General features: G+C 48.0%; 3 protein-coding genes across 3 annotated transcripts in view; 2 read left to right on the top strand and 1 right to left on the bottom strand.

Annotated features, from left to right (window-relative positions):
* Nucleotides 1-1,329: 1,329 nt before the first annotated feature.
* On the bottom strand, nt 1,330-38,831 carry Ube2l3 (ubiquitin conjugating enzyme E2 L3). Its single transcript, XM_051150607.1, has 4 exons — nt 38,697-38,831; nt 19,099-19,194; nt 6,300-6,486; nt 1,330-1,928 (listed from the first exon to the last, which is right to left on the bottom strand). Exons 1-4 carry the CDS (start codon nt 38,721-38,723, stop codon nt 1,774-1,776), a joined length of 465 nt encoding a protein of 154 aa, XP_051006564.1. The 5' UTR covers nt 38,724-38,831; the 3' UTR covers nt 1,330-1,773.
* Nucleotides 38,832-51,903: 13,072 nt separating this feature from the next.
* On the top strand, nt 51,904-56,910 carry LOC127193310 (RIMS-binding protein 3-like). The gene has a single exon (XM_051150606.1). It carries the CDS (start codon nt 51,904-51,906, stop codon nt 56,749-56,751), a length of 4,848 nt encoding a protein of 1,615 aa, XP_051006563.1. The 3' UTR covers nt 56,752-56,910.
* A 10,414-nt stretch (nt 56,911-67,324) lies between these two features.
* The window catches only part of Hic2 (HIC ZBTB transcriptional repressor 2), a 28,530-nt gene continuing 24,862 nt past the window's right edge, over nt 67,325-70,992 (top strand). Inside the window, exon 1 of the mRNA XM_051150608.1 lies at nt 67,325-67,401. The gene's annotated coding sequence lies outside the window, so the exon portion shown is untranslated. The remainder of the gene's footprint in view (nt 67,402-70,992) is intronic.

Consider the following 70,992-nt stretch of genomic DNA (forward strand, 5'->3'; position numbering starts at 1 on the left):
CCTGAGAAGGGCTGCTGGCATGAAAATACCCTCCCGTAGTGAGCAGAGAGCAGTGAGGGGTGTAACAGGCAGGCAGAGCTAAGCAACGAGACAGTTGGACTATCTCTAGATTCAGAAAAGCAACAAGAACAAATGGTGATTGGTTTGGACAATTCTGACAGAATTTGGCATTTGATTACAAATCTGAATGTGAGTAAAATAAAATCCATTGTCACTTTTCTGCCAGTGAAGAGACAGACGTAGCAACACAGGCCCAGTGCTCTGGCCGTCCTGGGCACATGGAAGCCTCCAGGCACCTGCCCCATGCATACCTACAACTAAAGCGTAGTTCATCTATGCACCACAGGAGCCAAACACTGGGAAACTAAATAGTGTTACCCTGCCTGAGAGGACATCTCACTTCTTTATAGCCCAGAGCTGTCTTCCAAGGATGTGAGTCCTGGGGGCCCTGAAGTCATAGAACTAAGGTTAAAGTAGAAAGCAAGGTTTCTTGAGGCAATCTTCTCCACAGGATCTAGACCCCTAGTAGCAGAAGTGAGTTGGTGAACATAGGCAGTCAGGCCATCAGCTTCCTCGGGGTGTCACTACTGCTTCAAGGACAGTCCCACTTGCCTTGAAAAGACGTTAACATTCAAATGTTGACAAAGTTCATTTGTTGATAAATTCTAAGGTCAAATTTTATTTCTACAAAAAAAGGCAATCAAAACAATATAAAACACATTGAAAGGGTATTGTTGAATGAGCTTCAAGTGGAGCTTGACTCTGGAAAGGCTGAGTCCAGAGGGAGGGGAAAGCCATCCTGTTCCTGGGCTGCACCAGCAGCTGCTCTGAGGAGGAGCAGCTGGTTACAAAGCAGAGGTCACCAAGGCGGATCCCGCCAAGGGTAAACCATGCCAAGGGAGGCAGTGGTGGCCTGCTGTGCTGAGGAGTGGGAGCTCCTTGGCATATTCTAGCAGAGCTTAGTGGTAGAGAAGCTTGAAATTTCAAAAGGATATTCTGGCTTTTGCTTTGCCTGTGATGTCCTGCAGGCCTTCTTACCATAGCTGCAGGGAGGGCTGCTGACTGGAAATTCATCACACAAGTGCATGATGGTCTCTGCTGGCAGGCCCCCCCTCCAAGGTCACCACAAACCTGGTATTGCAGAGTTGCCTACAAAGACCCTGCACAGTCTGACATAGACACGGACTGTGGGGTTTGCCCATTGATTCTATTACTGTGGAAACACTTCACTAACATTTTATGTAAAAGCAGCTTCCTTTTGCATGGACTTGTTTTGTTTTGTTTTGAGAGGGGCTGTTGCTGGTATGAGGGGACGAGCTATTGCCACAGGCAGTGTGCACAGGAGAGGAGCTGCCAGTGTTGCTGCCTTTGTGGGGGAACTGGGGCCTTGGTCTGTAGAAGTGGGAATTGAAAGGGGTGAAGAGGGAAAAGGGGGGAGAACCACAACCTTTTTTTTTTTTTTTTAAACCTTCTGGGCTAACTGCAACTTTGAGTAAATTTGGGCAAGAAAAGAAATGCCATTCTTTTGAAGTAGACTAAAGCAGTGATTTTTTAAAACAAAGCAAGCAGAACTAGAACATCTGAATTTTTTAATCCTTCTTTACAGGTTACCTAGACCACTTTTGATTAAGAAAACTGTAGAGTTAGTAACTGCCACAAGCGGACGCCAGGTGGTGGCACACGTCAATTTTCCACAGAGTCCTGCTTTGCGGGTATCTGAATGCACTGCTCGGGGTCTCTGCTCAAACTTGCTGGACTCACTCATGGCAGATTTTAGTCCACAGGTCGCTTTTCCCCATATTTCTTTGTAAACTCTTCAGCATTCTTACAGAATTTTTTACGGTCCTTAGAGTATTCTTCAGCTAGGTCAGCCCGGAGCGGGTGCTCGGGCTGGGGGTCGTTCACCAGTGCTATGAGGGACTGGATCACTGCCAAGAGAAAGACAAGGCATTGGGAGTTAAGCAGACTCAGAAATAGCACAGGCAAGATGTTATGAACCTCAAGAGAGGAACTGCAACCTCTGTGCCGACTCAAACCCTGCTTGCTCCCTTTTTCTTTTCTTTCCTCCTTTCTTTTTTAGTTTCTCAAGACAGGTTTCTCTATTACACAGAACTCTGGCTGTCCTGGACTCACATCGTAGACCAGGCTGAAGGTCGGACTCACAGAGATCCCCCTGCCTCTGCCTCCCAAGTTCTGGGACTAAAGGTGTGCACCACCACACTCAGCACTATTTATTCTTTGGCTTAATAAATTCACTCATCCAAAACTGCAAATAAGGCTGGAGTCACACACCTGGCCCCGTCAGCCGCTCTCTGTGCTCAGGGCAGCACGTCTGCTCTCCACACTCATGCTTGTCTGTGCGCAGCTCCCTCTCCAGGCAGCTGCTGCAGGCGGGCCCTCTGGTCTCGTATGATGTACTTAGTTAGGGCACTTGTGATCATGAAGGGGAGGGGGCATATTATGAAGCTGCACCTGCCTGCTAGCAATGAGCCCACCTCAGAGGCACTATACAAAGACAAGCTTTACCACAAGCTTGGACTGAGAGATTACAAAGGAAACAAATTCTCAAATTCATAGCCTGTAACTAGACGTGTTAAATTACAGCTGAAATTACATCACTTAAAAACAAAGACAACAAAGTCCTTAGTTTGAGGCAGCCTGGCAGAATCCATGAACTATAAACAGAATCACATCACCATGTTGTCTTTTTGAGAGTAACTAATGCAGGTAGCATAATCTACCATTTATCTATACTCATTGCAGGCAGTACCACCCTTGGGCTGACAGATGGTGATGAGGTATATAAGATGCAAACTAAGCAAGCCATGGGGAGGAAAGTAGTAAGTAGCATTATCCATGGTCTCCACTTCTGTTTACTTTTTGAGATAGTTTCTCTGTGTAGCCCTGGCTATCCCTGAACCCAAGAGATCCGCCTGCCTCTGCTTCTGGAGTGCTGGGATTAAAGGCGTGCGCCACCACACGCCTTCTGCTTCAGTTCAAACCTCCAGGTTCCTGCTCTGACTTGCCTTCATGATGAATTATAAACTGTAAATAGTAAGTTGTCCTCTCACCTCCAATGCACTCATGCACAACACACACACACACACACACACACGTAATTCTTAAAAATGTGTGAATCCATGCTTTCATTTTAGGGGGATGACCTGCTGGATCATGGGGGGGGGGGGACACCAAGATAAGAGTGAGCAGATAACAAGCAGGATGTAATGTGAATACATTATAATAAATACAAAGTTTTTAAAAAGATGATTTGGGGCTGGAGAGATGGCGCAGCACTGACTGTTCTTCCAGAGGTCCTGATTTCAACTCCCAGCAACCACATGGTGGCTCACAACCACCTATAATGTTACCTGATGCCCTCTTCTGGCCTGCAGGGGTACATGCAGGCAGAGTACTGTATACATAATAAAATAAATCTTTTTAAAAAAATGAATTATCTAGTATTTTTTTTTCTTCTTGTTGTTTGTTTTTTTAATCTTGTGTGAGTGTTTGCCTGCATATATGTCTGAGCCCTGGGTGTATACAGTGTTCAGACATACCACAAGAGGGCACTAGATCACCTGCAATTGGAGTTAAAGATGGTGGCTGGAAATTAAACCATGGTCCTCTGGATGAACAATGCTCTTCACTGTTGAACACTCAGCCTCCAATCTTACCATTTTTATTTTCTACTATCTGCCTAATGAAACATGACTTTGAAGCCAGGAGTGGTGGCGCATACCTTTAATCCCAGCACTTGGGAGGCAGAGGCAGGCGGATCTCTGTGAGTTTGAGGCCAGGCTGGTCTACAGAGTGAGTCCAGAACAGCCAGGGCTACACAGAGAGACCCTGTCTTGGGGGGTGGGGTGGGGGGGAGAGAGCGCATGAGAGAGAGAACACACCTGAGTAGCCTCAAGAATGACCACCACACTCGGGCGTGGTGGCACAAACCTTTAATCCCAGCACTCGGGAGGCAGAGGCAGGCGGATAGCTGTGAGTTCGAGGCCAGCCTGGTCTACAATTCCAGTCCAAGACAGCCAAGGCTACACAGAGAAACCTTGTTTTGAAAAAGAACGACCACAGGAGTGTGAGATGGTGTGTCTACAGAATGAGCAATAAACTTATTTTTAGCTACTGTTTCACTTTCTTTTTAATTAATTAGTGAATTCTTATGTGTATTACGAGTTGTACCTGTACTTTTGTGTACAATGTGGGAGCCTGGCTGGTACCCTTGGAAGCCAGAAGAGGACAACAGATTGCCTGGAACAGGAGTCTCAGTTGTAAACCACCATGAGGGTTCTGGGCACTGAGTATGTCCTCTACAACAGTTTCAATGGGGTTACAACATAGCCACATGGCTATTACTGACCAAAAGGACAGACTCAGAGCCGTTAGACAGTAATTCTGACACTATACATGACATGAAATTCTTTTTCTTTTTCTTCTTCTCCTCCTCGTTTGTTTGTTTGTTTTTCGAGACAGGGTTTCTCTGTGTAGCCTTGGCTGTCCTGGACTTGCTTTGTAGACCAGGTGGTCGGCCTCAAACTCACAGCGATCCACTTGCCTCTGCCTCCTGAGTGCTGGGATTAAAGGCGTGCGCCACCATGCCTGGCCTAACCTTTTTTGGTTTTTTTAAGACAGCGTTTCTCTGTATAGCTCTGGATGTCCTGAATTCACTTTGTAGACCAGGCTGGCCTCGAGGGGAGCGGACCCAACCTAAAATAGAAGTACTGGGCTATGTATACAGATATTCAAGCAGATAAAATAGTACTAGGAGGTGGTAAAGCTTCTGCACCCAGTTCCAGTAGGCTTCCTGGCTCTAGCCTCCACCTCATCAGTTCTCAGGTAAAAGAGGACATGTTAAACTGTAGCCACTGCCAGAAGGCCTGATGTAGAAGCACTTTTCCTGATCCACCCATTACCCAGGGGGTTCTGCTCAAACTATTGCACTAACCAAGGACAATACAAGTAGTAAACATCAAACCCCTACTCTGATTTACCCAATGGACAGGACATTCTCCACAGTTATGTGGAGAACGAGGACTGACTCTGACATGAACTCCCATATTTGACCACTTCCCCTTGGTGAGGAGGCCTGGTGGCACTCAGAGAAAGAATTAAGCAGGCTACAAAATGAGACTTGATAGCCTATGACCATATAGTGGAGGAGGAGGTCCCCCTCGGTCACAGACCTAGGGCAGGGGAATAGGGTGAAAGCAGGAGGGAGGGAGGAACGGGAGGATACAAATGATGGGATAACAATTGAGTTGTAACTAAATAAATTAATAAAAATTTTTTAGTTAAAAAAATAAAAAATAAAGCCGGGCGTGGTGGCGCACGCCTTTAATCCCAGCACTCGGGAGGCAGAGGCAGGCGGATCGCTGTGAGTTCAAAGCCAGCCTGGTCTACAAAGTGAGTCCAGGATGGCCAAGGCTACACAGAGAAACCCTGTCTTGAAAAACCAAAAAAAATAAAAAATAAAAAATAAAAAAATAAAAAGAAGCACTTTCCCCCAGGCAAGGTAACTCAACTCAGCAAGGTCTCTGGAAGTTATAAGAACAATTATAACACAGACCAAATACTTTTCTAAAAAACATGAGAAGGGGACCAAGTATGGTGGCGTATGCCTTTAATCCCAGTGCTCCAGAGGCAGAGGCAGACGGATCTTTGTGAGTTCGAGGCCAGCCTGCTCTACAAAGTGAGTCTAGGCAGCCAGGGCTATTACATGGAAAAACCCTGTCTCGAAAAACAAACTGAACAAAGGAAGGAAGGCAAGGAGGGAGGGAGGGAGGAGAAAGCAAGAAAGAAAAGTATGCGTGGACATAGTAAAGCCACATCTAACTCTAAGAAGTTATAGACACTGCAGCCAACCACATATCTACTTTCACAAGAATGCTACCCAGGTCTGACTGTATCTTGTCCTGAACCCCCAAACCACCTAACGGGAACTGCAGTACTTGACTTATGCCCTTCTGCTAAGTGTTGAAGTCCTCACTAATCTCTCTTCTAGGTGATTCCAGGGCTAACTGTTGTATGCACACTACCCCCACTGTCCCTACCAGGCAGTGTCACCCCAGGGGCCACTGTACCCGCACAGTTAACGCTTCACTGAGTGAAGCAGCCCCACAAGACTGGTGGGGACTCGGCAGCACTTCCCCATGCACTAGAGCTGCTTCCATAGCAGTTTTCTCACCTCTGTTTGATGGGGTATTCAAGAGAACCTTGAGGCCCCATCACCAAGCATCCCCAGAAAAGAGCCTTACCAAAGGCAGGAGGGAGAAGAAAGGCACATGCCTCACCTTGGTCAGTCTTGGTGGCTGGCTTCCAGTTTTCAGCACTAATGACTGGCAGACAGACCTGCCCCTTCTCATCGATGTTAGGGTGGTAGATCTTTGTTTTAAATGTGATCTTGGGTGGTTTGAATGGATACTCTGCTGGAAAGTTGATTTCGATTCTGAAGGCCCCCTTATCATATGGAGGGTTATCCTAAAAGGAAAGGGGGGCGGGGAGAGAGACCAAAATTAACATACCACAGCTCACACAACTAAGGCCGAGCCAGGGCTGCTTGCTCTCATGATAGTTATAGACTCACCCTCTACAACTACCAGCCCCAATAAAATTTCTTTGTTTCTTTTTTGTTTTTCAAAACAGGGTTTCTGTGAAGCCTTGGCTGTCCTGGACTCAATCTGTAGACCAGGCTGGCCTCGAACTCACAGAGATCCTCCTGCCTCTGCCTCCCTAAGTGTTGGGATTAAAGGTATGAGGCACCATTCCCACCAGTCTGTCCCATTTTTAAAAGGGCTGCCCCACTATGCTGCCCAGGCCCAGGGTGTCCCTAAACTACTGGGCATAAGTATTCATCTGGCTCTGCCCTCCCAAGTACCTGGAACATCACATTCTTTGCCTGTACACCTTCATTTGTGAGTTAAGATTTTGTTGTTGGCTGGGCATCGTGGCAGAGGCAGGGAGATCTCTGTGAGTTCGAGGCCAGCCTGGTGTAAAGTGTGAGTTCAGGACAGCCAAGTCTACACAGAGAAACTATGTCTTAAAATAAACAAACAAACAAACAAATAAATAGGTTTTCTCTTCTTTTAATTGTCTGTGTGCTCATCAGCCTGTGCCACTGTATGCATACAGAGATCAAGGGAGAGACTGTTCAAGTCTCCCCTTCTACCTTGTGAGGGTTCCAGGATCCCCGATAGTGAACTCTGTGGCCTTCCCTCCACCTGACTGCTTTCGTTCTTTGGGCTCTCTGCTTTGTAAGATGCCCAGGAACACCATGGCAGCCCCTATCACCCTACCTCCTCACAGAGGGATTGAACTCAGGTCACCCGGCTTGACAGTAAGTGTTAACTCACTAAACTCTCTTACAGAGCCATCAGTCAACATTCTCAGCCTTCTGGAACTGTTATTTGCAGACTGGAGGAGAAACTATAAAAGGATCCATAATAGTCACACATGGTGCCAAAGCTTCATGTCTTTGCCTCACTTTTCAGGGATTTGTGCAGGTGTGACTATTCCTGTACGGAGGAGAGACACCCTCATATACTTACCTTCCCTTCCTCCAGGCCAAACTCTGCTGCAAGGTTCTCATCCTCACCATCCTAACCCTACCTCCCTGTGCTCCAGTGTTTTCTGTTATTCTCAATGGTCCCATTTCCTTACTACAAAATTCCAAAGAGTTCTTTACCAGATAAGCTTTATTTTTGGAAGCATTTTGTCTTTTTTATGAAGCTATGAACAGCTTCATAATAGATAAATAACCCGATACAGAACATACAGAGTGATGCTAGGTCAAAGAAGCCTAGAGAGCTTGGTCTCCCCTGGGTGAAACCAGTACTCTGTTCAGTGGTGGAACCTGAAGGATGATATGAGCTTGTCATTGCTTGGATGACATGAGCCAAGACTATGCCCCAGGGTCCCCAAGAACAAACTCTTTGCAGCCTCCACTCTTTGCCCCTCCAGAACTGAAAAGTACTTCCACACTGTACTGCTCCTCTTATATTTGGGCTCCCTGGTTTGTATGATGCCCAGAAGCACCATGGCAGCCCCATACTCCATCTTACCTAGAAACTCTGCAGGAAAACAGATGTACCCACTGGCAATTGAGACCGACATGCAGCCAGCCTCCTTCCCTACTCTAACCCCAACCAGGGAAGGGAGACACAGAACGATGTCCTCAGGAAGACAGGTGAAGACTGAGCAAAGCCTTCTAGAAGAGGGTTAGAGACGAGGATGTCAGTAGGCAGCTCGCCAAAAAGCTGCTAAGACTGTGAGGTGCAGCCTAAACCAAAGCACTGAACAAACAGAAACTACCAGGCAGACTGGCCAGAGCAGAGACGCTCAGGAATGGGAAAGCTGAGTGTGCCTGTGTGTGTAAGGCAGGGCTGCATGGCTGGGACTCAGTCTCATTCATTCATCTTCTCCCCCCCCCCCCTCTCCCCCTGCCCCCTCTCTCAGCAATGGGTTTTCTCCTTCCATCACAATGTGCCAGGAGCCTTTACCTGCTAAGCCATTTCACTGATCCTTCAATTCTTTTTTCAAGAAACACAGTTTTCTAGATCAAAACAAAAGCTTGTCTTGTCTGTACTCTAAACTGCTCCATGCAAAATTCTTTGCCCCTTGGGCTGGAGAGATGTCCCAGAGGTTAAGAGTACTGTCTACTTTTCCAGAGGTCCTGAGTTCAATTCCCAGCAACCACATGGTGGCTCACAACCATCAATAATGATACCCGGTGCCCTCTTCTGGCCTGCAGGTGTACATGCAGGCAGAATACATAATAATACATGAATGCTAAAAAACCTCTTTGCCTCAGTGCTTTTCGCTTTTAGGGAGAGAATGAAGAGAGGTAGAGGCTGGAGTGAGGGTGCAGCTAAGTAAAAGCAATTGTTTATGTTGCTTTAGCCATGTTCCTGTGGGCTGCTGGCTGGCTGGAGCTGCTAAATGTCTTCCCTCAGTACCCAGGACCATCAACCCTTGCTTCATGCAGTTCATATACTCTGTGCAAGAAGCTGGAAGGTTGAGAGGGGCCGCATGCTCCTGTTAGCACATCTCAGAACAGGTCTACTACCTCCTGTTCAGAGGCAAGTCTCAATCATGTAAAATGGGAATAGCAAGAGTCTACATCAAAAGCACCCACAATGAGAAACTATAGTGTGAAGTTGCTGTGCTTAAGGAAAAGTGACTCTTGCTACAAGAGCAAACATCCTGACCAAGGGCTCATGGCCAAACTCACCTAACCATGAGCCTCTTTCTGTGGTTTGAATAGAAATGCCACTCCCCCTGCTTGGTACCAGTAGGAGGCGTGGCCTTGTTGAAGTAGGTGTGGCCTTTTAGGAAGGGTGCCACTGAGGGGTGGACTTTTGGAGTGTCTCTCTCCACACAACTTCCTGCTGCCCACCAATCCAGATGTAGAAGCCTCACTCCTCCTCCAGCACCATGTCTAACTGTAGCCACCATGCTCCCGTCATGATGACGATGGATTAACCCTCTGAACTGTAGGACAGCCCCAGTGAAATGCCTTCCTTTATAAGAGCTGCCCTGAGCCGGGCGTGGTGGCGCATGCCTTTAATCCCAGCACTTGGGAGGCAGAGGCAGGCGGATTGCTGTGAGTTCGAGGCCAGCCTGGTCTACAAAGTGAGTCCAGGATGGCCAAGGCTACACAGAGAAACCCTGTCTCGAAAAACCAAAAAAGAAAAAAAAAAGGAGCTGCCCTGGTCATGGTGTCTCTTCACAGCAATAGAAACCCTAATTGAGACACTTGTATAGGCAAAGAAATGGCTCTGGTGTGTGCAAATCAGAGACTAGGGGGACAGAAAGTGAAGCTCATATCGGTCTAGTACCAAGATCATAGGAGATGCCACCATGTCCAGCTGGATCAAGTTATTTTTGGTGAAAGTACATAAAATTAAAACTGTTTGTCTTTTGGGTAAAATTGAAAGATTAGTTACTATTCTCATCCTTGCAACAAGAAACACAACTTGTGCCAGGTGTGGTGGTGCTCCCCTTTAATCCCAGCACTCAGGAGGCAGAGGCAGGCGGATTGCTGAGTTCAAGGCCAGTCTGGTCTACAAAGTGAGTTCAGGACAGCCAGGGATACACAGAGAATTAGTACCTCAAAAAAACAAAAACAACAACAACAACAAAATAACAAGAGAGAGACAGACAGACAGAGACAACTTGAGGGAGGATTTGCTTTCAGAGACATCGGTCTATTACAGCAGAACAGACACAGAGAGAACAACGCCCATCTCAGCAGAGAGGAAGCAGTGTGGGGAGAACACGGGCACCAGCTTCCTCTTTCCATCCATCCAGCTCACGATGGTGTCAACTCAACTCCATCTCTCTGGAAATGTGCTCCCGCCCCTCACGCTATCTTCCTCCCTCCCGTTCAGGCGAGTCTAAATCCAGGCAAACTCACAGCAAAGGTAGCCACCACAAGCTTAAAGGGCCAAAAGTAAAAATGTGACACTCTAGAGCTAAACTTGTCCTGTAAGAAGGCAGCTGAAAAACGGTGACACTAAGGGCAAAACAGTCTTTTCTAACATTTTTAGGAATTTACCTCTCAGATATTTCACATGCATGTGCACGAATAATTTGTTTACTTATTTTTAACTAAGTATATGTGTCAATGTACAACAGGTGTGTATGAGTGCCCACAGAGGCTAGAAGAAAGTGTTAGACTTCCTGGAGCTTATTACAGGTGATTGTGAACTTCCTGACATGGGTACTGGACAACTAAACTTAGTCCTCCAGAAGAGCAGCAAATACCTTTTTATCTACTGAGCCATCCTCCTGCCCATTAAACTTCATTTTTATTATTTTTACTTCGCAAAGAAACTTTTAATCTGCCCTCAGAGCTACCAACAATACTCCGATCTATCTTGTGTGGTAGTAGGTTATAAGATCCTCCATGGGCCAGGAATGGTGGTGCCTCTTTTCTCCCAGCACCATGGAAGCTGAGGCTGGCCTGGACTACATAGAGAGTTCCAGGCCATCCAGAGTCACACAGTGAGTCCCTATCTAAAGAGAAGGGCAAAGGAGCCTCCTGCCCCAAAACCTACAAGACATACTGCCAGAAAGGACACCAGACGCCTGAGCAGACGAGCCTTTCTCGTCTGTCCCCAAGTTGTCCATGCTAGACATGAAATAGCCATGTGACATCACACCAGGGACACAAGTTTCTAGACATATAGAGGTCCCTGGAAAGAGTATAGAGTGTGTGCAAGGAAGGCATGGACTCTGCTCCTTGACAGCCACCTTTAGTAGTAAAAACAACTCCCCTGAGGTTCCAGCTGACCTTGTTCAAACCACTATTAGGAAGCCAAAGAAAAGAAATGTATAGCCCAAATAGCTTGTCTCCCCACGACAATTGAGCACATAACTCCAAGAAGAAAGGGCCAAACACCTGCACGCGGCCCCCTTCAGCTGGAAGCCGCCTTCTTTCCCAAGCCCCAATATGAACTCCAAGCATTCCCCTTCCTCCTCTCAGGCCGCCCTTGCCAGCCGCAAACTACCTGTCCTTGCTGCTTGGGAAAATAGACAACAGCCTCATCTGTTGCTGTGCTAGCCTCTGCCTCCTGTCTCTGCTCTGCTCTCAGAGCTTAACACTCAGCTCCATCCCTGCCTTGCTCAAGTCATCTCCTCATTCACACAACAGTGTCCTCGTGCTGTTCATAAAATGGTAAGTGTGTCTTCTCGAGTTGCTCAGGTAAATTCATCAAAATACAGAGACAGTTGTGGAACCCATATTTGTACTTAGGCCAGAAAACAAAACATTGTTTCAAAACAAAGGAAAAGAAATCAAGCTGGGTGTGGTGGCACACGCCTTTAATCCCAGCGCTTAGGAGGCAGAGATAGGCGGATCGCTATGAGTTCGAGGCCAACCTGGTCTACAAAGTGATTCTAGGACAGCCAAAGCTACACAGAAAAACCCTGTCTTGGAAAACCAAAAAAAGAAAAGAAATCAAACCAACAAAAACAAAACAAGAGGCTGATGGAAGAGCTCAGTTGGTCAAGTGCTTGCATAGGGTACGAAATGCCCTGAGTTCCACCCCCAGTAATAGAAAACTAGGCACAATGGTGCACTCTGGGAGAGAGAGCACTTCAATCCTCAGAAATACAAATAAATAAATAAATAAATAAGTTCTAGAAAAATCTTATCTAGAGGTTGCTCAGTGGTTAAGAGCAGTGGCTGCTCTTCCAGAGGACCCCAGGTTTAATTCTCAAAACCCACATGGCAGCTCACAACGGTCTATCCTCTACTTCCAGAGGATCTGACACTCCTACACAGATGTACATGCAGGAAAAACATTGATGCAAATATAAATAAATCTTTTTGGGTTTGTTTTTTGTTTTTCAAGACAGGGTTTTTCTGTGTAGCCCTGGCTGCCCTGGACGCACTTTGTAGACCAGGCTGGCCTCGAACTCACAGAGATTCACCTGCCTCTGCTTCCCAAGTCCTGGGATTACAGGTGTGTGCCACCACGGCCACTCAAAGAAATAAATCTTAAAATGTTGTCACTGGGGGGGATAGGGAGTGGCATTGGCATTTCAGAAGTCCCAGTCAGGCCAGTCCAGTACCTCTCTTTCGGCTGCCTGTGGGTCCAGATGTAGAACTCTCAACGTCTCCAGCACCAGGTCAGCCTGCAGGCGGCCATGCTCCCTGCCTCGACAACAATGGACGAATCTCTGACTGTAAGCCAGCCCAATTAAATAGTTTCCTTTATAAGAGCCGCAGCAGCTAGCCAAGCTTAGTGGCAGACGCCTTTAACTCCAGCACTCAGAAAGCAAAGGCAGGCAGATCTCTGAGTGCAAGGCCAGTCTGGTCTACATAGAAGTTCCAGGACAGCCAGGAGTTAATTGTGAGGAAAATGGGGGGTGGGGGGGGGGGTGTTCTATGGCCAGGGTGTCACTTTATGCGACAAAACACTGACTCAGACAGTGCTTTGATTGCTGTGGAGAGACCCCATGACCAATGCAACACTTACAAAGGAAAATATTTAATTGGGGCTGGCTTATACTTTCAGAGGTTTAGTCCATCATCATCCTAGCATGGGCACAGAAGAGTGAGACATGGTGCTGGAGAAGGAGCCGGGAGTTCTCCATCTTGATCGAAGGCAGCAGGAGACTGTCCCACAAGGCATGGCTTGTGCATGTATGAGACATCAAAGCCCACTCCCTCCAACAAGGCCACACACCTCTTAACAGGGCACTCTGTATGGGCCTATGGGAGCCAATTACATTCAAACTACCACAGAGAGTATACAAGCCGATAATTCTAATATTCTATATTTTCAAGAAGCTGAGAGAAAGGGACAGAGCTCATGAGATCAGATCTTTAAAAAAAAAAAAAAAAGCCATAAAAAAACCTATGTAACGCCAGGTGGTGCACACCTTTAATACCTGCACTCCAGAGGCAGAGGCAGGTAGTTCTAGGCCAGCCAGGTCTACAAAGAGAGCCCAGGACAGCCTGGACTACAAAAGAAACCCTGTCTCAGAAAAAAAAAAAAAACAACAACAAAAAACCTAAACTATTTAACAACAAAACCCCTTATGTTTAAATATTTATTTATAAACAGCATATACAATAAAAAAAATTTCTGTCTCACTTCACTAAAATTCCGGTGATTTCCTGTCCCATCTGCTCTAGACCGTGTCTCACAGACAAATGTTGTCATCATCTACATCTGGAAGTCTGACAAGCAAGGCAGTAGCTGATGAGGAGCCTAGAACTCCTGAACTGCATACGTCCTCTCAGTGTGACCTATAGTACTTGCATGTATCCTTGTTTGTGTCTTCTGTGGAATTTGGAATCAAAGCTGACTGAGCAAATGCACCAATGTTCAGACTGCCTCCTATATCATGGGAGCCTGTATTTATTTGTCTAAGGTCTCATGTGTGATGAGCATTAAAATAAAATGGCAGGTTACCCTGTGAGTTTGGAAAAGGGTAAACATCTCAAATTCTTCATCTGTTGGCACCAATCTCCAAACCACAAAACCACTTTACTGCAGTTAAATCCAAAAGGAAGCTTTTCATCATAAGGCACCAAATTATCCATGGTCTGCTTACGCCTTCTGGGGAGGCGGGATGAGGCAAGGCCTTGCTACAGCCAGCCGGCTTCTAACTCAGAGCCTGTCTTCCACCTCACCCAGCTCCTGTTCTCTCTACATGGCCGCTTCAAGAGCCCCAGGCTCCACTCTACCTCTGCTCTCTCCTTCTCTTGATCCATCAGTGATCCTAGAAAGGATGCCAAGACAAGTCTCTAGCTCCCTGACATAGAATTGTTCTAATATCATGTATCCCAACTGGGGTATCCCAAGAAACAAACAAACAAACGTAGAATCTGCCATGGATATCCAAAAGCCTTAATAACATCAGCCATGTTTTTAGGTGTTGTTACAAATGGGAAAATTGCTTTGCTTTTTTTGTTTGTTCAGACAGGGTCTCTCTGTGTAGCCTTGGCTATCCTGGACGCCCTTGAACTCAGAGATCCACCTGCCTCTGCCTCCTGAGTGCTGGGATCATGGGGGGGGGGGGTGGTGTCTGCGTGACTGTCTGTCTGTCTGTCTTTAAATGGGCTAGTGCTCACAGGACCAGTGACCTTCAGTATACTCATAACAAAGCACTGCCTTCTCCATGATCCCAGAGAACACAAAGGGCAGACTGAGCAATGGCTAGGGCATTTGACAAGGCATGATAGATACTGCCTAGACAAGCTGAAAAGGCTAAGACTTAGCCTCCAGAAAAACATAGATTCTCATGTAAGACATGGGATATAAACAATAGGAGAGACCCAACACCCCTGACCTCCACACATAGAAAATTACATGTACACAGAACCCATAGAATAAATAAAATGTAATAAAAAGAAAAAAACAACAACAAAAAACACCACTTCACACATAAATAGACAGACAGAGACGCTCCTCAAATAAAAACATTGTCAACAAAAACTGACAAAATTGCCAAGTGCTGGTGGCACAGGCCTTTAATCCCAGTACTCAAGAGATAGAAGCAGGCAGATGTTCGTGAGCTCAAAGTCAACCTGGTCTATACATTGAGTCCGGAACAGCCAGGGCTACACAGAGAAACCTCAACTCAAAAAAAAAAAACAAAACAAAAAAAGAAAATACTACCAAAAATGATTAAATGCAAGTTATATCAAAATTCCAACAATGCTTTGTTTAGCAACATGAAAACATTCCCATGTGGAATTTCCAGGGACCTTCACCCAAATTTAGTGGTAACTAAACCCTAAAAATGACTAGAGTTTAAGATTAACAGTTCCTGATTTCAAAACTTCCTATAAGCTGGTTGTGGTAGCTCACACCTGAAATTTTAGCATTTGGAAGGCTAAGGCAAGAGGACAGTCGGGGCCACACAGTGTATTCTAGGCCATCCTGGGGTACACAGGAAAAAAAAAGAAAAGAGAACAGAAATCAAACAAACATCACTACTAAGTGACAATAACCAAAAGAATGTAGCACCAGTATAAAAGGGCAGGTATTAACAGAATAAAGTAAGGTGCTCACTGTGTGAAGACCTGGGTTCAAGAGAACCCACCTGAAAGCCAGACGCCATAAAACAGGGTCTACAATTCTAGCCCCACACACAGAGATAGAAAGTGAAGATCAAATAATTACCAAAGGTTCTGTTGTATTTAGCCAAAAAGCCAAAACAAAACAAAAAAGAAACAAATATCCTTTATGAAACAAGGAAGGAGGTGAGGATGACATCCAAAAGCTGTCCTCTCAACTCCACTCACACGTGAGTGCACCCACAAAAATAACTTTAAACAAAAAAAAAAAAAAAAAAAAAAAGGAAAGCCCAGCCAGGCATCGTGGTACACACCTTTAATCCCAGCACTCAGGAGGCAGAGGCAGGTGGAGCTCTGTGAGTTCAAGGCCAGCCTGGTCTACAGAGTGAGTCTAGGACAGCCAAGCCTACACAGAGAAACCCTGTATCAAACCAACAAACAAACAAAACAAAACAAAAAGAAAAGCCTAGGTCGGATGTGGTGGTGCACACCTGCCATCTCAGCTCTCAGGGAGGCAAGGGGCAGGCAGATCACTGTGATTGTGAGGCCAGTCAGATCTACAAATTTTGTCCTACAAAGCCAAGGCTACACAGAGAAACCTTGTCTCAGAAAACAAAACAAACACACATTCACACAACAAATGGAAAGATTGACGGTGGTGGTGCACGCCTTTAATCCCAACACTGTGAGTTTGGGGCCAGCCTAGGCAACACAAAGTTCCAGGACAGTGAGGAATATGTAGAGAGCCCTTCCTCAAAATCAATTAATTAAAACACAGTGAATGGTGAGGCTGGAGGGACGGCTCAGAAGCTTAAGCGCACTTGTTGTTCTTACAGGGCATCTGGATCTGGTCTCCGGGCCACAGGGCAGCTAATGCCCTCTTCTGGCCTCTGAGGACACTAGGCATACATCCAGGCATATAGACATACATGCAGGCAAAACGCCCACACATGGAATCTAAAAATATTAAAACTTAAGGGAAAAGGCAGCAATAAACTTAGTGACAGAGTACTTACATAAACAACGTTCTAGGTTCGGTCCCCAGCACCACACAGACAAACAAATAAACCTGGACTGCCATGGTAACAATATAGGAAGTGTCACTCAGCCACCTCACCCCTTGAGTGGTATAGCCACACTTAAGGACTAAAAAAAAATCAATGTTTTCCTATGAAGTGGAAGGGTAGGAAAAAACATAGCTGAAATGTCATGATTACTCCCTCACCCCACTCCTGGACAGGGTTTCTCTGTGTAGTCCTGGCTGTTCCAAACTCTGTAGACCAGGCTGGCCTCAAAATCACAGAGATCCCAAGTGCTGAGATTAAAGGTGTTTCCCACCAGCCGGCTTGAGATGTCACGATTTTTATTGGCTAGCTCTGCTTTCACTCTAACTGGGTAGATGTCAGGTGAACTTAAATAGATGCTTCCCTTGATGGACCAGTCCCTGTGATGCAAAAGAACTGAGGCCCAGGAGAGGAAGCGCATTGGCTGATCACCTGGAGGAAAGAAGAAATACCCTGGGCAGTGATCACAGAAAGGAAATGAGGCATTGAGAAGACCTGAGCCGTGCCTATCACAGCTGTCTCTGGGTGCAGCTGCCTCAAATGAAGGCAAATCTTTGGCACCTAGATATTTCCAGATGCTCAAAGCACACTGGAATGTGACTGGCCATTCTGACTCTGCCATAATGAGCCCTTGAACCACTATGACATAGGTTCAGCCAGCGTGAACCAAGAGCGCTTGACACGAGCTACAGGCAAAGTTTGCTGACAGTGACTTTGCATGATGACGCTACCCTAGCCTTTCCACTTAAAACCAATTCATTCATTCCTCTCGTTTTCAAAACAACTGCGGTTTGCCATTCAAACTTTGGTGATACACAATCTTAACTAGAAAAGGGGCAGATAGATGGATCAGATGGTTCTAGCTGTCCTACTTAGCCCTGACAAGTCACAGAGGCAAGAGCTATAGACACGGGCCAGCCCCTAGTAGGTAAGGGTTTCCCAGCCACGCTTCTTTTGTGCTGAGCCCAAACACCTCCCTGCCACCAAAAAAAATCTCAGAGGATTTATTTCCACATGACTAGAAGCCCCCAGATTTAAAATTTCTAAGCAAGTGTTTGCTGTCTAATCATATAACCATAGTCAAGAAGAAAGCACATGCAGCAGTATACTCTATAATCTTCTTTGGTAAAGAAGGTAGTCTCAGGGCTGGAGAGATGGCGCAGAGGTTAAGAGCACTGGCTGTTCTTCTAAAAAGGTCCTGGGTTCAATACCCAGCAACCACATGGTGGCTCCTAACCATCTATAATGAGATCTGGTGCCCTCTTCTGGCAGCTAGGCACACATGCAGGCAGAACACTGCATACATAATAAATAAATAAATAAATAAGGTCTCTCCACAAGAAACAATTTTAAGTAGCAACGGAAGGAGTGTCAGATACTCAGATAGAACCTGAGGCTCAGATGGGCAAAGTGGAAAAGGAAGAAAGACAGTGCATGTGGAAGAGGGCATATCAGTGTTGTTCAGAGCTGCAGGCTAAGGTGAGTGGATGTCCCAGGGAGCCTGTATGATGGACAAATAGTGCAGCTCTAGGAGAGAAGGCAGGAGGAGGAAGCTGCAGAAATCTTTCACATATAGCAGCGCCCTGATGCTAGTAGGGTCCCAGGGATAAACTAAGGAGGAAAAAAGCCATAAGCTTTAGTGAGGAGAAACTAGTAGCAAGTCAGCAAATGGAGGAACTAATTACAGGCTCAAGGACTGACCCCTGGCAAAGGCTGAAAGCTTTAGGAGGCAAGGAAGCATCAGATACATGGCAACTGAGAGCCCCAAGAGCTTGGCGTGAAGCACTTCAAGACAGTGGGAGAACAGGAACTGCACACTGATGTAAAGTACCGTCAAGTCTCCGAAAGGATAAGGGGATCAGAAGATGGAGGGAAAAAGACACAAAATCAGAAGGGTGGTAAGACCAAAGCAATGCCTTCTTAGGAGGAAGCTGGGCCTGCTGGATAGTGTCCTTGAAGGGTGTAGGGCTGTCTGGGGCCGACACTGGAGAAAAGCTTCTGAAAGCTCAGTGGAGGGGACAAAACACAGGCAACTAGTGACTTGAGACAAACCAAGGCACATACTGGAAAGAACCAAGAATACAGGGTAGGTGTCTGAAGGGTTAGTCACTGAAGCAAAACCAGGAGAATGCCAACGCAGGGCTATGTGAGAAGCCAGCTAGCTCCCGGACAAAGCAGACAGATACGCTTTGGTCTCAACTGATATACAGGGCAAGTCATTTAGAAGCCAGGGGAGACACCCAAGAACAGCACAGACGTATTCGCCTTTCCTTTGTAAATAACTACAGATCTGGAAGGTTGGGGCATCTGCAATTTTAAAACACCAATGCAAAGCCAGGATTTTATTCAAGAGCCCAAGGCCATATCCTATCCTACTTGTCACCCACTTCCGCCCAGACTAGGAACTTACTGAGAAACAGAGATGAGAGCAGCAGTAGCAGCACACCACCTGAAAGAATAATCTATTAAGAAGTGGAAGTGTTCAATACTCACAGGAACAATAAGCCCTTGCCAAGTCAATAAATTAGCTTCATCAACCTGGATGTTACGGAAGTTTTTCATTCCACATTTGCGGATCTCTTCAAGCTCCTGTTGATTAACAAAGCATAAAGGGTGTCAAATCAAGGAAAGCACCACACATTAAGATCCCGCCTGACTCCCTCAAATTAAACCAGGTGACATCACCACCAATGACAACATTTGAGTGAGGATCAGAATACACCTCATCAGGTTAAGGAAGCATGAAGCCAGGGTAGTCCCATCTGCAATGTCATTGCCTCTATAGGCCCTTGTCCCAGGCCAAGCCACACCCCACTCTCAAGCAACCCACTAAACAGAAGGATGGGTTCTAACACCTCCTCTCCTGAGTTGGTCATGCTGAGTCACTTGTGGCAGCTCACACCTATAATCTCAGTACTTGGGAGAATAACACAGATGGATTGCTGTGGATTCAAGGCCAGCTAGAGCTACACAGTGCAACTCTGTATTTAAAAAAAAAAAAAAAGGAGAGAAAGAAAGCACTCAGAAGGCAAAGGCAGGGGGAATCTCTGAGTTTGAGGCAAGCCTGGTCTACAAAATGAGTTCCAGGAGAGTCAGGACTACACAGAGAGAACCTGTCTCAAAAAGAAAAAAAGAAACAGAAGACTCGAAAATAAATATAAAGTAGTTGTCCCCAGCAACCACACCTGGGCAAACGTGCAACAAGGATCTGAGGTGCCTACAGACCTGACTTCTAATCCCAGCAGTTGGGAGGCGGAGGCAGGCGGATCACTGTTAAGTTCAAGGCCAGCCTGGTCTACAGGACAGCCAAGGCTACACAGGGAAACCCCATCTCAAAAACCAAGCCAAACAAAAACAAAAAACACCAAACAAACAAACAAACAAAAGACCTGACTTCTTCCAACCAAGCACTAGCTAAGTATGGGAAGCGGGGGCTATAAAAATGAGTAAGCCTGAGTCTAGAAGACAAACAAAGGCAAATGGGTACCACAATAACACTTGAAGTGCAGTTTCAGGACTCCATCCCAGGATGGGCAAAGGCAAAGAGCACAACCAACCAGTCTGAGATGGGGAGGGAAACAAGAAACTGAGCCTTAGCTTCTTCAGCTGTCAACAGGGTGCCAAGGCCCTGAGCTAAAGACAATGAGTGGGAAACGTGATGATAATAAGACTCTGAAACTATGGAGGGTCTCACAATCAAACAATGTACCAATGTCATTTCACTCAGAAAGCATGACCACCACAATTAATACTGTTTCAGAGTCCAGGTTCAGATGTCTTTAACATTATCTGTCACTTGGTTCCCACCACTTCCCCGACACCAATGAACACACACAAGCAGACATCTTGACCCATGCCACCCAGAATGTACTGTGACTCACACCCACACAAACATGGTCACCTCTTCCAGTTATTGGCCTGCCACTCCTGCCCCCCACTACGTCAATCAGGCTTCACAACCAATGAATGAGATGATGGTCTGCTATATACCCAAGCTGCCTTCTTACCTACAACCAGAACATTAGCCCTCTTTCAAAGAGATACCAAGCTCCTGCCTGGCGTGGTGGCACACACCTTTAATCCCAGTACTCAGGAGGCAGAGGCAGGCGGATCACTGTGAGTTAGAGGCCAGCCTGGTCTACAAAGTGAGTCTAGGACAGCCACAGCAACACAGAGAAACCCTGTCTCAAAAATACAAAAAAAAAAAAAAAAGAGCACGTGGCGACGCAAACGGCATGAGCCTACAGAGCACACACTTCCCCAAAAGGCTCATTTCAGTTCTGCTCAGTACCAAAAGCAACCTGGGGTCAGCTGCTCACGCTGATGGCGCAATGCTGACGGGCAAGAGATGAGCGCAGAGAAAGCAGAACCAGCCAAGGCTGCACAGTGAGACCCTGTCTTGGAAAACTTAAAAAAAAAGGGGGGGGGGCCAGGTGTGGTGGTACACATCTTTAGTCCCAGCACTAGGTGGGTAGGGGCAGGCAGATCTCTGTGAGCTCAAGGACAGCCTGGTCTACAAAGAGAGTTCCTGGACAGCCAAGGCTACTACAGAGAGAAACTCTATCTCGAAAAACCAAGACAAAACAAAACAAAACACCAGGTCATTTGACATGAGAAGATGCACCCTAAGTCTAGGGCCACACATCAGATGACAGGCCACAAAAGAGAACTTGGAAGAAGGAAGGGTTTGCTTCTTGTCTACTTGCCCTCGCTATCACTGGCAAGTTCATTTATCCTGACCCGTTCCTTGGCTGTTATTTGAACTGCTTCTTCAGGATTCCAACAGGGATTAAAAACCAGCAGCTCAAGACAGGCGTGATGGCGCACGCCTTTAATCCCAGCACTTGGGACACAAAGGCAGGTGGATCGCTGTGAGTTCGAGGCCAGCCTGGTCTACAAAGTGAGTCTAGGACAGCCAAGGCTACACAGAGAAACCCTGTCTCGAAAAAAACCAACCAACCAAGCAAACAACAACAACAACAAAAAAAACCCCAGCAGCTCTCTAGACCTCCCTGGGATCAGCACTGACTGGAACTGCTAAGACACCCAGTCTCTTAGACTGAAGAACCACAGGACCTTTGGCCATTCCCACAGCAGACAGCTGTTAGCCATCTACGCTGCCCAACCTGTCAGGCTCTCTAATCCCTCCCTTACTAATACATAGATACAATAGTGGTCATCCCATCAGGCCAGCTCCTCGGAGGACTGTGAGTAGCACACACATTTTCACTGAGCCAGGCACACGAAGCAATGGAGTAAGCCCATCTACTGCAAGTCTGAGCCCAGAGGAAAAAATTTTCGGTGTGGGGGGTGCTGTTCAAGATATGGTTTCTCTGTGTAGCCCTGGCTGTCCAGGAACTTGCTCTGTAGATTAGCCTTAAGTTCACAGAGATCCACCTGCTTCTGCCTGGTATTAAAGCCCCCTCCCTTTTTTCTCTCTCTCTGGAGTCTTTGTACTCTGACCTCTCTCTGTCTTATACATACCCTAATATATGAACATTAAAATATATCGCCTTTAATCCCAGCACTCGGGAGGCAGAGGCAGGCGGATCACTGTGAGTTCGAGGCCAGCCTGGTCTACAAAGCAAGTCCAGGACAGCCAAGGTTACACAGAGAAACCCTGTCTGGAAAAAAAAAACAAAAACAAACAAAAAGAAGCAGAGACAGGTCTGGGCATGGAGGGGCGCACCTTTAATCCCAGCACTCAGGAGGCAAAGGCAGGTGGATCACCATGAGTTCAAGGCCAGCCTGGTCTACAAAGGGAGTCTAGGACAGTCAAAAAGAAGGAGGAGGAGCAGGAAGAGCAGCAGGAGGAGGAGGAGAAGCAGCAGCAGCAGCAGCAGCAGCGACAGACAGGTCTCTGCAAGTTTAAGGCCAGCCGGTCTACATAGTGAGTTCCAGGACAGTCAGGGCTAAAGAGAGACCCTATCTCAAAACACTAAAATACCAGGCCAGCAAGATGGCTCACCAAGCATCTTTCTACAAGGCCAGAGAAGGATACTGAATTCCCTGGAACTGGAGTTACAGATGGTTGTGAGCCACCATGTGAGTGCTTGGAAATGAATTCAAGTCCCCCAGAAGAGCAGCCTGTACCTTTAACTGCTGCTCTCAACTTGCTTCACAAGCCTGGCAACCTGCATTTGAATACTGAAACCTAAGTAAAGAGGAAAGAAATGACTCCACAAAGTTGTCTTCTGACCTCTATAACAAGTCTTTTGGTTTGTTTGGTTATTTGGTTGTTTTTTTGAGACAGGGTTTCTTTGTGTAGCCTTGACTATCCTGGATTCACTTTGTAGACCAGGCTGGCCTCGAACTCACAGTGATCCACCTGCCTCAGCCTCCCAAGTGCTGGGATTAAAGGTGTGCCCACCACCACTCGGCTTTTTTTTTTTAAACCTCTATAACATGTCACGGCACACACATCCGAACATATACATCATACACATATGCATTAAAAATATTTTTTAAATGCCGGGCATAAAGACAGAAGGAAGAATTAACTCCCCAAAATTATGTCCCCACCTCCCACCATACACACAATAATTAGAAAAAAGAAGTTGGGCATAGTAGGTGCTTCTATTTCTTGTACAAGATTCTAGTAAGGTTTATTAGCTTGCTTTGAGTAATATTTGCACATGCCAATACTTACAAAGAAGAGCCTGTCATTATCAGGGAAAGAGAGGCAGGAGTAAGCAAGTGGGTTCAAGACCAACCTGGGTAACACAGGTTTTTGAGGCACGGTTTCTCTGTGTAGCCTTGGCTGTCCTGGACTCACTTTGTAGTCCAGGCTGGCCTCAAACTCACAGAGATCTGCCTGCCTCTGCCTCCCAAGCGCTGGGAATACAGGTGTGTGCCCCCACACCAGGCTGTAGAGATAGCTCAGTTGTTGAGAGCACACACTGCTTCCATAGAGGATCTGAATTCAGCATCCACACTCAACAGCTCACATCTGCTTGTATCTCCAGCTCCAGAGGATATCACGATCTTTTCTGGTCTCCATGGGCACTTGCACTCATATGCACATATTTCACACACATATGTATACACGTTTAAAAATAAGCCAAGCTGGGTGTGGTGCCACATGCCTGTATTTCCAGCACTTGGGAGACAGCGGAAGCAGGCCGATCGCTGTGAGTTTGAGGCCAGCCTGGTCTACAAAGCCAGTCAAGTCAGCCAGGATAACAAAGAGAAATCCTGTCTCTAAAAACCAAACAAAAATAAAAAGCTGGGCGGTGGTGGTTCACACTTTTAATCCCAGCACTTGGGAGGCAGAGGCAGGTGAATTGATGTGAGTTCGAGGTCAGCCTGGTCTACAAAGAGAATCCAGGAAAGCCAGGACTGTTACACAGAGAAATTCTGTCTCAAAAAACCTACAAAGAAAGAAAGAAAGAAGGAAAAAAAAGAAAAAAGAAAAACCTAAAAAGAAAAAACCAAAAGAAAAATAATAAAGCAAAATAAATTGGGAGATGAAAAAATATACATACGCCGGGCGTGGTGGCGCATGCCTTTAATCCCAGCACTCGGGAGGCAGAGGCAGGCGGATTGCTGTGAGTTCGAAGCCAGCCTGGTCTACAAAGTGAGTCCAGGATGGCCAAGGCTACACGGAGAAACCCTGTCTCGAAAAACAAAAAAAAAAAAAAAAAAAAAAAAAAAAAAAGAAAAAATATACAAACAGAAGGCTGGAAAGTCGGCTGCATAGGTAAAGGAGCCTGCCGCCTAACCTGACAAGCTGAGTTCAATCTCCAGGACCTACATGATCAAAGAAGAAAACCAACTCTTTGGGTTTTTTTAAATAACATTTTTTATTTTATGTACTTTGGTGTTTTGTCTGCATACCTTGTCTGTGTGAGGGTGTCAGATCCTATGGAACAAACAGTTATGAGCTGCAGTGTGGGTGCTGGGAATGACTGGGGTCCTCTGGAAAACAGCCAGTGCTCTAAACCACTGAACTCCAGCCCAGAAAACCAACTTGTACTGTGACTGCCAATTGCCCTGTGGCAGAAACATGTCCCCTCCCTCCCCTAATAGCAAGTACTTAAATTCAAGTGTTTAAAGTAAAAAGCTAAACACACACACACACACATACACACACACACACACAAAAGATGGTGCCAGAGGCAGGTAGATCTCTGAGTTTGAGGCCAGCCTAGTTACAGAGCAAGTTCAAGGCCAGCCAAAGCTACACAGAGAAACCCTGTCTCAAAAAAACAAGTAACAACAACAAAACTACAGCATGGCAATGCTTCCAGCCTTCCATTGCTGTCAGTGTTTTGTTTCAAGCTCCTCTTAGCTGGCTAAAACAAACCCTACCAAAAGCCAGGTGTGGTGGCTCACGCCTGTTATCCCAGCACTCGGGAGGCAGAGGCAGGCCCGGACCTCTGTGAGTTCGAGGCCAGCCTGGTCTACAAAGTGAGTCCAGGATAGCCAAGGCTACACAGAGAAACCCTGTCTCAAAAAACCTAAACAACAGCAACAACAACAACAAACAAACAAACAAAACCCTACCAGATGGAGTTGGGCATGTAGGAGAGTTTACACATCACACACACTCCTGACAGAACATTAACAACACAGAACAGCCCCTCCCTGATTTTGTGTGACGCAAATGATTTTGCCAGGAGTGGTGCCACACGCCTGAAAAATCTCTGTGAGGTATAGGCCAACCAAGGCTACATATTGAAACTCTTTCTTGAAATATAAAATAAAAGCAGGCAGGAAGATAGTTCAACAATTAAAAGCACATACTGCTTTTCACAGATGACCCAAGTTTCAATTCCCTGAAACTCCAGCTCCAGGAAATCCAGTGCCCTCCTCTGACCGCAGAGGGTACTGTATTCACATGCACATACCAACACACAAACATACAATGTAAAATGAAAGTAAAACAAAATTTGGGTGTGGTGGTGCACACCTTTAATCTCAACAGAGACAAGCAGACCTCTCTAAGTTTGAGGCTAGGCTGTTCAAATAGTGATTTCCAGGATAGACAGGACTACAAAGTGAGACTTTGTCTCAAAAGAAATATTAGTAAAATTAAATTACATTTTTTAAGTTTAGCATCAATGAAAACTTCCCAACAAGTTTATACAATGAAAGTGCTTGACAATGCAATTACAAGTCTTGGTATCATTGCATATACTGCAAATTTAAATATAATCCTTCAGAATGGTTTTTTTTTTAAGTTAGTATTGTTTTTTTCTTTTAAGATTTATTTATTTATTATGTATACAATGCACATCAGATCACATTATAGATGGTTGTGAGCCACCATGTGGTTGCTGGGAATTGAACTCATGACCTCTGGAAGAGCAGTCAGTGCTCTTAACCGCTGAGCCATCTCTCCAGCCCCAGAATGTTTTAATATAAATCTTATTTCAATTAATTCTCGGCAAATAGGAGGGTACAACTCATGTCCACATGGCATCTTCCATGGATTAAGCTGTATGCTTTCACTTAATTTTTTGTTTTGTTGTTTTTCAAGACAGGGTCTCTCTGTGTAGCCCTGGCTGTCCTGGACTCACTTTGTAGACCAGGTTAGACTCGAGCTCACAGAGATCCTCCTGCCTCTGCCTCCCGAGTGCTGGGATTACAGGCATGTGCCACCCAGCCCGGCTTACTTAATTATTAAAAGTAACATACCAACTACATATTAACAACTGCAACTATCATCACAATTCTATGAGGCCATACCCACAAAGTCTGAAAGAAACAACACAAATTAATTAAAAGCAGAAATTAACATCTAAATTTAAGTCTCTGAGACTCTATCACAGCCTCAGGTCAATCTAAGAAAGCGTAACTGAAGACAGCTACAACACAGGCTTACAGGGAAATGCTGCCTACACTTCCCCTGGGCAAGCCCCATCAGGGCCCCAGCTCCACAGGCAGGCAGCTTCTCATAGGCCTAGCTCCCGGAATGTGTTTGCCTTTATCTGAACATGGGTGTGCCTGACATTGCTGACCTACATTACAGACTCCAGAGTCCAGCACCCCAACTAAACTGGGAGCTCAAGGACCAGGACACCAGCCTCAAGTCGGTCAGACCTAGAGACACGGAACAAGAAAACCAGGAACTGTCTTTGTCAAACACATGGTGAAGGCTGGAGCGCAGAGCTGGGGTAGAGACCCAGCACAGGGAGGGGCAGGTTCCTCTGTATGTAACTTCGGTTGACTTTCATGACAAGAAGTGCTGATGTAAAGCAGTCGGTTACCACCTTATAAACATCTCAGAGTCTTCTGAGTTCTACTTTCTTTCCCCACTAGTGACAGAGTTGGGCAGTGTCCCCTTGTAGAAATATACAGACCCTGCCAATAAGCACTGGCTTTGACACTGGTGTCTGCTCTTGTGTGCCTGCTGGGTGAGTAGCTATCAAAACTGTTGATGAACTATGCTACAATAAAAACAAAATTTGACAAAAGAATAGAGAGAAAATAATATCAACCTAGAACTGTCAAAATGAGCACAAGAACTAGGGTGTAGCTCAGAATCTTGTCTGGAATGCATAGGGTAACCCCCAAAACTGCTTTAAAAACAAAATGAATCCAAACCACCACCGTGCCCTCTAAAGCCCAAGAGCAGCCATCCAAATAACAGGAGCTGAGGGCTTAGAGCAGGGCAGCCAGCTCACTCCCACTTCAGCTTCCTGGTTGAATGAACTGCATCAGCTTCTGTTGTGTAAGGCCTCCAGAGCTCTGGAGTCCTAAGAGACGGTGGGGGACGAGGCAGTCCACCTAGTGGTTGAGAGCGCATGCTCTCGCAGAGGACCAGGGTTCAGCTTCGAGCACCTACACGATGGCTCCAGCTCCAGGAGATCCGACACCTTCTTCTGACCTCCTCAGTCACCAGACATGCATGCACATGATGCACACACATACATGCAGGCAAAGCACATAAATTTAAAAAATAAATTTTGGCCAGGCGTGGTGGTGCATGACGCCTTTAATTCCAGCACTCGGGAGGCAGAGGTAGGCGGATCTCTGTTGAGTTGGAGATTTAAAAAATTTAAAAAGATTTTGTGCTATATTTTATATTCCATGTGTTATATGATAGTTTATGTTTGCTTGAATATATGTATGTTCAGCACATGTTGGATTCACTGAGTTGCAATGACTGATGGTTGTGAACCACCATGTGGGCACTGGGTCCTCTGTAAGAGCAATAATTTTGTTGGGTTGGGGTTTTTGTTTGTTTGTTTTTTGTTTGAGACAGAGTTTTTCTGTTACACAGAACCCTGGCTGTCCTGGACTCACTTTGTAGACCAGGCTGGCCTTGAACTCACAGAGATCCTCCTGTCTCTGCCTCCCAAATGCTGAGATTAAATAAAGAAAGGTGGCTGCCACCAGGCCTGGGGCAATAAGTGGTCTTAACCTCTGAGCCAATTCTCCAGCCCCTTTTAATTGTTTTCAAAAACAGACTGTTTAGGGGAGAATCTCTGTTTGTTGTGGCTTTTTTGGTGGGGGAACGCCTGGGACTCTGTGTAATCTGGATTGACCTGGAACTCTCTATGTAGAACAGCATGCCCAACAGCAAACTTCAGGTAAGTTACAGAGTGTCAAAGCAGCACAACTGGTCCTTTCTCTCACCTCTCTCTACACACACACCTCAGTGTATGCACCACCAACACTAATGCACTCACTCAACACACACACAAAAAGAAAAAAGGGCACACTATAGACAGGACGAAAGCTAATACATGCCAGGCGGTGGTGGCCTTTAATTCCAGCACCTGGGAGGCAGAGGCAGGTGGGTCTGTCCCATTAGAGGCCAGCCTGGTCTACAGAGCGAATCTAGGACAGCCAGAGCGGTTACACAGAAACCCTGTCTCTAAAAACAAAACAAAACAAAACCCTGAGACACACTCTAGGGATTCCTTCTCAGATTTGGGAAACAAACAGGTGGGTGTGGTAGTACATATCTTTTTTTCCCAGCACCTGAGCAAAGGCAAGCAAATCTCTGTGATTTGAGACCAGCCTGGTCTACACAGTAAGACCATAGAGAACCACAGTGCCCCATGTGCTTTCCCTGTTATTTCCGATTATCTAAATCTTAGTCTATGACAAATATTCTACCTTATTTAACTTAATTCATTTAAGCTACACACAGATGGAGTAACTTAAGGCAGCGACATTACCATGCTCAGGACTACTTGGCTAAGATAGTTAAGCACAATTAAAAAAAAAGACAGTTAAGCGCAAGACTCAAAATTGAGAACTAAAGCTCTCGATCACCAAGAATGAGCCTAGTCACCAACAATATGAGGGAAGGTCTTGGTCTCTCCTCCCACCCAGTCCTTCCAGGCCTGCAACTGACACCTAAGACCCACGAGGCAGTTCTGCTCCCTGTCCTACAGCCCATCAGCACTGGACAACACAGTACCAGACGTGGGCTGCCTGCTTAGGAGGCTGCTGAGTCTCTGGAACTCCTCAGGGCACTATACCCATTCTACGAGGAGGAGGAGTCAGCTTCACTGGTCTGTATTCTAAGCAGTCGAAGGCCAGCCACAAGGATTTCTCTTCAACTACTGACATTCCATTCAATTCTTTGTTGTTGTTGTTGGTGGTGGTGGTGGTGGTTTTTCGAGACAGGGTTTCTCTGTGTGGCCTTGTCTGTCCTGGACTTGCTTTGTAGACCAGGCTGGCCTCCAACTCACAGCAATCTCCCTGCCTCTCACATGCTGGGATTAAAGTCAGGCGCTACAAGGCCCAGCTCTATTCAATTCTTAAACCCCTTAAGCCATTGGGGTTGGGGTGTCTTTCCCGGCAGTGCATGCTGCTATTGAATTGGCAAGACAACATGGACAGATAGGATTCCTGAGAGCCAGATGCTTAACATTTCATAACTCATTTATCAGAGCCCAAACTAGGTACCCCTTAAGCAGAGACTCAAAGGACAGAAAGTTACTCTGACACAGAGAAGACACGGATACATCACATGGGAGCATATGGCTCACTGGGTGGCTGCCTACCCAGCATGCTTAAGGTTCCAGGTTGGATCCCTTGGACACCAATTAAGGGGAGTTAGAGGTCAGTGATTGAGTTCAGCTATACATTACAAGACCCTGGGGTAGACCTCTGATGCTGAAGGGGGTTGGGGAAATAGGTGTGGGGGATACCAATCCAAAATTCCAGAGCCGGGGTAAAGTGATGGCTTAGCAGCTCTTCCAGGGGACCAGAGTTCAATTTCCAGAACCACATGGTGGCTCAACAACTGCCTGCAACTCTAGTTCTCAGGGAATCAGACACCCTCTTCTGGCTTGTGGGCACGACACAGATGGCACAAAGCCACACAGTTAGGGAAAATACTCAAATACGTAAAATAGGTATATCTTTAAGAAAGAAAAAATCCAGAGTGCCACAAAAGAGGGCTCAGCAGATAAAAGGGCATGCTGCTCAAGCCTAACTCAGAAACCTTGGTGAAAGGAGTGAAACAACTTCCACAAGCTATTCTCTGACCCCTATACACAAACTGCAATGAAAAACATGAGCCTACCCAGGCGTGGTGGGGGATCACTGTGAGTTCGTGACCAGCCTGGTCTACAAAGAGTCCATGACAGCTAAGGCTACACAGAGAAACCCTGTCTCAAAAAAAAAAAAACCAACCAAAGGAAAACATGCATGTGCACGCGCACACACACCTGAACAGATATCTCAACAGTTAAGAAAAGACTATCTCAAAAACAACAACAAAGGCCAGGCGTGGTGGCGCGCGCCTTTAATCCCAGCACTTGGAAGGCAGAGGCAGGCGGATCCCTGTGAGTTCGAGGCCAGCCTGGTCTACAAAGTGAGTCCAGGACAGCCAAGGCTACACAGAGAAACCCTGTCTTGAAAAGAAAAGACTATCTGTGTGCTCTTCCAGAGGGTCCAGGTTCAATTCCCAGCACCCACATGGCAGTTGACAACTGTCTCTAACTCCAGTCCTAGGGGAGCCAATACCTTCTTTTGCCCTACTTGAGCACCACGCATGAACATAGTACATACACATAAATGTAGGTGAAACATCCATACACATAAAACAAAGTTTAAAATTTTTAAGCCCAGTGAGAAGCTGGACAGTGGTAGTGCACACCACAGGCAGAGGGAGGCGGAGGGGTCTCTGAGCTCAAGGACAGCCAAGGCCTGGCCTACAGAGTAAGTTCTAGGACAGCCAAGGCCTGGTCTACAGCATGAGTTCCAGGACAGCCAACATCTACACAGTGAAAAACCCTGTCCAAATAAATAAATAGGTCAAATAACCCAAGGGAGGGAGCATATAGTTTAGTGGTAGAATACTTCTCTACCATGAGCCCTGGGTATTCAGACACACACACACACACACACACACACACACACACACAAACACCAGTGCCACTAAGGATAGCTGAATTAGTCTCAATTTACTGGAATACATACCCTTATGATAAAAAATGCAAATGTGGTAAGATAGGAAGGGTAACACTCTTGCTAAGCATACATGTTTAATCCCCAGTACCACCAGCAGCAAGAAAAGCAAAACTAGGGCAGTACCTGAGGAGATGGCCAAGTGAGCTTGGCCAACTCCCAACACTTGTTCTCTAATTTATACACGTGTGCAACAATAAGTCAAACACATCACACATCACACACGAAAAACAAACTTTCCTTAGTTTAAAAAATCAAAGCATCCATTCTCAGAATGGATTCAAGCCATTTACAATGGCTTATCAAGCCAGTACTTGGGAGGCAGAGGCAGGCGGATCCCCATGAGTTCGAGGCCAGCCTGGTCTACAGAGTGAGTCCAGGACAGCCAAGGCTACACAGAGAAACCCTGTCTCAAAACCAAAAGATAAAAAAATACAATGGCTTATCATATATAACATCATATAGAAAACTTCCCTCACTCCTCATCTCCTTTCAATTTTTTTCTTTTTGATTTGTTGTTGTTGTTTGTTTCAGACAGGATTTCTCTGTTTAGCCTTGGTTGTCCTAGCAACTAGGTAGACCAGGCTGGCCTCAATTTCAGAGATCTGCCTGCCTCTGCTGGAATTAAAGGCATGCACCACCACCACCACTGCCCAGCCTCCTTGTGTTTTAAACTAGTCTTACACACACTATGTTGCCCAAATTAGCCTGGAACTCCCAGCTCCCAGTGATCTTCCTGACCCAAGCTCCTTAGTAGCTAGTACTACATAAACATACCATCACACCTAGCTCTCCCCACCTCTTACCAGACCATACCATTGCTCTATAGTTAATTACCAGATTGGAAAAATATAAGCATGCATCCAAGAGCAAAATAGTTTCCTGCTTAATACAATAAATTCCAAGGAGTAAACTTATTAAATAACTCCCGCTGCCTGGCAAATGTTGATAAACCAATGTGGAGTTTAGAGTACTACTTCAAAATCACTCAAAAGATGTTACAAAGCAGCTGGGCATGGTGGCGCTGGGCTGTAATCCCAGCACTCTCGGAGGCAGAGGCAGGCAGATCTCTGTAAATTCAAACCTAGCTTGTTCTACAAAGCAAGTCTAGGACAGTCAAGGCTACAGAGAGACTCTGTCTCAAAATACCAAAAAAAGAAGGAGGAGGAGGAGGAAAGGAGGAGGAGAAGAAAGAAAGAAAGAAAGAAAGAAAGAAAGAAAGAAAGAAAGAAAGAAAGATGCTACAAATCTCAGTTCCTTGGCTCTAGGCTGGGCTTGGTGGCACACACCTTTAATCCCAGCACTCGGGAGGCAGAGGCAGGTGGATCGCTGTGAGTTCAAGGCCAGCCTGGTCTACAAAGGGAGTCTGGGAACATAGCCAAGGCTACACAAAGAGACCCTGTCTTGGGGGGCAGGGAGCTCTTCCAGGAGGCCAGGCGTGGTGGCGCACGCCTTTAATCCCAGCACTCTGGAGGCAGGGGCAGGCTGATCCCTGTGAGTTCGAGGCCAGCCTGGTCTACAAAGGGAGTCTGGGAACATAGCCAAGGCTACACAAAGAGACCCTGTCTTGGGGGGCGGGGAGCTCTTCCAGGAGGCCAGGCGTGGTGGCGCACGCCTTTAATCCCAGCACTCTGGAGGCAGGGGCAGGCTGATCCCTGTGAGTTTGAGGCCCAGAACAGCCAGGGATATACACAGAGAAACCCTGTCTCAAAAACAAAACAAAACAAAAAACCACTAGCTGGGCAGTGGCTCACATCTTTAATCCCCGCACTCAGGAGGCAGAGGCATGAGGATCTTTGTTGAGTTCAAGGCCAGCCTGGTATACATAGCAAGTCCAGGACAACCAAGGCTACACAAAGAAACCCTGCCTTGAAAAACCAAAAACCTGCCGGGTGTGGTGGCGCTCACCTTTAATCCTAGCACTTGGGAGGCAGAGGCAGGTGGATTGCTATGAATTGAAGGCTAGACTGGTCTACAAAGTGAGTCCAGGACAGCCAAGGCTACACAGAGAAACCCTGTCTCGAAAAAAACAAGAAACAAAAAACAAAAACAAAGAAAAATCAGGTTCAATTCCTAGCACCCACACAACAGTTCACAATTAATATAACTCCAGTTCCAGGAAATCCAATATCCTCTTCTTTTTCTCTCTTTCCTTTTTGTTTTATTTTTTGAGACATAGTCTATCTCTAGTCCTGGATGAACTGGAACTTGCTATGTAGACCAGGTTAGACTTGAACAACATATATCTTCCTGCCTCTGCTTACAAAGTGCTGGAACCAAGGGTAAGTGCCATCATACCCAGGCTTAACACCCTCTTCTGATCTCTAAGGGCAGCACTCAACACAAGTGATACACAGACATACATGCATCCAAAGCACTCATACAAATAAAATAAATAAATAAATAAATATTTAAGCTTTCTCAAATTTATTTTTCCTAAAATAACTTCTCAGCCATATTATACATATATAAATATCTATATCACTGATTTTATTACTGTTGTATTATATTATCTGTTAACAGTTTAACATTATTAAGAAATATCTGAAGGTTCTTTTTTTTTTTTTTTTTTTGGTTTTTCGAGACAGGGTTTCTCTGTGTAGCCTTGGCCATCCTGGACTCACTTTGTAGACCAGGCTGGCCTCGAACTCACAGCGATCCGCCTGCCTCTGCCTCCCGAGTGCTGGGATTAAAGGCGTGCGCCACCATGCCCGGCTATCTGAAGGTTCTTAAGACTCTTAAATCCCAGCACTTGGGAGGCAGAGGCAGGCAGATCTTTGAGTTGGAGGCCAGTCTGGTCTACAGAGTGAGTCCAGGACAGCTAAAGCTACACACTGAGAAAAACCTTATCTCAAAAAAAAAAAAAAGGAAATCTCAAAAAATAAAGAAAAAGAACAAAAAATGAAAGAAAAGAAAAAAGAAATATCTAAAGGGCTAAAGAGATGGCCATAGGTTAAGAGTACTAGCTGTTCTTCCAAGGATTCAATCCCCTGGACCCACATGGTGGGTCAACAACTGTCCCAAACTCCAGTCCCATGGTTCTGGGACTTTTGGGTTCTGCTGGCACCAGGAAAGCACATGGTACACAAACACCCAGGCAGAACACTAGTAACACAGCCAGGCGCACTTGGGAGGCACAGGCAGGCAGGTCTCTGTGAGTCTGAGGACAGCTTGATCTACACAGAGTTCCAGGACAGCTAGAACTACATAGTGAAACACTGTTTCATAAAAGCCAAAATAACAACAACAACAACAACAACAACAACAACAACCTGCTTCAAGTTTCAGCTCAGGAAATTCCTTTATTTCTATATAAAGTCTTGGGACACTGTTGATCAGCAAGTAGCTTTCTTGGCTTTGCTGTCTGAGACAGGAGCTCATGGAGCCCAGCCTGGCCTCAACTCAGTATGCAGCCGTGAACGCCCGGTCTCAGTCTCCATCCCCATCCCTGCCTTTACAGTGCTAGGACTACAGGTGCTAGACTATGCCATACCTAGCGTATTTTTAAATTTAATTTTGGCTTTTCGAGACAGGGTCTCTCTGTGTAGCCATGGCTGTCCTGGACTCACTTTGTAGACCAGGCTGGCCTTGAACTCAAAGAGACCCATCCTCCTGTTTCTGCTGTGATTACAGATGTGTGCCACGGCCTCTGTCTTCCCGGCTTGTTTTTTTGTTTGTTTGGTTGGTTGGTTGGTTTTTTGTTTTGTTTTTTTTCAGACAAGGTCTTTCTGTATAGCCTTGGCTGTCCTAGACTCGCTTTGTACACTACGCTGGCCTTGAACTCACAGCGATCCGCCTGCCTCTGCCTCCCGAGTGCTGGGCTCGGCTTGTTTTTTAAATCTTGTTCTGCAACTAATTAAGTTTAAATACACACACACACACACATTCTCATTCTCATTCTCTGTCTCTCTCTCTCTGTCTCTCTGTCTCTGTCTCTGTCTCTGTCTTTCTCTGTTGAACTCAGAGATCCACCTGCCTCTACATCCAAGTCCTGGTATTAGACATGTGCCACCACACCCCTCTCCAAGTTTAAACTCTCAAAACCAATGATCAGCAACATATAAACATAATTTCCTTCCTGAGATAAAAGAATCTTTTATCTTTATATATTACACACACATATCCCTTCTATGGAATCTTGAAGAAAAGATGTAGGCAATTTAACAACAAACAGTTTTCACATTTAACACCATGGAGACTCAGTGCACCATCTCATCTCACCATGGCCTACCCTTTCTCCTGAGCTATAACTCTCCCAACGTGGGCTGGACACAGAACTCAGTGGTTAAGAGCGCTGATGACGCTTCCAGAGGGCCTGGGTTCAATTCCCAACAACTACATGGCAGCTCAGAATTCTCTGTTAACTCCAGTTCCAGGTAATCCAACACACTCATACAGACATACATGAAAAAAAAAAAAAATACCAATGCACATACAATAAAAAAACAAAACACACACCAGGTGTGGTGACACCTGCCCTTAGTCACAGCACACTCGGGAGGCAGAGGCAGGTGGATCGCTGTGAGTTTGAGGCCATCCTGATCTACAAAGCAAGTCCAGGACAGCCAAGGCTACACAGAGAGACCCTGACTCGAAAAATTTTTTAAATCTCCCAATCTCGGGATGGAGAGATGGCTTAGAGGTTAAGAGCACTGACTGCTCTTCCAGAGGTCCTGAGTTCAATTCCCAGCAACCACATGGTGGCTCACAACCATCTATGATGTGATCTTATGCCCTCTTCTGCAGGTGTACATGCAGGTAGAGCACTGTATACATAATAAATAAATCTTTTTTTAATCTCCCAATCTAAAGTCAAATTGTCTTACAAAGATTTAGGTGACAACAGACTAACTTTGAGTGTTGAAAACAAAAAAGAACTTCATAAGCTTGAATTAGTAAGTACTTAGTACTTTTTCCCCCGAGCTCTAATTTTTTAAAACAATTTTAAAACTGTGATTCCCCTCCCAGATGTCTGCCAGCCTGGGGATTCCAAACTGGGTCGATGGGGCTAGACAGGGGGTACCAGGATGACGTCAGATCAGCTGGTCCACCTGGCTCATTCCTGTAATTCTAGCAGACAGGAGGCTGAGGCAGGACAATCACTTTGAATTTGAAGTCAAGTCTGGGATACTGAGTAAGACCTTGTCTCAAAAAAAACAAAAACAAGCCAGGTGGTGGTGGCACACACCTTTAATCCTAGCATTTGGGAGGCAGAGGCAGGTGGATCCTTGTGAGTTCACGACAGCCAGGACTACACAGAGAGACTCTGTCTAGAAAAACAAACAAACAAACAAACAAACAAACAAAAAACCCTATCAAAATGTAAAGAGGGGGGCTGGAGAGATGGCTCAGAGGTTAAGGGATCTGACTGCTCCTCCAGAGCTCCTGAGTTCCATTCCCAGCAACCACATGGTGGCTCACAACTATCTGTAATGTAATCTGATGCCCTCTTCTGGCCTGCAGGTGTACCTGCAGGCAGAGCACTGTATACATGGTAATAAATAAATAAAGTTTAAAAAAAAATGTAAAGAGCTGTGTTGGAGGGGAGCACAAGCCAGTCCAAGGCGCAGGTGCTGACCCAAGAACTGCTCTGCAAAGAAGGGGAATCCCTTGGAAGAGAGCAGAACTTTCCTCAGGCTGAGCAAAGGGAGACCAGAGTGGATACCACAATGAAGCAGAGTTAAATCACACAGCAATCTGTCCTTTGTGAAGCAGTCAGAGGAAAGCCAAAGAATCTCTGCATTCTCTTTTCTCACCTACAAAATGGAAATAACAATATCTAACTCAAAGGGAAGATTACCCATGACCGTGAATACGAAGCACACAATAAAAATTGGGAAGATGGCAGCCCTTGTAATAATTAGGTGCAAGAGCCTTCAGAAATTCTGAGGTGGGAGGTGGGGCTGAAGAAACTGCTTTCTAAGAAAAGTCTTTCATTCACATCAAGTAAGAAGTTAGGACTGGGAGGGGAGATGGCTCAGCTGGTAAGCCTGCCCACCTGAGCTGGAGCCACACTGGACCCCTACGGTGAGTGGAAGGACTGACCGGACAAGTACTGTAACCTCCACATGAATGTGTGGCGCAATTTACACACAATACACACCTACACACACATATACACGGGGGGGGGGGGGGGGGGCAGAGACAGACACACACATACATGGGGGGAGAGGGAGAGAGGGGGGGAAGAGAGAGAGAGAGGAAGAGAGACACAGAGAGAGACTTGAAAAATTTTTTAAAGAAGTTAGAATTAATTGCTAAGGGCAGGACCAGAGAAGATTTAGCCAGAAAAGATTAAATACTTGCTTTAGAAAAAAGAACTCTCAAGTCCACGAAGGGCCATCAGGGAGAAGTATTGGGAAGGGTACCTAAGACAGGGTGCATGAATTCATTTCAGTAAAAGGACAGGAAACAGCATGCATTCACAAACCTTCCTAAACTGAAACCCACAAGGCTACACTGATGACAACTTTTGGGGATTTGAACACGGAAGTGATTAGCATTCCCTTCCATCTAGGTAAAAGATGGGGTGTTACTGGCAGAACAGATAGGGAGTTTAATCACAATTGTTTTGTGCCCACTTCCACTCTACTTTTAGTTAAGTGTTCTCTCTAGATTTCAGTGAACAAACGGCTTTCTTTTGTTTCCAGTGACTCCATCAACTAAAGTACAATTTGGCCCAGCTATCTGTTCTCAGGAGCCAGCTCCCCGGGTCTTTTTATATTTCCGGTCCCGCGATAGCTCCACGGCACTAACCAGGTAGCACTCAAACACAGGCGGGGGTCGTCTTTAGAGGATGTCCGAAAACCTACCAGTGAAAAACCCCCAATCAACTGAGCCTCAGCAAAAGAACCAACTAGTGAGGTGACACTCGGGATACATTCGAGATACAAAGTGCGTATAAGCAAGTTATTTTTGTAAACTTCGGCCCGTTTTGATTCGAACGACAGAAGCCAAGCCCCCCACCCCCACCTCAAAAATGTCACTTTACTACATCAGGGAAAGGCGATGAGGATGACTAAGAGGTGGCTAGGAAGGAGAACTTAGCTGCGGCGACTGAGGATGACCCCACGCCTTCCTATGGAGTTGGAACTTGGCCGCCGTGGGACTCCGCGGTCACAAGGCGACATTTTTCGAGGACCCCCACGCAATTTCAAAAGACCACCAACTAACTGACCTAACTTTGGCCGCCTGCCCTCCTCCTTCCTTTCCCGTCTCGGGCCTCGCAGCCTCCCGGAGCTGTGGGCTGGCGGGATACGGGGCTCCGAGTCCGGCGACCGCGGCCCAGGACCGGGCAGCTCCGCGGCTGGCGCGGACTCCCAGCCGGGGGCTCCGGCTTTCTTCCCCGAGGGCGCCCAGCTGGGGCCTCCGGGCCCGGCCCCACACATCAACGGCGTCCTCGACCCGGACCGCGGCCGCTGCGACGGAGGGGCCCGGCTCCGCTCCGGGAGGAGGGGGCGCGAGAACTGCCCAGGCTGGTCCGAGGGGCCGGCGGCGGCGGCGGCGGCGGCTCCCGGCGCGGCCTTGCGCTCCCGCCCAGGCTGCGGCCTAGGCGGCCCCGTTAGATCTCTCCGCACGCGACACAGAGGCACTGCGGGGCCACGCAACGAGGGACGGAGAGTGGCGACGCCCCAAGGAACCGCGGCCCCGCCGTAGGGGTCCCGGCCCGGGGACGCCGCCCCCCCGCCTGGCCAGCGCCAGAGAAAGGCTTTTACCTTCATCAGCCTCCTGCTGGCAGCCATCTTGGATCTGGTGCTGCTGCTTTCCCAAAATGCTTCGCGGTAGGCCAGGCGGCTAGAATCCCCCCTCACTTCCTGGAGCGGGGGAGGGGCGAACAGGGAAGAGCGCGGAAGAGAGAAGTGTGCCTACTGTGTGCGAGTCCCGGGGCTGCAGAGTCCTTTGTAGACGCCAGTGGCCTGGACAATTAAAGACTCTTACTTTATAGAGCCTGCAATCCGACGGCAAATACATACAGGGCCTGGTACGTAGTAGGTTCACTATAAATAGCATGTGTACAAAATAGCTGAATAACCGAGAGTATTCCAGGCACTGCTAAATATTGTGAAGAAATCAAAACTGGGAAATGAGCCGGGTGGTGGTGGCGGCGCTCGACTTTAATCCCAACACTTGGGAGACAGAGGTAGGCGGGTTGCTGTGAGTTCGAGGCCAGCCTAATCTACAAAGCAAATCCAGGACAGCCAAGGCTACACACAGAGAAACCCTGTCTGAAAAATACAAAAAACAAACAAACAAACAAGCTGGGCGGTGGTAGCGCTCGCCTTTAATCCCAGCTCTTGAGAGGCAGAAGTAGGTGGATCTCTGTGAGTTCGAGGCCAGCCTGATCTACAAAGTGAGTCCAGATAGCCAAGGCTACACAGAGAAACCTTGTCTCAAACAAATAAAAGCAAAAAAGCAAAAAAAACAAAAAACAAAAAACAAAAACACCTGGGAGATGAGAAAGTTACTGAGGAACTGGAGACGTGATGCAGTCGACAAAGTGCCTGCCTGTTCAAGTAGGACCTGAGTTTGGATTCCTGAGAACCCATATAAAAAGCAAGCATGGTCTCCAGCTCTCAGGGAAGGCAGACACAGGCAGATCCCTGAAATTCTTTGTCTAACACTACTGACTACGTTGGTGAGCCTCAGATGCAAGGAGAAAACTTGTGAAATGCAAGCAAGGAAGAACATCTGTGGACCTCAGGTCTCCACATGCATGTGTGTGCATGCCCACACTAACATTCACATACAGTCTCCCACACACAGGTAGCTACAAGGATCTCCTTTTCAGGAAGCCTCACTTAAGAAATACTATGAATAAGAAAAAGACGTGGTGGCACACACCTTTAATCCCAGCACTCAGGAGGTAAAGGCAGGCAGATCTCTGAGTTCGAGGCCAGCCTGGTCTACAAAGTGAGTCCAAGTTAGCCAGCGCTACATAGAGAAGCCCTGTCTCAAAAACCAAAACTAAAAAAGAGAGAGAGAGAAGGGCTGGAGAAATGGCTCAGAGGTTAAGCTCACTGACTGCTCTTGCAGAGGTCCTGAGTTTGTCCTGAGTTCAATTCCCAGCAACCACATGGTGGCTCACAACCATCTATGATGTCATCTGATGCCCTCTTCTGCCCTGCAGGTGTACATGCACACAGAGCATTGTATACATAATAATAAACAAATCTTTTTCTAAAAAGAAAGAAAGAAAAGAAAAAGAAAAAGCAGCTGGGTGGTGGTGGCACACGCGTTTAATCCCAGCATTTAGGAGGCAGAGGCAGGTGGATCTCTGTGAGTTCCAGGCCAGCTTGGTCTACAAAGCAAGTCCAGGACAATCTCAGAGCTACACAAAGAAACCCTGGGGGTGGGAGGGTCAGTAGAGAAAGAGCAGAGCAGACAAACGTAGTAGATTGTGCCTTTAATTCCGGCAAAGGGAAACAGAGGCAGGTGAGACTATAAATGCCAGCCTAGGCTATGTAATATTAGCTGGGAGCTGGAGAGATGGCTCAGCGGTTAAGGACACTTACCACTCTTCCATAGGTCCTAAATTCAATTCCTAGCAACCACATGGTGGCTCAGAGCCTATAATGAGATCCAATGTACACTGTATACATAATAAATAAATAAATCTTTTTTAAAAAAATAGTAAAGCCGGGCGTGGTGGCACACGTCTGTAGTCCCAGCACTGGGGAGACAGAGGCAGGTGGATCGCTGTGAGTTCAAGGCCAGCCTGGTCTACAAAGCTAGTCCAGGACAGCCAAGGCTACACAGAGAAACCCTGTCTCAAAAAAACAAAAACAAAACAATGAAAAAATAGTAATAGCTGCCAGGAGTGGTGTCACAAACATGTAATCCCATAATTCCATCCGTACCGAATATGATGCCGGAAGATCCAGAGGGAAAGAACCTGCTAACGGCAACCCCATACACAGTGCTCCTGCCAGCAACCCACATGGTGCTGCGGTGTTGTCAGGGGCAGGTTGAAATGTAAATAAGGTCTTTTTTTTTCTTTTTCTTTTTTAAAAAGATTTATTTATTTATTATTATGTATACAGTGTTCTGCCTGCATGTACACCTGTAGGCCAGAAGAGAGCATCAGCTCACATTACAATGGTTGTGAACCACCATGTGGTTGCTGAGAATTGAACTCAGGAACTTTGGAAGAGCAGGCGGTACTCTTAACCACTGAGCCACCTCTCCAGCCCTGTAGATAAAGTTTTATGTAGCCCAGGGTGGCCCCAAAATTCACTACATAACTGAAGATGACCTTAAACTCCTGATCTTCCTCCTCCTCAAGTGCTGGGCGTGCCTCTGAGTCACCCGTGTACCTGTGTTCCTGCAAACTTCAATAAACTCATTAGAATGAGCCTTTGGGGTTTTTTAGTGCCCTTTCTCTCTAGAATGAATAGACTGCCCAAGAAAAATCACATGACCCCAGTGAGGAATGGTGGTCTAGGCAAGTCTCAGAGGAAGGCTGGGGCTCTAAGGAGACACTATAAGAAATACAGAGCTGCCAAGCATGGTGGCGCACGCCTTTAATCCCAGCACTCGGGAAGCAGAGGCAGGCGGATCGCTATGAGTTTGAGGCCAGGCTGGTCTACAAAGTGAATCTAGGACAGCCAAGGCTACACAGAGAAACCCTGCCTCAAAAAAACAAAACAAAAACCAAACCAAACAAACAGAAAAACAGAGCTGGCGCTGGAAAAGTGGCTCAGAGGTTCTTGGCTGTTCTTCCAAATGTCCTGAGTTCAATTCCCAGCAACCACATGGTGGCTCACAGCCATCTGGTGCCCTCTTCTGCGCATGCAGGTATAATACTGTATAAATTTGTTTTTGTTTTTCTTTTTCTTTTTTCTTTTTTTTTTTGTTTTGTTTTTTTTTTTGTTTTTCGAGACAGGGCTTCTCTGTGTGTAGCCTTGGCCATCCTGGACTCACTTTGTAGACCAGGCTGGCCTCGAACTCACAGCGATCCGCCTGCCTCTGCCTCCCGAGTGCTGGGATTAAAGGCGTGCGTGCGCCACCACGCCCGGCCTTGTTTTTGTTTTTCAAGACAGGGTTTCTCTGTGTAGCCTTGGCTGTCCTGGATTCGCTTTGTAAACCAGGCTAGCCTCGAACTCACAGCGATCCATCTGCCTTTGCCTCCCGAGTGCTGGGATTAAAGGCGTGCACCACCACCACGCCCGGCTTTGTTGTTGTTGTTGTTTTGTTTTGTTTTTTCAAGACAAGGTTCCAGGACTCTGTGATTCCTGGACTCACTTTTTGACCAGGTTGGCCTCAAACTCACAGCAACACCTACCTCTGCATCCCAAGTGCTGGGATTAAAGGCGTGCAACCACCACACTCAGCTTTAAAAATGTGTATTTAAAAAAAACATAGCTGGACAGTGGTGGTGCATGCCTTTAATCCCATCACTCAGGAGGCAGAAGTAGGGGAATCTCTGTAAGATCCAGGCCAGCCTGGTCTACAGAGTAAATTCCTGGACAGCCAAGGCTACACAGAGATACCCTAGAGAGAGAGAGAGAGAGAGAAAGGAACTGAGAGGGTGGAATGACTAAGTAGTGCACACCTTCAGTTCCAGAAGCACTGTAGAGGCAGAGGCAGGTGGATCTCTTGAATTCAAGGACAGCCAAGTCTATACAGAGAAACTCTGTCTGGAACAAAAAAAAAAAAGAAGAGAAAAAAGAGAAAGAAAGACAGAGTGAGCCAGGCATGGTAGCACACACCTATAATCCCAGCACTCAGGAGGCAGAGCCAAGAAGATCTCTCTGAGTTCAAGGCCAGCCTGGTCTACAAAGCAAGCTCAGGACCAAGGCTACACAGAGAAACCTTGTCTTGAAAAACCAAAAATAAGCCGGGCGTGGTGGTGCACTCCTTTAATCCCAGCACTCGGGAGGCAGAGGCAGGTGGATTGCTGTGAGCTCGAGGCCAGCCTGGTATACAAAGTGAGTCCAGGATGGCCAAGGCTACACAGAGAAACCCTGTCTGGAAAAACCAAAAAGAAAAAAGAAAAAAGAAAAAGAAAAACCAAAAAGAAAAAAATAAAGAAAAGGGGAAAAAAAGAGGCTAGGTGTGGTGAACTCTGTGAGTTCAAGGCCAGCCTGATCGACAAAGAGAGTTCCAGCACAGCCAAGGCTATTACACAGATAAACAATGTCTGGAAAAAACAAAAAGCAAAAAGCAAAAAACAAACAAACAAACAAAAAGAAAAGCAGTCCATCCATCTCTGCCTCTAAGTGCTAGGATTAATGGTATGGGTTATGGCGTTCATCTTTAAATTATGTAACTTGAGATTGGAGTTGGTGGAGTGTGTCTTCTGACACACACACACACACACACACACACACACACACACACACACACAGATGCTTGATTTCCTTTTTGTTTTGTTTTTTGAGAAAATGAGCCAGACGTGGTGGTGGCGCGCACCTTTAATCCCAGCACTCTGGAGGAAGAGGCAGGTGGATCGCTGTGCGTTCAAGGTCAGCCTGGTCTACAAAGTGAGTCCAGGGTAGCCAAGGCTACACAGAGAAACCCTGTCTCAAAAAAAAGGTTTTCTGAGACAGGGTTTCTCTGTGTAATCCTTGCTGTCCTAGTACTCACTCTGACTCTGCCTTGCCAGTGCTGGGATTAAAGGTGTGCACCGCCACTGCCCAGCTCCAAATTTGATTTATAGCACCTATCTATAACTCCAATCTCAGAGGTTCTGATTCCTTCTTCTGGCCTCTGAAGGTACTACCCACACCTGGAGGTGCTGTGCTCAGAAATACATGGATGGGTATTGGGGCTGGTGAGATTGCTCAGAGGTTAAGAGAAGTGACTGTTTTTCAGAGGTCCTGAGTTCAATTCCCAGAAACCGCATGGTGGGTCACAACCAACTATAATGAGATCTAATGCTCCCTTTTGTTATACAGGCAGAGCACTGGGTACATAATGAATAAATTTTTTGTTTTGTTTTTCAAGACAGGGTTTCTCTGTGTAGCCTTGGCTGCCCTGGACTCACTTTGTAGGCCAGACTGGCCTGGAATTCACAGAGATCTGCCTGTCTCTACCTCCAAGTGCTGGGATTAAAGGCATGTGTCACCATGAAGCCAGGCAAGCCAAGTCTCGAAAAACCAAAAGAAAGAAAGAAATACATGCATATAAAACACATTTAAAAACTTAAAAATTAAGGTGAGGAGGCAGTCTTGATGTGGTGAAAGGGAGACAAAAGAGGGTAGAGGCAAAAATAATCAATTTTTCAACTTTGTTTTGTTTTCATGACAGGGTTTCTCTGTGTAGCCCTGCCTGTCCTGGGCTCACTTTGTAGACCAGGCTGGCTTTGAACTCACAGAGATCCACCTGCCTCTGCGTCCCGGGTGCTGGGATTAAACTACCAGCACCCTCAACTTTGTTTTGTTTTTGAGACAGGGTTTTGGTGTAGATCCCTGACTATCCTGGAACTTACTATTTGAACCAGCCTGACCTCAAACTCACAGAAATCCACCTGTTTATTGCTGCGAAGTGCTGGGATTAAATGCTGCACCACACCTCCACACCTGGAGCTCACCCCCCCTTTCTCTCTCTCTCTCTCTCTCTCTCTCTCTCTCTCTCTCTCTCTCTCTCTCGCTCTCCCCTCCCCCCTCTCTCTGTCTGCTCTCTCTCTCATGTGCCTCTCTCTCTCTCTCTCTCTCTCTCTCTCTCTCTCTCTCTCTCTCTCTCTCTCTCTCGTGTGTGTGTGTGTGTGTGTGTGTGTGTGTGTGTGTGTCTGTCTGTCTGTCTGTCTCTGTCTCTCTCTGTGTGTGTGCATATGTGTGTGTGTGTTTTGCTTGTATGGATATCTGGGAGCCACTTGAGTGCCTGGTGCCTGTTGAAGCCAGAAGAGGGCATTGGATCCCCTAAACTATAATGACAGCCTGTGAGCCATCGTGCTGGGAGAGCAACCAGTGCTCTTAAGCACTGAGCAGTGTCTCCAGGCCTGCTACCTCTTTCTTTCTTTCTTTCTTTCTTTTTTTTTTTCGAGACAGGGTTTCTCTGTGTAGCCTTGGCCACCCTGGACTCACTTTGTAGACCAGGCTGGCCTCGAACTCACAGCAATCTGCCTGCCTCTGCCTCCCGAGTGCTGGGATTAAAGGCGTGCGCCACCACGCCTGGCCTGCTACCTCTTTCTTAAGCCAGGGTCTTTCTTCAACTGTAATGCATGACACTTACGACTAGATCTGCACTGCACACTGAAGCAGGTAGAACATTCTCGTGCCTTCAGTTCCAGGCATCAAACCTCTAGTCCTGTGCTATCTCCAGGGAACTCTGGAGCCCCACAAAGTCAAGTTTGAAATAGCTCATGTAATCTTTCACTTTCATTTTGGTTTTTGGTTTTTGTTTTTTGGTTTTTTTTGGTTTGGTTTTTCCAAACAGGGTTTCTCTGTGTAACAGAGCCCTGGCTATCCTGGACTCCCTCTGTAGACCAGGCTGACCTCCAACTCACAGAGATCCTCCTGCCTCTGCCTCCCAAATGCTGGGATAAAAGGCATGCGCCAAGACATGCAGCCCCCCCTCTTGCAGCTCTCTTTAATTTTGTTTTGGTGTGTGTGTGTGTGTGTGTGTGTGTGTTGTTTTTTGTTTTCAAGACAGGGTTTCTCTGTGTAGCCTTGGCTGTCTGGGACTCACTTTGTAGATCAGGCCTCCAACTCACAGAGACCCATGTGCCTCTGCCTCCCCAAGTGCTGGGGTTACAGGCATGCGCCATTGCGTCCTGCTCTCTCTTTAATTTTGGAAGTGAAGACCTGAGACTCAGAGAAAACAGTAACTTGGAATAATCCTGTCTCTGAGTGTGTAATTCTTTCTCATATATCTTGGGCACAGTGGGGGTGTCCTGGGTCCCACAAAGGAACAGAGTAGAGACCAAGAAAGACACTCCATCTTCTGGAACACATCTGACATGCTGCAGGGGGTTCTGGCATGGCTGACAATACCAGTTGGTGACTGTGGGGACTCTAGTGATCCACATTATTGTTGTTATTATTATTATTATTATTATTATTATTATTATTATTATTATATTTTTAGTTTTAGTTTTTCAAGACAGGCTTTCTCTGTGTAGCCTTGGTTGTCCTGGATTCACCAGTTGGTGACTGTGGGGACTCTAGTGATCCACATTATTATTATTATTATTATTATTATTATTATTATTATTATTATTATTATTATTATATTTTTAGTTTTAGTTTTTCAAGACAGGCTTTCTCTGTGTAGCCTTGGTTGTCCTGGATTCACCAGTTGGTGACTGTGGGGACTCTAGTGATTGTTGTTGTTGTTGTTATTATTATTTTGTGTGTGTGTGTGTGTGTGTGTGTGTGTGTGTGTGTGGTTTTTTTGGTTTTTCCAGACAGGGTTTCTCTGTGTAGCCTTGGCTGTCCTGGACTCACTTGGTAGACCAGGCTGGCCTTGAACTCACAGTGATCCGCCTGCCTCTGCCTCTCAGGTGCTGGGACTAAAAGTGTGAGCTGCCGTGCCCTGCCTCCTGATCCACTTTACATCTTCCCCCTGGTGACAGGTCCCTTTCCAGACCTCGAAATTTAGGCGCCCCCTTCAGGCTGCAGTAAGTCCCACAGCTGTGAAACCACCCCTACCACCGGGGAGGTAAGAGCCTCACAGCTCAGCTCTAGGTTCCAGGTGCCCTGGAAAGCCACCTACAGCCATGGTCCTCTCTGTAAAGTAGTGCTTTATAAGGGCTCCGTGAAGACAAGCCTTCCTGTAACCCGGGACAAATCCAAGGCTAAGGCCAGCACTAGTTTCTCACCTGCAACCCTTGTACTGCATGTCTTCAGCTCTGAAAATGAGTCTTGAACCATAATTCTCCTGTTCTTGTTTCTCAAGGGTATTTTCTATAGGCTCAGGGGAATCTGGTCTTAAAAATAAGTATAGCAGTCAGAGGGCCAAGTGCTGAGTAAACACAGCAGTTAGAAATCGCAGGTGGAAAAGAAAGAAAGAAAGAAAGAACTCACTAAACTCGGTTAAATGTACACTGCTAGTTTTCTGTACATAAATATAATTACAAAATTTTTAAGAAAGAAAAAGAAATCATCCCAGGTGCTTTCTAGGCTCAGCAGACACCACAAAGAAGCTTCTGAAGGAATTTATGAATACAGAAGGTCAGTTATCAGTGTGTTTCTTATGAGCTACTTAATAATGCCAGGGCCTGGAAGAACAAGAAGGAACCAGATGGGAGGAGAGTTCCTGAGAGACAAACGTATCCCCACCCCCAAACAGGGTTTCTCCCTTTTTGTCTTTTTTTTTTTTTTTTTAACATTTTTTTTCTTTTTTTTACATTTTTTCTTTTTCTTTTCTTTTCTTTCTTTCTTTTTTTTTTTTTTAGGATTTTCAAGACAGGGTTTCTCTGCATAGCCTTGGCTGCCCAGGACTCACTTTGTAGACAGTGATCCACCTGCTTCTGCCTACCAACTCCCTAGCTGTCCTAGACTTGCTTTGGAGATCAGGCTGACCTGAAACTCACAGAGATTCACCTACCTCCGCCTCCCGAGTGCTGGGATTAAAGGAATGTGCCACCATGCCCAGCTTTGTTTTTCTCTTTCTTTTCTAATTTTTGTATTATAATTTTATTTTTTTTTATTTTTGTAAAGATTTATGTATTATTATGTATACAGTGCTTTGCCTGCATGTACACTTGCATGTCAGAAGAGGGCATCAGATCACATTATAGATGGTTGTGAGCCACCATGTAGTTGCTGGGAATTGAACTCAGGTCCTCAGGATGAGCAGCCAGTGCTCTTAACCAGCCCCTATTTATTTTTAAAAATAATTTATTGCCGGGCGTGGTGGCGCACGCCTTTAATCCCAGCACTTGGGAGGCAGAGGCAGGTGGATCGCTATGCGTTCCAGTCCAGCCTAGTCTACAAAGTGAGTCGAGGATGGCCAAGGCTACACAGAGAAACCCTGTCTCGAAAAACCAATATATATATATATTTAGGGGACTGGAGAGATGGCTCAGTGTTTAAGAGCACACTGGCTGCTCTTGCAAAACACCTGGGTTCAATTCACAGCAACCATGTAGCAGCTCACAACTGTCTATAACTCCAAGATCTGACACCTCGCAAAGACATACATGCAGGCAAAACACCAATGCACATAAAAAAAATAAATTATTAAGGGGCTGGAGAGATGGCTCAGAGGTTTAGAGCACCTGCCGCTCTTCCAAAGGTCCTGAGTTCAATTCCTAGCAACCACATGGTGGCTCACAACCATCTAAGAGATCTGATGCCCTCTTCTGGAGTGCAGGTGTACATGCAGACAGAACACTCTACATAATAAATAAACCTTAAAAAATAATTTTTAAAAATATTTAATTTTATGTGCATTGATGTGAGGTTGTCAGATCACCTGGAACTGGAGTTACAGACAGTTGTGAGCTGCCATGTGGATGCTGGGAATTGGACCCAGGTCCTTTGGAAGAGCAGACAGTGCTCTTAACCACTCCAGTCCCAGGTATTGTTTTTCTTTGAGGGAAGGAGAGTCTTCTGTCTCTCCTTTGAGGAATGGGCCTTACCCAAACCTGGATGAAGACTGCCCTTCACTCATTGCCCAACTTAAGGCCTCTTCCCAACACCCCAATGACCAGTGCATATCCTACCGCTCCAGGCCTTGATAACAAGTGGGACCATGTTGGACAGTACTTTCTTATGTTCTTCGTGACTGCATGGCCCTAGGTCTTTATCCCAGTTTGAATGGGAAAGGCATTCCTTTTGGGTGTTTTGTTTTGTTTTGAGACAGGGTTTCTCTGTGTAGTCTTGACTGTCCTAGACTCACTTTGTAGACCAGGCTGGCCTTGAACTCACAGAGATCCATCTGCTTCTGCCTCCCAAGTGCTGGAATTAAAGGCATACTCCACCACTCCTGGCCAGGCATTCCATGTTTACCTCCCCTGAATCCACCCTGGGCAGAGACCCAAGGGCAAATGAGGAGCAGCTGTAGAGCGACCAAGGCCACCACATGCATGTAGTGTCCTGGGAACTCCAAGCCCAGCCTGGAGAGTCCAGAAAGTCTCCTCCAAGTAGGAAACTACCTAATTCATACCAAAGGACCAGAAAAAGTGAGCAGCCAGTGAGAGGACAAAAACCAGTGTTTGAGGAGGTATGGTGGTGCACACCCACCTGTGATCTCAGCCATCTGGTAGACGGAAGCAGGAAGGTCACTAGTGCAAGGGCCAGCCTGGGCAATTCAGCAATATTCTGGCTCGAAGTATTATTTTATTTTTTTTTGGGGGGGGGGGTTTTGAGACAAGGTTTCTCCGTGTAGCCTTGGCTGTCCTAGACTTACTTTGTAAACCAGGCCTCAAACTCACAGTGATCTGCCTGCAAGTGCTGGGATTAAAGGCTTGCACCACCATGCCTGGCCTAAAGTACAATTTTAAAAGGATCTGGGTATGATGGCATACATACACATTTAATCTCACCACTTGGGAGGCAGAGGCAGGCAGATCTCTGTGAGTTTGAAGCCAGCCTGGTCTACAGAGTGAGTTCCAGGACGACCAAGATATAGCAAGACCCTGTCTTCAAAACAAAACAAACACAAAACAAAAAATGCTACCACCACCACCGCCAAATCTTGACAAAGACTTCAGCTGGGTGGTGGTGACACTCACCTTTAATCCCAGCACTTGGGAGGCAGAGACAAGAAGATCTCTGAGTTCCAGATGGGCCTGGCAGACATACCAAATTCTAGGCCTGCCAGAGCTGCAAAGTGAAACTTTTTTTTTTTTTGAGACAGGGTTTCTCTGTGTAGCCTAGGCTATCCTGGACTCACTTTGTAGACCAGGCTGGCCTCGAACTCACAGTGATCCACCTGCCTCTGCCTCCGGAGTGCTGGGATAAAAGGTGTGCACCACCACTGCCCGGCATTTATGTATGTGTGTATTTATTTATTTATTTTATATGAGTGCTTTATCTGCAGAAGAGGGCATCAGATCACAGTATAGATGGTTGTGAGCCACCATGTGGTTGCTGGGAATTGAACTCAGGACCCCTGGAAGAGCAGGTGATGCTCTTAACCACTGAGCCATCTCTCTAGCCCATGAAACCATTTTTTACAAATATTTTTTTTAGGGAGCTAGAAAGATGGTTTAGGGATTATGAGGGCTTACTGCTCAGACAGAAAACATAGGTTTGAAGCTAGGCCTGGTGGCGCATACCTTTAACCCCAGCACTCCAAAGCCAGAGGTTGATGGATCCTCCTCAGTTCCAGGCCTACCTGGTCTACAAAGTAAGTCCAGGCAGCCAAGGCTATTACACACACACACACACACACACACACACACACACACACACACACACACAAAACCCCTGTCTCAAGAAAAAAAAACAAAAAAGAAAGACAGAAGCCAGGCATGGTGGCACATGCCTTTAATCCCAGCACTCGGGAAGCAGAGATGGGTCTAGGACAAGGCTACACAGAGAAACCCTGACTCGAAAAGAGAGAGAGGGCTGGAGAGAAGCTCAATGGTTAAGAGCACTGGCTGCTCTTCCAAAGGTCCTGAGTTCAATTCCCAGCAACCACATGGTGGCTCACAACCATCTATAATGAGATCTGGTGTGCAGGTGTACATGCAGGCAAAGCACTGTATACATAATCAATAAATAAATCTTAAGAGAGAGAGAGAGAGAGAGAGAGAAAAGAAAAGAAGAAGAAGAAGAAGAAGAAGAAAGAAGAAGAAGAAGAAGAAGAAGAAGAAGAAGAAGAAGAAGAAAAGAAAGAAAGAAAGAAGAAAGAGGGCTGGAGAGATGGCTCAGAGGTTAAGAGCACTGTCTGTTCTTCCAAAGGTCCTGAGTTTCAATTCCCAGCAACCACATGGTGGCTCACAACCATCTATAAAAAGATCTGGTGCCCTCTTCTGGCCTGCATGGGTATAAGTAGGCAGAGCACTGTATACATAATAAATAAATATCTAAAAAGAAAGAAAGGAAGAAAGAGCCGGGCGTGGTGGCGCATGCCTTTAATCCCAGCACTCGGGAGGCAGAGGCAGGCGGATCGCTGTGAGTTCGAGGCCAGCCTGGTCTACAAAGTGAGTCCAGGATGGCCAAGACTACACAGAGAAACACTGTCTCGAAAAACCAAAAAAAAAAAAAAAAAAAAAAAAAAAAAAAAAAAAAAGAAAGGAAGAAAGAAAGAAAACATAGGTTTGGCTTCCAGTAACCTACATGCTGACTACAAATCCCTTATAGCGTCAATTCCAGGCCGTATAATGCGTTCTTCTGACCTCAAAGAGCACCAGACATGCGTGTGACCCACATAAACTCTTGTAGGCACATTCACATAAATGAACAAAATAACAAAACCCTTTCAAGATAGAGTTTCTCTGTGAAACAGCCCTGGCTGTCCTGGAACTCTCTTTGTAGAGCAGGCTGGCCTCGAACTCTCAAGAAGTCTGCCTGCCTCTGCCTTCCGAGTGCTGGGATTAAAGGCGTGCGCCAAAGACGCCCGGTTTAAAGAGATCTTGTAATAAATTCTCAGTTACCCTATTCAAATTCGGTACCAGAAACCTATTAGGAGCATTTTTACCCACGACCCTGGCCCCTTTCCTCCATGCCCAGGTCCCTACTAGGGATCTAGTTCTGAAGGCGATTGCATACTGCCGGGGAGAGTGGAACGGGTCACAAAAGCCCTGAAGCAGATAAGGTGGGAACTCAAAATATGTCCGGGGTATCCCGGGAAGTTCAGGGGCTAGTTTGAAAGGAGTCTCAGGAGTCTGGTGAGAGGGAAAGGCGTTCGGTCTGGGGAGACGCGGCAGGTTATAAGGGAGACCACCCCCAAGGCGGAAGGGGCGCGCGGAGGGCACCAAGGGCGCCGGAAGGGGCGCGCGGGGCGGTTGGCAGCGGCCGGGGGCGGCGGCCGTTGGCTAACTGGCCTACCAAGCTATCGTCGGCTTCTTGCCGGGCTGTGGCCACCACAATGACAAAGGATTCACCCACCCCCTTGGGTGGTGGCCGCGCGTCGCCCAAGAAGCCAGGCAGCCCCGGCCCAGTGGCAGCAGTGCTGGAGGAGCAGAGACGAGAGCTAGAGAAACTGCGGGCAGAGCTGGAGGCCGAGCGCGCGCGCGGCCGGTCGGAACGGCGGCGTTTCGCGACCCAGGCGCGCCAGCTGCGGGAGTCGGCGGAGCAGGAGCGGCAGCAGCTGGCTGACCATCTGCGCTCCAAGTGGGAGGCACGACGCCTCCGGGAGCTGCGGCAGCTGCAGGATGAGGTGCAGCGCGAGCGTGAGGCCGAGATCCGGCAGCTGCTGCGCTGGAAGGAAGCAGAGTTGCGGCAGCTGCAGCAGCTGCTACACCAGGAGCGCGACGTGGTAGTGCGCCAGGCACGGGAGCTTCAGCGCCAGCTGGCCCAGGAGCTGGTGAACCGGGGTTACTGTGGCCGCTCGGGGGCGTCCGATGCCTCCGCCGCACAATGCCGCTGTCGCCTGCAGGAAGTGCTGGCGCTGCTACGGTGGGAGACCGACGGCGAGCAAGCTGCGCGAATCCGCCACCTGCAGGCGGCGCTAGACGTGGAGCGCCAGCTCTTCCTTAAATATATCCTGGAGCACTTTCGCTGGCAACCCGCTTTACCAGAACCCACGGACCCCCAAGCCACACATCCCTTGGAAGAGCCACCCCTAGAAGCCCAGAGCGACACTCGTGACAGCCCAAAGCCAGCTCGTCGGCTCGGATCCCTCGAAAGCCTGAACACTGGCGTCAGGGTTCGTTCTCCAAACCATCTGCTGCCCACGCGCGCCAGCTCCCTCGAATCCTTGACAACAGCACTTTCCTGCTCCCTGGACAGCACACTGAATTGCCCCCAGGTTTCCGAATCCGAAGTGTTGGTCTCTTCGACTAGCGCCTCCATCCCAGGCACCTCCAGTCCCCAGCCGCCGCCTCAGGTGCCACCAACACATAGGAAACCGAGTGACCTGCAGGAAGAAAGTTCCGAGAACAAGCCCTGCGAAGACCTGACCCCTTCACCGCCGGGTCTGGACTACCACGAATTAGTAAGGCAGAACTCGGAGCTGGCCGAAGCATTGCAGGTGCTGGTTCGCCGCTGCTGTAGCCTGCGCGAAGAGAACTTGGAGCTGCGGCGCACGAGCTTCCCAGATGAGGCCAGTGAGAAAGTGAAATGGCTCAAGGTGAAGCACTCTGAGCTGACCGATCTCCCTCAGCGTGTTGAAGACAGGGCCCGCAAGCTGCAGGAGACCAACCTGCGGACCGTGAGCGCTCCTATGCCCGGCGAGAGCCTTGAAGGATTGGACCTGGGCCAAGTGTTTGCCCGCCAGCGTGCTCAGGATCTGTCAGAAGAGGCTGGTGCACTGCAAGCCAAGGATCTGCAGATCGAAGCATTAAGGCGGGAGTGCCACCTGCTGCAGGCGCGCATCGCCGCGGACCTTAGCAGCTCCTCGCATCCTGTAGAGGGCGCCACCTGCGCACAATGGTGCAACTTTAATGATTTGGACCGGCTGCAGCGTGAGTCTCAGCGGGAAGTGCTGCGCTTGCAAAGACAGTTGACTCTACATCAGAGTAAAGCTGGCGCCTGGGCGGAAGCGGGTAGCCTCAGCGCACCCTCAGAGATAGCGCGGCACCAGGTGCAGGCGCTAGAGCGCGAGCTGGGTGCACGGCGGCGGGAATGCGAGGAGCTGAGCTCTCAGGCAGCGGCCGCTGAGCGGCGCTACGAGGAGGCAGAGGCACAACTGCAGGCCGCGCTGCATAAGGGCGCCAGGCTGTCAGAGGAGAACGCCCGGCTGCAGGCCCTGGCCAGCTGGGTGAAGAAGAGGGCAGACGAGAACAGCAACGTTCCCCCACAGCAAACGCACCCGAGGCAGAGGCAGGAACTCGAAGCCACTGGCCTGCTGTCCGAGCAGCTGCTGCAACAAGCGGGGTATGCGCAAGACAGGCAGCAGCAGCTGCACCACTACCATAACAAAGCGCCGAGTGACCTTCGGGCTTCAGGGAAAGAGATGCAGGGGTTGCAGTGTCAGCCTGGCCACCACTCCGAGACATCGGAGACCACCCAAGCTTCAGAGTCCCAAGGCAGGGGTAGCAGGAGGCCCAAGTTCAAGCCAAAGTCTGAAGAGCATTCATTGTCACTGCCAACCAGGGACATACAACTTCCTGCTTGTCTCTCCCAGCAGGAGAACCCAGTTACCCTTGGAGAAACACCTGGTGCCCCCCAAGTGTCAGACAGAAATCCTACCAGTCAGCCTCTGGACTCCAGGCCACAGGCCAAGAGAAGCAGTTCACAGTCAAATTCCTCCTCAGAGGTAGAGTCCATGTGGGCTACAGTGCCATCTTGCCTCTCTCTGGACATGGACACAGCGAGTGAAGTGGATGACTTAGAACCAGACAGCGTGTCCGTCCCCCTGGAAGGGAGGAGCTCTGAGGCTCCGGACACCCCCACGCTCAAGGTCTTTTTGGCTAGATGCAGCTATAATCCATTGGAAGGGCCTAATGAGCATTGTCCGGGCGAGCTGCCCCTCACAGCCGGGGATTATGTATACATCTTTGGAGACGTGGATGAGGACGGCTTCTACGAAGGGGAGCTTGTGAATGGCCAGCGAGGGCTGGTTCCGTCTAACGTGGTGGAGCCGGTTTCAGGGAGCCCCATGCTCACCTGCCTGTTCCCCCCGTGCCCTAGCACTGCTCCCACGGAGCAGAGCAAAGTCTTGAAAGGCGGCTTATTACTTGAGGGAGTACAGGTGTCGCTAGAGAGAGGCCCATGTCAGGTGGGAGGGGCAGACTCGAAGACCGATATGGCAGTAGAGATCTTGAAAGCCAAGACAGGAGCCTGGCTGGACTTGAAAGCAACCCCAGAGGAGCAGAGCTACTCCAGGCCCCTTCTGGGGGCCAAAGAAGTCTTCTGCCTGGCCCCCATGCAACTACAGCTGCAGAACATCACAGCTACCTCTGCCACGATTACCTGGGCTGCGGGCAGCAATAGATACTCCCATGTGGTGTACCTTGAAGACAAGGAGCACACCCTAACTCCCTCAGGCGTGAACTGCTACACCTTCCAAGGCCTATGTCCTGGAACACGTTACCGGGTGAGGGTTGGGGTGCATCTACCCAGGGACCTGCTACAGGTGCTCTGGGAAACAATGTCGTCCACGATAACTTTCCATACACCTTTAGCAGGACCCCCTGACCCTCCTCTGGATGTGTTGGTGGAGCACCATGCCTCCCCGGGTTTCCTGGTCGTCAGCTGGCTCCCTGTGACCATCGACTCAGCAGGGTCCTCCAATGGAGTGCAGGTCACTGGCTACGCTGTGTACGTGGACGGGTTCAAGGTGACGGAAGTTGCTGACGCCACTGCTGGCAACACCCTGCTGGAGTTCTCCCAGCTTCAGATTCCCCTAGCCTGCCAGAAGGTTTCAGTGAGAACCATGTCACTCTATGGCGAGTCCCTAGACTCGGTGCCGGCTCAGATCCCGGAGGATTGTGTCTCTTGTTACCCGTTCCTAGAGGCTCCTCCCTTTAGCTACAAAGATGGTGACCCTTCTACCTGCAGAGTGGCTTTCCCTGTCTGTCACCAGAAACTGGTACAAGCACCCCTGAGTGCCAAGTCCAGCCCACAGGCTCCTGGAAGCTGTGGGGAGCCTCAGGCTAAGTTTCTAGGAGGATTCCCTGAAGAGCCTCCAAGGAAGCATTTACCGGTACCCAGCCTGAGTTCAGATGGGGCGAACAGCCAACTCCAGGGCCCCCCAGAGGCCTGGAAGGACTATGAGAAGGACCTGTCCTTTCAGAAGAGTACCCAGAACCACAAGGCACCTCTGCTCTTTGACCAGTCTGGGGTGGAAGAAGGCCACGTCCCACACATGTGTGTCAGCGGGAGTCCCGCTCCAAGATTTGCCCAGCACTCCCCAGAGATTGGACCTGGGAAAGCGCTGCATTGGGAGAAGCCTGGCTTTGAGAAAGGCCTTCTTCAAAAGCCATATTCTCAGAGGGGCCCAGCTCACCGGCCAGGCTCCAGCCAGTGCCACACGGCTGACTTCCATCATGTTTTGGAAGAGGAAGAGGCTCTGTGTTTGGATTCTCGGTGCACAGAGAAGCCAGAGCAAAGAAAGATCAAGGCCCAAAGTGGACAAAGACAGGGGACTCCAGGAAGCAAGAGAGAGTGCCAGTTCCATGAGCCTACTTCAGTGCTGTGCCCAGCACCGACCAGCCAAGTCCTTAAGATGGCAAGTTGTGGCCCCGAGCAGCTGGAGACAGAAGCCCACGGTCCAGTCCGGATCTTTGTGGCCCTCTTTGGTCACAGCCCCCTGGTAATGCCAGTCAATCCCGAAGCTGCCGAAGAAGAGCTGGCCTTCCAGAAAGGGCAGCTGCTGAGAGTGTGGGGCTCACGGGACCCCTGTGGCTTCTACCACGGAGAGTGCAATGGACAAGTGGGCAAAATCCCTGGGCACCTGGTTGTTGAGATAGAGGTGGGCACAGAGCAGGCAGATGGGAGGTGGCATCTGCCAGGCCAAGGGCATCTGCATTCCGAGGCTCAGCGTGAAGACTTGGAGAGTCTAACCAACTCCCCAGGATCCTTTATGCCTCAAGGGAACTCTAGAACACCCAGACCATGGACCCCAAAGACAATGGTGGCAGCTCTGGACTATGACCCCAGGGATGGGAGAGCAGGGGTCCGGGCGAAGGGCAAGCTGGTGCTGAGGGCTGGAGATGTAGTCACCGTTTATGGGCCTGTGGATGATAAGGGATTCTACTATGGTGAGTGTGGTGGACACAGGGGCCTGGTCCCAGCCCATCTGCTGGATGACTTGCCGGTCCATGGAGAGTAAGCACGACTCCCCTTTAGGGCGGTAGCCTCTGGCTACCCACACCCCTTGGAAAACGAAGCAAGCACGTACATCTTCACACAACATCCCTCCTCACCAGCCACCTTAAGCAACACTGGCTCCAGGCAGCATCACCTGAGACTGACAACCATCCCCAGATGTCCTCCCAGTGTCCAACATCAGCAGGATTAAACCAGCCAGCCCCTGAGAGTTTGACCGGCTATTTCAAAGACATAACTACCCGTGTTAGGTATCAGAGGAGCCTTTTTTTCTGTGGTCGGTATGTTTTCTTTAGCAGGTTAACATTTTCCATCCGTTGCCTTGTATGAAAGTCTCAAGAAAATTTAAAAAGAAAAAGCAATCAGAATGCTATTATTCTATTTTATGTTCAACCCTCATTAAAATGTTCATAGAAAAAGAGAATACTTCGGAAGTTAAAGCATGGCCAAGGGACACAAGGGCAGGCCTCCTCTCTGTTCCCATTTGCCCAGTGGATGTGGAACAGAAGCCTCAGTATTTTCCTGAAAAATCTTCCCGCTAAAGTGAGCCTTACTCAGGCCAGGGCTACCCAGCTAAAGAGTACACAGAGGCAGAGCTGAGCCGTCCCTGGGTGGGGCTTTGCACTGGTAACTGTCCCTCAGCTAGGCCCCTGCTCCAGTAACAGCTAGTGTTCCCATAATGCTTTGTTTTTTGGTTTTGTGGGGTTTTTTGTTTATTTTCTCAAGACAGGTTCTCTCTGTGTAGCCTTGGCTGTCCTGGACTCGCTTTGTGGACCAGGCTGGCCTTGAACTCACAGCAATCCACCTGCCTCTGCCTCCCTGAGTGCTGGGATTAAAGGAGTGCACCACCACACACAGTTTCAGATTTAAAAAAAAAAAAAGATTTAATATACAGTGTTTCCTGCATGTGTGCCTGTATGCCAGAAGAGGGCACCAGATCTCAGTATATATGGTTGTGAGCAACCATGTAGTTCTGGGAATTGAACTCAGGACTTTTGGTGCTCTTAACCTTTGAGCTATTTCTTTAACCCTCATCTTAACCACTTTAAACTGTACAGTTTTTGTTTTTTGATTTTTGTTTTTTGGAGACAGGGTTTCTCTGTGTAACAGCCCTGGCTGTCCTGGGCTTGCTTTGTAGACCAGGCTAGCCTTGAACTCAGAGATCTACCTGCTTCTGCCTCCCGAGTGCTGGGATTAAAGATGTGTGCCACAAGCTGGGCAGTGGTGGGGCATCGGGCAGGAGACAGAGGCAAGCAAGTCACTTTGAGTTCGAGGCCAGCCTGGTCTACAAAGTGAGTCTAGGACAGCCAAGGCTACACAGAGAAACCCTGTCTCAAAAAAACCAAAAAAAAAAAAAAAAAAAAAAAATATATATATATATATATATATATATATATATATATATATAGAGAGAGAGAGAGAGAGAGAGAGAGAGAGAGAGAGAGAAAGAGAGAAAGCTGACGAAGGCACACATGCCCTACTGGAGTAGAGAGACATTGTTTTGGGCCCAGTTTGGTTGAGGGCACATACCAGCAACCCAGTGTTCAGGAGGCAAGGGAAGAAGAACTAAAGGTTAAGATCAGACTGCTCAGTACATCATTAATACATTCTAGAGTGTTAGCCTTGTCTGTGAGATTCTATTTCAAACAAAATATACCACCTTTGTTTTGTTTTTTGGGTTTTTTATTTGTTTGTTTTGATTTTGTTTTTTGAGGACAGGGTTTCTTTGTGTAGCCTTGGCTGTCCTGAACTTGTTTTGTAGTCCAGGCTGGCCTCAAACTCACAATGATCTGCCAGCCTCTGCCTCCTGAGTGCTGGGATTAAAGGCGTGAGCTGTCATTCCTGGCTTTGTTTTTGTTTTTTGAGACAGGGTTTCTCTGGTGGTACACAGCACTCAGGAGGCAGAGGCAGGTGAATCTCTGATTTTGAGGCCAGCTTGTTCTACAGAGCAAATTCCAGGACAGCCAAGACTACACATATATATGAAATAGCTCAGTAGTTAACAGCACTGGCTGCTCTTCCAGATGACCAGGGTTCAATTCCCAGCACCCACATGCCACTCATAACACCTGTGACTTCAGTTCCAGGAATTCAGTGCCTACTTCTGACCTACCAGGAACAAACATGGTACAGACATACACACAGGAAAAACAAAGGAAGTTGCGCATGTATATGTATGTGGATATGTGAGAGTAAGTACAGGAGCCCACAGATGCTGAAGGAATCTGAGCCCCTGGAGCTGAAGTTACAGGAGGGTGCCAAGAACCAAACTCGGGCCCTCTGAAGGAAAAGTCCACTTTTGACTGCTGAGCCTTCTCTCCGCACCTGCACACACACACCCACATACCTCCTACCCCCCCCAACAAATCCACACACCCTAACACCCCTCCCATCCCCCCACACAATCCCCACACAGCCATCACACCCCAAACCCTTTGCCCCCCACCCCCCACCCCTCACACCCCCCACACACCCCCATACACCTTCCACACCCCCCACAAACCCTATATAGCCACCACACCCCACACCCACCCACCCACACCTTCCACACACCCCCACAACCCCCACACAGCCACCACACCCCTCCACTCCCCACACACCCACACACACCTCCCACACACCCCACATAATCCCACACACACCTCCCATCCCCCCACTCCCCCCCCCCCTCATACCTCCCACACACCTCCACACCCCCCTAACCCCCCACTCCACACACCCCCTCACACCTCCCACACACCTTCACACCCCCTACCCCCCACGCCCCCACCCCTCCCATACCCCCATACAGCCACCACACCCCCACATACCCCCACAACCCCCACACAGCCACCATACCCCCACACCTCCCACACCCCCACACCCCCCACAGAGCCATTATACCCCCACACACACCCACACACCTCCCACACACTCACACAGCCACCACACCCCCACACACACCCCAGTAGTTTCTCGTTTGACTCTCAACCTCAGTTACCTCTCTAATAAGGCCTTTTGAGGCACCCAATGATATGGCTCAGCAGTTAAAGGTGATTTCTATAAGCCTGATAAATCTCCCAAACCCACCTTGTGGAAAGAAATAGCTGACTCCTGCCCAGTTGTTGACATACAAATTGTAGAATGCACTGGTCAGTGGTGGCACACACCTTTAGTCCCAGCACTCTGGGAGGTAGAGGCAGACAGATCTCTGTGAATTCAAGACCAGCCTGGTCTACAGATCAAGTTCCAGGACAGCCAAGGCTACACAGAGAAACCCTGTCTCAAATAAATAGATAAATAAATAAATATAAAAATAAAAAACAAAAACACCACAAACAAAATGGTCTTCCATCTGCCCTGCCTTCCTTCAGCTAGATCAATCCAACTTCTTCAGAAGTTTCTAGCACTTGGAAAAGTGCCTGCTTAAGCTACAAATATGGTTAGAAGCTAGCCTATATAAAACCCTGTCTCAAAAACCTTGGTCCTGCTGCGTGTGGTGGCACGTACCTGTAACCCCAGCACTTTGAGGCAGAGACAGGCTGATTTCTGTAAATTCAAGGCCAGCCTGGTATATATAGTGACTTCCAGGATAGCCCAGGCTAAACAATGATCCCTGTGTCCAAAAAAAAAAAAAAAAAAAAAAAAAGAAAAAAGAAAAGAAAGAAAAAATTGTTCTTTGTTGTCCCCTTGGGAAACCGTCTATCTTGGCCCTCCCTGAATTTAACTGATCTTCTCCCATGCTGAAACAGCCCTGGACACAAAGCCCAGGCACTGGAATAACTCATTTACTCAGTAACCCCCAAAACTAGCCACTTTTACCCACACTGTCAACATTTAGGGCTGGCTGTGGTGTAGAACAGGCATGGCACCTTAGGAAAGGGTCAACATATTGTGGCTGCGACCACAGAAAGCAAGCCCTGGCTTCCGGGTGCCCTGAGTCTTGTGCTTCTGCGTGCACACTGTCCTGTTCTGAGCAAGCCTTAGTCAGAGCTCTGCTCAGCTCTGCTTTCACGGATGGAAAAAGCTCTCAGGTACAGAGAGCAAAGGTCATCTGCCAAGGTCGCTTAGAAGTTGGTGGTGGGGCCTGGGTCTGAAACCAGGTGTGTCCCTTTGCCCTCTCGTCCTTATCTGGAAGATTCCTTCCCCCACCCAGTCGAAGGAACAGGGTCTGGGGAGGAGGCAGAGGGAGGGTTAGGAATTCAAATTGGTAGGGGCTGGGGGTGGCGTGGACAGGGAGTGGCAGCTGTAGCTAGGACTTGGGCAACAGGGCCCTGGGCCTAGCAACAGCAGGAGGGGGCCTAGAGCAAATCCTGCCTGCTGAGTCAGAGATGCCTGAGGGACTCCAGGTGGAGACAGAGATTTCTGAGAGATGGATCTAAGGGACCGTGGGGGAGCTCCAGAGTGCACCACAAGATGGTGGACCAAGGGGGTAGAATTAAGCGCTGAGGATCCCACCCCAGGAGAAAGAGGCCTCAGAGAGGGCAGAGGGCTGCGTTTTCCAGAAGCTGGGAGTGGTCAGCCTCCACCAGGTCAGGCCAGATAAGAGCTGCAATAAGGCCCAGCCTCACTTGTGATTATGACCAAAGGCTCCTGTCCCATCCCCTGGGGCTTCCTGGTATCCTGGCCAGGCAAGAAGATAGCCGCCTTCCCCCACTGCCACATGAGACCCACCAGACCCTGGTGATGGGGGAAGGTCGCGATTTGGACATTTTATGCCTTTCCCCCAACTGCTCTCCGTCAGCTCCCAGGCCTCTGGAGGTTCTTGGTGCCCTGCAGCCATCAACGCAGGGCAGACTGAGATCTGCTTTTCACTGTTTCTGTCCTCTCAGCTGCTGGGAAGGAATCTTTGGTAGGGAATTTGCGCGTGGCCTAACCTTGTACGCCCTTTACCCTGAAATACCTTCTATGCCCACTTACGCCCACCTGCCTGTCTGTTTTCCTCACTTTCTCCCTAGCTTAAGAAGTAAATATGCCCAGCACTCGGGAGGCAGAGGCAGGCGGATTGCTGTGAGTTCGAGGCCAGCCTGGTCTACACAGTGAGTTCAGGATGGCCAAGGCTACACAGAGAAACCCTGTCTCGAAAAACCAAAAAAAAAGAAGTAAATATGGCTATATATGCCTATTTTACAGGTAGGACAAACCACAAGCCAGGAGGCCAGTTCTGGGGGCAACTGGCTGGTCAACAATATGGCGAGGATCTGAACCCATTTGGTGCCCAAGGAACAGAAGCTTGGGGCCCTCATTCTCACGGCTGGATCAGCTACACTCACCAGCACTCATGCTTGGCCCTGGATCACAGCACCCTGCAGTCAGATCCTAGGGAAGACCCTAGATACAGTCAGGAAGTCCAGGGTCAAAAGAGAGAGAGAGAGTTGGGAGAGTGTTGAAGACGGGGCAGGGGAAGAGGAAAGCTTGCTGCCTTCCCTCACCCCACCCCCCACCCCCGTGCGCCCTTTGTTTTTGGAGACAGAGTTTTTCTGTAGACCTGGCTGTCCTGGAACTCATTCTGTAGGCCAGGCTGGCCTCGAACTCAGGGAGATCCGAGTGTTGTGATTAAAGGCCTGTATCACCACACATGGCATTTTTTAATTTTTAATTTTTTTTTTTTTAAGGAAGGAAAGGTTCATTCTGGCTTATAGTTTGAGGCTATAGTCCATACAGGAAATGGTGTTGGTAGAGTTGTGAGGCAGCTGCATACATTGTATATGCAGTCTGGAAGCAAAGAAGATAATGTCTCTGCCTCCCCAGTATTTCTTTCTTTTTGGTTTTTTGAGACAAAGTTTCTAGCCGGGCATAGTTTGTTTTTGTTTGTTTTATTATGGTTTTTGTTTTTTCGAGACAAGGTCTCTCTATGTTAGCCTTGGCTGTCATGGAGTCACACCGTGGACCAGGCTGGCCTCGAACTCACAAAGATCCACCTGCCTCTGCCTCCCTAATGCTGGGATTAAAGGTATGTGCCACCACGCCCGCTAGCCAGGCATATTGGTGTACACTTTTAATCCCACCACTCAGGAGGCAGAGGCAGGCAGATCGCTGTAAATTCGAGGTCAGCCTGGTCTACAGAGTGAGTCTAGGACAGCCAAGGATACATAGAGAAACACCCCACCACCACCACCAAAAAAGAGAGAGAGAGGGAGAGAGAGAGAGAGAGAGAGAGAGAGAGAGAGAGAGAGAGAGAGAGAGAGAGAGAAAGCATGTGCCACTACTACCTAGCTGTTTTTCCTTTTTCTTTTTCTTTTTTTAAGACAGGGTCTCTCTGTTTTAGTCCAGCCTTTTTACCGGTTTTTGGAGACAGGGTTTCTCTGTGTAGCCTTGGCTGTACTGAATTTGCTTTGTAGACCAGGCTGGCTTCAACTCACAGAGATCTGCCTGCCTCTGCCTCTCAAGTGCTGGTATTAAAAACCTGTGTGCCACCACACCCAGCCCCTATTATTTTTTTTTTAAAGGAATGCAAATGTTGGGTGAGGTGGCACATGCCTGTAATCTCAGCAGCAAGGGAGGCAGAGGCAGGCAGATTTCTGTGAGTTCAAGGCTAGCCTGGTCTACAAAGGGAGCCCAGGGTAGCAGGGCTACACAGTGATACTGTTTTGAAAAATCAAAAAATAAAAAATAAAACATAGTTAAAGGAACACAAATGACCAATATCTATCTATCTGTCTGTCTGTCTATCAATCTATCTATCCATATTGGGTTTTTTTTGAGACAGAGTTTCTCTCTGTAGCCATGGCTATCCTGGAACTTCCTTTGTAGATCAGGCTGGCCTTGAACTCAGATATCCACCTGCCACGGCCTCCAGGCATTAAAAGCGTTCACCATTACATTTGGCATGGCCAATGATTATTTTTAAATGTGTTCAGTATTTCTAGCCATCAGGTAAATGCAAAGTAAAACTACTTTGAAAGCCAGGAGCTGTGGCACACGCCTGTAATCCCAGGCAGAGGCAGGCGGATTGCTGTGAGTTCGAGGCCAGCCTCGTTTACAAAGTGAGTCCAGGACAGCCAGGGCTGTTACAAAGAGAAAGCCTGTCTCAAAAAACCAAAAAACAAAACAAAAGAAACAAACAAACCCAGAAAGAAAAAAAAGGCCAGTGTGTGGGCTGGAGAGACGGCTCAACAGATAAAAGCACTGACTCCTCTTCCAAAGGACCCCCCGGTTTAATTCCCAGCAGCCATATGATACCCTCACACAGATATACATGCACACAAAACACCAATGCACATAAAATAAAAATAAGCTATTTAATAAACAGTCCAGTGTGTGTATACATATTTCCTTCCTCTGTCTCTCTTTTCTCTGTGTGTCTCTGTCTGTCTGTCTGTCTGTCTGTGTTTGAGACAAGATTTCACTACATAGCCTTGGTTGCCCTCAAGCTCACTTGCTAGCTCAGGTTGGTTTCATTCCTGCAGAGATTGCCTCTGTTTCCAGAATGATAGGCTTACAGGTATAAATCTAGCTTACCGAATATTCTTCACATGCGCGCATGTGTGTGCATTCCTGTGGGTGTGTGTATATGTACGTGTGGGTGCTTGTGCATTCCACATGAGTGTGGAGTGTCTTCTTTTATCACTCTCTATTTTATTTCTTTCTCTCTCTCTTTTTCTTTTTAGATTTATTTATGTATTGTATATACAGTGTTCTGCCAGCATGTAGACCTGTACTCCAGAAGAGGGCCCCAGATCTCATTAGAGATGGTTGGGAGCCACCATGTGGCTGCTGGGACTTGAACTCAGGACCTCTGGAAGAGCAACCAGTGCTCTTAACCTCTGGGCCATCTCTCCAGCCTTCTTCTTTTGTTTTGTTTTGTTTTTTGAGACGGGGTTTCTCTGTGTAGCCTTGACTGTCCTATACTCGCTTTGTAGACCAGGTTGGTCTTGAACTCACAGAGATCCATCTGCCTCTGCTTCCCAAGTGCTGGGATTACAGGCACACACCACCATGCCAGCTCTATTTTATTTATTTTTGAGTCTGTCTCTGTACTTGGAGTTCATGAATTCAGACAGAATGGCTGGCCACTGTGCTCCGAGGGTCCAGGACAGCCAAGGCTACACAGAGAAACACTGCCTCAAAAACAAAGACAAAAACAAAAACAAAAAAAGCAAAAGGCCATAAAATAAATATGAGTGTGTTAACTTAGAGGTACCCCAGGAATGGTACAGCTGGATCATACATACTTCTCACTTTTTATTAAAGTTTTTCCTTTTTTTTGTTTTTCTTTTTTTTTTTTGGTTTTTCGAGACAGGGTTTCTCTGTGGAACCTTGGCTGTCCTGGACTCACTTTGTAGACCAGGCTGGCCTCGAACTCACAGCGATCCGCCTGCCTCTGCCTCCCGAGTGCTGGGATTAAAGGCACGCGCCACCACGCCCGGCTTTATTAAAGTTTTTTATTAGCATATATTGATTCTATTAATAACGGGTCTCATGACATTGCTGCACAGGCACACGGCGAATTTGATCACAGTCGCGCTGTAACCCTCTTGTCTCCCTCCCACTTCCTCACACCTCATCCTTTTCCCAACCTGTCTCCATTCTACTTTTTCTTTTTTGTGATTTAGTGAATTTAGTTATAGGAAAAGAAGTGGATGATTATTTATTGGAGTCAAGACAATTTGCCAGTGACTATAACACTGGAAATTGTGCCTTCCTGCCCCATTGCCTAGGGAACGGCAGGGCTTTGCGAAACCCTCTTTTCTAGTGTTAGTGGGAAGAGTTTTAGTTTTGTTGTTGCTTTCAAAAACTATATTCCCCTCTCCCCAGAGAGAGTTTCTCTGTGTAGCCCTGGTTGTCCTAGAACTCTCTGTGTAGGACAGAACAGGCGGGCCTTGAACTCAGAGACCTGCCTGACTCTGCCTCCCCACTGCTGGGGTTAAAGGCAAGCGCCTCCACCACCAGCAACACCACCCATTTAAAATCTATTGTGGTCTCTTAATCTCTAAGGTGTTTAGGCATTGCATTCTATTTCTTGGTTAGTACAACCAGCAGCAGTAGCTTTATAGTTTGCTTTAATATCTGTTAGGACAAATGTACTGTCATTTCTGGGTTTTGGTATTTCTTTTTTTTTTTTGGATTTTTGAGACAGGGTTTCTTTGTGTAGCCTTGGCTGTCCTGGACTCCCTTTGTAGACCAGGAGGTTTTTGGTATTTCAAAGTGGGTAAAATGATAGTTGTTTGTAGTTAGGTATGCAGGTGAGCTAAGAATTTTAAATCTATTATCTGTTACATTAAGCGTATACATAAGGAATGTGTGATTGCACAGTTAGTCTCTGGGACGGGTTATTGAATTGGGTTCAGCGTTGGTTGACTCTGGGTCACAATCTTTTTATGGAGCACTGTCCACTGGCTAGGACTTTTCTGACCTTAATAGTAGTGGGTTTGTTTAGTGTTCAAAGTAGAGTGGTGGCACAAGCCTTTAATCTGAGCACTCCGGAGGCAGAGGCAGGCGTATCTCTGTGAGTTCGAGGCCAGCCTGGTCTTCAAAGAGCGTCCAGGACAGCCAGAGCTCTGTGTAACAGAGAAACCCTGTCTTGAAAAACCAAAATCAAAACCAAACCAATCAACCAAACAAACAAAAAGGAGAGATGGGATATTAAATAACTCCTTAGAGAATAACATTTGGATAGCCACAAACTCGGGGTCTTACTGGGCTGTCTAGACTCCTGCACCCGCTGCAGTCACCGGAAGACTCTGGATAAGCAAACGGTGTACAGGGACCTCCCGGCCCTGAACAAGCCAGGTCGACCTTCGCAGAGTGTGGACTCAAGGATCCCAGGAGGAGTTTGGGGTTAGGACTCCCCGACGTCTCTTCTTTTTTTTTTTTTTTTTTTTTTTTTTGGTTTTTCGAGACAGAGTTTCTCTGTGTAGCCTTGGCCATCCTGGACTCACTTTGTAGACCAGGCTGGCCTCGAACTCACAACGATCCGCCTGCCTCTGCCTCCCGAGTGCTGGGATTAAAGGCGTGCGCCACCACGCCCGGCTCCGACGTCTCTTCTTTAAAATCAGAACCACCCAAGTCTTTTACAGCCCAGAGAGTGGAGCAAGCAGTCTGTGGGGCTGGACGTTTTACACTGGGCTACTCTGCATAGTTGAAGATCAAGGGACCCAGACGGGTAGCCACCTCACTCGGGCTGATGGTGATGGTTTTGGGGGTTCCGAAGGGTCCTGGTCAGGTTCAAAACGGGTCAGAGTTCCGTTTGAGGGCTGGACATAGACCTGTGGTGGAGAGCATGGTCCTTGTTCCACAGGGTATGCATGTCAAGTATTTTGAGATGAAGTTGCGGTCCTGTTCTGGACCCTGGGTCCGGATCCAGCCGGCGTCCTAGTTAGGGCTCCCCGGGCCTCCCGTGCGCCCCTCCCCCCTTACGCTATCCTGCCGCCGGCCACCCGTCCCTCCGTGGACTCAGACCTTTCGCCGGCCCCGCCCAGCCTCAGGGCTCCGCCCCCACGAGGGCCCTCCTCTCGGCCCGCCCCGTCGCTCGCCCATTCAGATGTGGGTCAGGGGTGAGCGGGTGGAGCTGACGTCACAAGCTTCCAAGATGGCGCGGAGAGGGCGGCTGTGAGCGGCGCTCTGGGCGCGCTGGGCGAGGAGCCGAGCCGGGCCGGCGGCGGGCGGACAGGGCGGGCGCGTGCAGCGCAGGCCGGGCGCGGAAGGCTGGGGCCCGCTGGCAGGTGCACACGAGGTAAGCTGCGTCCTCGAGTGAGGGGGGGGCGCGCGGGCCGGGCGCGCCCCCGGAGAGGGGGGCGTGGGCGCGCGTGGCACGGAGCGCGCGCACGGCCCCTGGTCCCGAACCGAGGCGCACGCGGGACCTCCGACGGGCGGGGGCTTTGTGGTCCAGGTACCGGGCGGGTTGCGGCCGGCACGGGACTCCGGGCACAAAGCCCCCCAGGGCCGCGCCAGTGCTGGGGCGCGAGTCCGTGGAGCGGGGGTCGACGGGGTAGCGAGCGCCGGCTCTTTGTGCCTTTTCATTAGCAATCTAATCCGAACGGCGTCGGGCGAGCTATGCTGCCTGACAGGCGGGCGGACTCCCATTATGTAAACGGCTGTGCGCCTGCGGCTGCCCCTCGCTGGAACGTTTTACGATTTCCAGAACTGCGCTGGTGTATGGTCTGCAGTCCTTTTCCTCTAGTCTTCTTCCTGACTGGAAGACTGCCCTTGTCAGGGACGGGGTAGGGCGCGGAGGGCCCCACTCCGTGGCTGGGTGGGCTTTTTGCCCTGCCCCCAGACCTTTGCTGTAGGCAGCCGCCTGGCAGGAAGAGAGATGGGCTTGGGGGGAGGGGGTCGGGTGGCAAGAGGAAGGGACTGGCTGGCTCCGGGAGTGAGCCGAGGGGCCCTAGCTTGGCATTCTCTGTTTATCTTCCAAAATGGTTCATGTGCACCCAGGCCTGGGTGTGTTTCCTGGGGGAAAATGCCTCTCCCTGGGGGGTAGTGACTTAACGTACTTGGAGGAATTGAGGTCAGATAATACTTGAGGCAGCCCCACCCAGAACAGTTTTGGATTGACTCGAGAGTCCAGTGCTGCTGATCTCTGCTGGCCGGAGAGATTTAGAAGTTATTTACTTATGTGTTCTAGCCCACTCATCACAGTGTCTTTTCTAGTTATAATTGTCAGGCGCATTTGGAAAGCTGTGCTCCAGGCCCCTTACTCCAAACAGCAGGAGGGGTGTAACACTGAGAGGCCACCCCCACTGACATATGTGGTGGGGGAGGGGCGGGTACTTGCCTATAGGAATCCTGTGACTATGGATTGTTACTGGGGTTTGTTAGATGTGTCTTTTGCTCCTAGGGCGGGGGAGATCGGGCAGGTAGTGGAGGCTGAACTTGGGATTTCCCATCTAGGACACAGGATGGAGGGATGGAGCCGAACCCTAGAGGGATGCTAACATTTATAATTGCTTCTGCTTCCTCTTGGCTTTGCTCCTTCTGGTCTTATCTGCCTATATCTGGAATCCCTGGCCTGTGTGACCACTCTGCAGCCCTGTGTCAAGGAGAAAAAGTATGCCGGGTGGAGCAGGGCTTCTGGAATAGTCTGAAGTAAAGCAGATGGACCAGCCTCAGGCTGGCCTCTCTCTAGGGACAGATGCGCTTCGAGTGGGAGTCCTTTGGTCTGGGGTCTTTGCAAGAAGTCATGTTGCCTGCAGGTGATCTTTCTGTCCTGTGTAGTTAAAAGTTTTTAGTGAAAACCTCTGAGAAAAGCTGAGAAGAGTCTGTGCACTGCCTGCCTGCTGGGCGTGAGTGGGAACAGCGCTGTTTGCTCTTCTGCCTTTCTGCAGGTTGGTTGTAAGGTGACCAGCTAGCATCTCTGGCTGTTTGAGCGCTGCCGTGTTTGTGTGCCCAGAAGTTATTCCTGCAGTGTTTTCCTGCCAATTGTTGGGACTTGTATGCACATTAGTCACTGAGCTTTTATGAGCAATTCCTGAAAAGAAAAATCTTCCTGTGACTGCTGGCTTTGCATGTAGGAAGAAGCGGCTTAAGGGAGCCCTACCTTTAATTAAGACAGAACCAGATGATGTGCTGTAATTGCTGGAAGGGGAAGAGGTGCAGACCAGGCACGGGGGTCGCATTCCATGCTCCTGCTTAGTGCCATAGTGCCTGCTCTGAGGACAGGTAGGCAGGGTTCCTTCCTCACTTCCTGGTCTTGGCCAGCAGCCTAGCCTCTTCCACAAGCTGCAGTCCTAGATTAATCCCCACATAGTGTTTTCTTTCCACAGATCAGATTTCTCATCTTGTTAATAAGCACAGCCTCTGATCGCTTGAAGTCAGCTGTTGTGGACCGAGAGCAACAGGGTTTTGCATTATTGAGCTGTAGGCAGTGCCCTGCAGTCTTCCGGGAGGCTTTACTGCCTGTCAGGGTCCGGCTTGAAGGGGTGGGGCTAGGGGTAAGGAACTACCCTTCTCCTTTTTTTTTTTGGTTTTTCGAGACAGGGTTTCTCTGTGTAGCCTTGGCCATCCTGGCCTCACTTTGTAGACCAGGCTGGCCTGGAACTCACAGTGATCCGCCTGCCTCTGCCTCCCGAGTGCTGGGATTAAAGGCGTGCGCCACCACGCCCGGCTACCCTTCTCCTTTTTAAACTGAGTTGGAGTGGGCACTCTGCTAGAGGTCAGAGGGACAACTTGCTTCCTCCACCATATGGATCTGGGAATTGAAGTTAAGTCAGAAGAGTAGTTGGCAACCCACTGAGCCATTTCCTGCCCAAGAAATTATCATTTTTAGAGAGAGGGTCTCACTATGTAGCCTTGGCTGACCTAGACCTCACTATGTAGACCAGGCTGACCTAGAACCCAGGGAGTCACTGCTCTTTGCTTCCAGAGGGCTGGGATTAATGACAGGTGCCACTGTGACCAGCTTTGTTTGTTTATCTGGACAGGGTGTCACTGAAGCCCTGGCTGTCTAGAACTCAGAGCTCTGCCTGCCTTTGCCTCACAAGGGCTAGGATTGAAGGTGTGTGCCACCATAGCCTCGGGCATTTAAAAACAAAAACAAAAAGCAAAACAAACAAAAAAAAACCAAAGCACTGGAGAGATTGCCCTGAGGTTAAGAATACTGGCTGCTCTTTCAGAGAACCCAGCTGGCTCATAACCATCTGTAACCCCAAAGGCACTAGGCACTATGGGTGTATGTGCATATAAAGTTAAAACAGCAACAACAAACAAGGAAGGAAAGTCTCTATAGCCATGACTGTCCCAGAAGGTACAGAATCCACCTGTCTCTCCCGTCACTTTTTTGTTGATTTGTTTTTTGAGACAGGATCTCTCTAGCCCTGGCTGTCTTGTCACTCACTAGGTAGACAAGGGACTCACAGAGATCCACCTGCTTCTGCATTCTGAGTGCTGAGATTAAAAGCATGCCATGCTGCCCCAGGCTCTGGAGAGATTTAATATAGATTAAAAGCCCTATGATTAAGAGAAAGAACGGCATTCAGGAGTAAGATAAGACACTTGTGGATGTCAGAAGAGAGCCAAAGAGATCCCCTTTTATCAGCAGCTCCTGAAAAGGAGATTTAGAGAAGGGAGAAACGGGAGGCAGAGGCAGGCGGATCGCTATGAGTTCGAGGCCAGCCTGGTCTACAAAGTGAGGCCAGGATGGCCAAGGCTACACAGAGAAACCCTGTCTCGAAAAACCAAAAAAAAAAAAAAAAAAAAAAAAGAAAGAAAGAAAGAAAGAAAAAAAAAATAGAGAAGGGAGAAGGAATAAGTTCAGTTTACCTAGGGAACTCCTGTCTCTGCTGTTGGTCTATTGGCCTTGAGGAGACAGTTTGCACAATCTCTGCTC

Source organism: Acomys russatus, chromosome 8, assembly GCF_903995435.1.
Source record: "Acomys russatus chromosome 8, mAcoRus1.1, whole genome shotgun sequence".
Classification (NCBI taxonomy): domain Eukaryota; kingdom Metazoa; phylum Chordata; class Mammalia; order Rodentia; family Muridae; genus Acomys; species Acomys russatus.

Excerpts from the sequence above, each read along its gene's own strand:
- Ube2l3 (XM_051150607.1), bottom strand. The coding sequence starts at position 38,723 with ATGGCTGCCAGCAGGAGGCTGATGAAG. Across the intron at positions 19,195-38,696 it reads CCAGCAGGAGGCTGATGAAG|GAGCTTGAAGAGATCCGCAA; the intron begins GTAAAAGCCTTT and ends GTTAATCAACAG. Across the intron at positions 6,487-19,098 it reads GGCAAGGGCTTATTGTTCCT|GATAACCCTCCATATGATAA; the intron begins GTGAGTATTGAA and ends CTTTCCTTTTAG.
- LOC127193310 (XM_051150606.1), top strand. The coding sequence starts at position 51,904 with ATGACAAAGGATTCACCCACCCCCTTGGGTGGTGGCCGCGCGTCGCCC.